The sequence below is a fragment of the Chlamydotis macqueenii genome, chromosome 3, assembly GCF_036417535.1.
Source record: "Chlamydotis macqueenii isolate bChlMac1 chromosome 3, bChlMac1.mat, whole genome shotgun sequence".
Taxonomy (NCBI): Eukaryota; Metazoa; Chordata; class Aves; order Otidiformes; family Otididae; genus Chlamydotis; species Chlamydotis macqueenii.
In genome coordinates, this window is record NC_141558.1 from 9,682,353 (window position 1) to 9,754,441 (window position 72,089).

The following is a 72,089-nucleotide window of genomic DNA, read 5'->3' on the forward strand; positions in this document are numbered from 1 at the left end:
TAAGTGTTATTTGCATTTATCTCTGCTTCACATATGCACCTGGAAATTTCCTAGTACTGGTGCCTGAATTAATCTAATTTTAGATGTATACAGTGAAGGCATCTACATCTCAGCTACTCACCTCATGTTCTGTTTATAGTCAATGAAAATAAATGACTCAGAGCTGTGATTCATATATGCAGGGAGAAGACATGAAAGGCCAAAGCTCAATTGGAGTTGAAACTGGGCAATGTTGTGTCAGATAGCAAGAAGGGCTTTTTTTTTTTTCTAAGTACACTAACAGCAAGAGGAGATCTAAAGAAAACATCGGACCGATACTTGTTGAAGACGGTCATCTGACTAATAGAGATGAAGAAAAACTGGAGCTGAACATTCACAAGTCCATGGGGCCTGATAGGATTCACCTCAGAGTTCTGAAGGAGCTAACAGAGGTTATGGCAGGATCCCTCTCAATCACCTACCAAAGGTCTTGGGGAGTCTGGGAAGGTGACTGCTGACTGGAAGCTAGACAATGTTATTCCAATTTACAAGAAGGACATGAGGAAAGACCCAGGAAACTACAGATCTGTTAGTCTAACCTCAATTCCTGGAAAACTATGGAGAAGATCATACTGGGTACTATTGAAAGGCATTTAAAGAATAATAAAGTCAACATGGATTCACAAAGAGAAAGCCCTATCTAAGTAATTTTATATCCTTCTACGATAAGGTCACCTGCCTACCGGGTGAAGTGGATGTAGATTTTCTGGATTTTAGTAAGGCTTTTGATAATGTCCCTCACAGTATCCTTCTGGACAAGTGGTCCAAGTGTGGGATGAGCAGGTACACGGTGCGCTGGCTGAAAAACTGGCTGAATGGCAGGGCTCTAAGTGTGGTAGTGAATGGGGCTACAGGTGGCTGGTGGCTTGTCACCAGTGATGTTCCTCAGGGTTCAATCCTAGGGCCAGTCCTATGCAATATATTTATGAACAATCTGAATGTAGGAGCTGAATGCACCATGAGCAAGTTTGCTGATGATACCAAACCGGGAGGTGCTGTTGACTCTCTTGAGGGACAAGAGGCCTTGTAGAGGGATCTAAATAGACTGGAGTATTGGACAATAATCAATACGATGAAATTTAATAAGCCTAAATGCCAGGTTCTGCACCTAGGACACAGTAACACCAGGCACAAGTATAAATGGGGAGAGGAGTGGCTGGAGAGCAGCCCTGCAGAAAGGGATCTGGGGGTGCTGGTTGGCAGCAGGCTCAATACAGCAGTGTGCCCTGGCACCCAGGGCAAACTGCATCCTTGGGGGCATCAAACACAGCACAACCTCTTGGTCGAAAGAGCTGATCATCCTGCTGTATTCAGTGCTGGTGTGGCCTCACCTTGAATATGCGTGCAGCTCTGGGCCCCACAATTTAAGAGACATGTGAAGGTCCTTGAATGTGTTCAAAGGAGGACAACAAAGCTGCTGAAAGGGCTGGAAGGCATGTCCCGTGAGGAGCGGCTAAGGATTTTGGGCTTGTCTAGTTTGGAGAAAAGAAGGCTGACGGGTGACCTCATTGCCCCCTACAGCTTTCTGAGGAGGGGACGTGGAGAGGGAGGTACTAATCTCTTGTCCCTGTATCCAGAGATAGGATACATGGCAATGGTTCACAGGTGTGCCAGGAGAGCTTTAGACTGGACATTAGGAAACATTTCTTTACTGAGACGGTGGTAAACACTGGAACAGGCTTCCTAGAGAAGTGGTCAATGCCCCAGGCCTGTCAGTGTTTAAGAAGCATTTGGACAATGCCCTTAACAACATGCTTTAACTTTAGGTCAGCCCTGAATTGGTCAGGCAGTTGGACTAGATGATCGTTGTAGGTCCTTTCCAACTGAAGTACTCTATTCTATTGTATTCTACAGAACACTTACATAGAGTGATTCATCTGATCCTAAAGCACATCTCTAAAATGGGTCAACACTCTATAGATGTCCACCTGTTCAGATCAATCCTCAGATCAATTAATATATTTTCCTAAATGTAAATCTACTTTCTACATCTTAACAATAATTTTTCCAGTGGCAATCAACTTCTATTGAAAATTTATGAGATTTATAACACTAAGAGGCTTTAAACTTTACTATTCTACATGACAGGAGAGAGTAAAAAAAGAGAAAAGAAAAGATGGTGTTAATATGATGTTAAGGTGCCAAAAGTAATATTAATGCAGACATCATGCATATTCTGTAATTTTTCTTTTACATGCTGGGCTGTAAACATTTTTCCTGTCCCACAGAATATTTCCATATTTTTTAATATTCCAACTCCATATGAGGAGAAGATAAAATTATATGAGGAAGAAAGAGGAGAGAGAAAGGACTGGCAGATACCTGTCAAGCAAGACAGTAAGAACAATAGTTAGGTCTTTACCTTAGAAGAGCATGCTCCCATCCACACCAGTAGCTGAACAAAGCACAGCAAAGACTTGAAAGTGCATGCAACTTCTTCAGTTGTCCAGGCTATTGGCTATTCTGTGCATTCAGCCTCTCCTTTTGATGAGAGACTCCCTCCTGAGCCTAAAAAACCATTTTCCAATAAAAGATTAATGAAAATTTTGTCTGATTCCTAAACCAACACAACTTGCTACATTTTGCAACTTAAAGAAGTAATAATCTACATACTTCACTAGAAAAAAGTGGAAGTTGGAACAGTTATTAGAAACTTTCTTTTGTATTATATTTTGCTATTTCTGTGGTAAGGAACTTAAAAGTTAGCAGCAGATTACCAAGTATTTTGTTCCTCTGCTAAGAAAAAGAAAGAAGAGGAGGAAAGAGCCCTTGCATAATAAGTTGATTTTTAAATGTTCCAGTTAGACTTTGAAGTTCTTCATTCACTGAGTTGAATGTTAGTGAGCAAATTTGCATTTTCTGTGAGCTTTGTGTTAAGCTATGCAAGTAAAAATGCTTTTTCAGTCATGTGTGACTCCCTATTTTTATTTTTCCCTCAAACCAAGAAAAGGACTGATTCCCTATATAAAAGAATCTATGTGCGAAGATCTGACTTTCAACCTTCAAACATTTTGCTTCAGTTCTGTTCAAAATAAATTAAAACGTAGTTACATATATATTGTTAAACAACAGAAAAAGTGTTCTTTCAACAGAAACCTGTAACTCAAAAATAGCTGAAGGAACTGTATCTCAACAATTGTATCGACTATTTTTTCAGATACAGAGAAGCACTAAAAATGTCAGGCTCCTAAATGAGTGTTTCAGAAAGACATTCAATTTTTTAGACCCTTAATTACTACATACATGACCGGCATATATATTCTTTAATATATACTATTAAAGAATAAGAGTAAGCTGCTGGAAAAAAAATAATTGCATTACGGAATACACTATACTTTTAGTCATCATTTTGACATCTGATAGATACAAAGCATTGATTTGACAGTGAAACTATAAATTCAGATCATTAGAACTTCATTTCTGACATTAAAACAAGAAAATCACATTGCTATGAGGACAGAAAGTCCTCTGATCGATATGCACCTGAAAGATGTTCTTCCAGAGATGAAAAATAATTTAAAAGCAATTCTGCTAAGCTTTCTGTATGCAACTTTGTCTTTATTAACTCACATGTTTAAATCTCTTCATATGGAGATTAAACTTAAGCATTTTTTAACCTGCAAATAGTTTTTCTCTGAGTTTTTAAAAACTGCTAACTAAAAAATACCACCTTTTGTCAGGTATAGATATAACTGTTTTTTTAAATAATTTTGAAATTTGACACGAATATTTTTACCTTTTGGGAGAGAGGTAATAACTTACATTATGTAGACAAACAGTTTTAAGATTGGCCACTATTTTAAATGCCATGAAATTCTTTGTGACTCACAGCAGTGAAAAGTCTTCATAATATTTTGCAGTATTTTTGAGTGGCTGTGGTGAAGCTGTTACTTTTGCAAGGTAAGAAAAGCTGCAACAAGAACAAAGGAACACACAAGAACTGAAATATCTACAAAGCGTGAGCTACAAAAATGTGGTGATCAAAAGCAGTAACATACACAGATATTTAAAGGGTTAAAAAGGAAGGGAACACAAGGAAAATTGCATGTTGTTGAAGGCTTGCACAATAAAGAACTTAATCAGCAAGAAAATCAAATTGCTATTAGGAAAACAAACCTGTACCCATCCTTTAGCGTGACTGAGGAATTCTGAGAGTGGACAGCTGTGACTGCAAGAATAACAAATAAAGCAGGTTTAGAACTTGTCATGTGAAATATTTTCTAACACTTTTCCTTTAGAAAAAATCAAGATGGTGGCTCCCCAGATGCCACTCTGAAAATTTCCCATCCATTTCCCTTTCTCCTGACAAAATGCTTCCATGGCCATAGATGAAAAATTCCACTGCAGTTTTCCCAAATGGAATTTTCCATCAATTTTTAACCACAAAATTTTTGGAGACTTGCCTTCTCGTTTTGATTAAGTGTTATTATTTAAACCATTTTTTTCAAGGGAAACAATTTCCATGTTCTTTAAGTCTTAATAATAAACATCCTGTCACATTAAAAAAATGCTTTTTGTTTCTCATTAATCTCTACAGCACGAAAGTGAGCATTTTAAATAATTTTTTGATCTTTCTGCTAATATAAATCCAGACAGAAATGGGAAAACTGAAAATACTGAGACCTTAAGTAAAGGAAAAACCACTTTGTTTAGTGTGAAAATACCATTTTATGTAATAGTGGTAGGAGTTTCTCCAGGGTTTGTGGGAAATATTTGTCCTTTACAAGGCTATACTTAGACAGCTTATGTCAAGATTCCACCTAGATGTAATCTGAACTGCATCCAGATATACATGACAGGTAACACAATACATTTATATTTCACTTTAAATTTTAAAGAGAAACATTACATTCATGTTGAAGAAGCAATAACTAAAATATCTGCTCAACAAATTATTAATTCAATACATTTTGCTTTTATGCCTCTAACAAAGTGGTCAGAAAGAGTACAGATGACTTTATTAATACTTATTCAATGTAACAGCTGAATGGAACCAAACCCTAATAACTCTATTTTAGTTACTTTATTTATAATTTGGTAACATTTTGGTACAGGAAAAACAGAAAGCATTCTTCAGAATTTGAGAAGTAACTTACTTGAAAATTTAGAGAAAGTGCTTCCAAAAGGTGTTGAGCTGTATGTTTGCAATTGTTGGCTATATCAGCCTGAAAGCTAAGACTTCACTGGTGCGGCTTCAATAACAGTTATTCAAATCGTGCAGTAAATAGCATTACTCTTTCCTGACTAAGTGACCTAATTGTGCTAAACTACGTTCCACATTGGCACAAATATAGTGTTGATTAATTAAACCTTTTGTGCAGGTTTACAAGTCACCAGCTCCAAAGCAAGTTTTCCTTGTACAAATGTTCACAGACAATAATGGGAGAACATGCTGAACTGAAATCTATTTGGACAATTTTTCAGCAGCAGATTTCCATACTACCCAGTCATCCCTGCTAGTTTGTGACACGCAGTGTCTGACAACTGAAAAACATGTAAATTGGTCTATTCTTGTTATGAACACTCCTCCAGATTTTGCTTAAAAGCTGTAACAGACTGGGCTGCTCAGCATAATTTTTTGAAGCCTTTGCAAAGCTGGTACCAGATCCTGCCCTCCTCCCATATGTATACCTCTTATTTGATTTCCATGGCAGAAACGCCCATTTAGCTACATGAAGAAAGACATTTAACCTCAACAGCATTTCTCTCAACTCTATTTTCCTCCCATTACACACACACTACAAGAAATTTTCAGTCTTGGTTATTATTTATGGAGAGCTTTCAGGATTACCTTTTACAGTCGATTTATAAGAGTAATCACCCGCCTCAGACCAAAATGTAGCACTTGAACTTAAAATGCTGCTTCTGATTTGAAAGATGTCATCTGCTTGAATAAAATCCTTTGTTTGAACCACACAGAAACTCCTTGTGACAGAAAAAAAAAATCCCAAATTAATTTAAAATTCAGAATAATCTTTTTACTGAAACCACTTGAATATGTATGCAGTTTGCATTGGACAAATATTGTATTTTTAATTAATTGTATAATGAGATGTGTGCATTGTGAAAACATATATGCACATATTATTTCATTAACAGCCATCTGAACCAGTAATACTCAGGGTTCAAAGCAGATTCTGTTCTTCATGTGCATCCTTACGAGAAGCCTAGATTCCATTTTAAAGAGAAACATTACACTAAACAAAATTGATTCAAGCAATGTCAAAAACATGTTCAAAATCTGTCTCCCAGACACACAGGGCAGCTTTCAGATCTTGCACAGAGTTCTGCTCTGATGCTCTCTGCTCTACATAGGCCATTGCAGCTCCCATCAGCGGTATAAACTGACTGGCTGGTAGAAGGAATAAAACATGCCACCTCTGAAGAAGGGAATTTTTGATGTTCACTCACAGCTTTTCCGTCGCTCCCAGCTTTTTAGTTGACACCTTGACCTGCGAAACCTCTGGGAATGTTCCAGCGACCACACTGTAACTTTTACTTTACTTGCGTCCAATGCTTTGGGATCTGAAGAGCCATCCAGATGGCAGAACAGACCCTTTTGTCTTAAATGAAATAGTTCAACTGCACAAATTTTACATGAGGTTTTTTTTTTCTTCTCTATAGATGAGCCTGCATTTATTATATAACAGAAGGTGGCATTCCAGATTGTTTGCATGATGTAGACAAAAGGGTTTCATTTTTAGCACACTCCATAAGCATTTTGCATAGACAGATGAAGATGCACAACACACTGTAAGCAAAAGCAACATTTCATACATTCACTTCATAATTAGGCTTAGCTCTTAACAAGTCACATTCTAATTCCCACCAAGCAAGTATGGAGAGGGCATCTCAAATACCTTATTCATGCAAAGAATAAGTTCAGCTAAAGTGCAACAATGAATAAAATATGGGAAATGTATTTCTGAAAGGTTATTTTACTGTGTCACCAAGTTAATTCTGGCACAAGATGACTCAAACCATCTGCAGCTTGAACAAGAAGAATTAAACATTTTGACAGGCCTGAAACCTCATACTTTGATTTTCCATTTTTTAAAATCCCAGTTTAATTCCACCTCACTCCTCCTTTTTTCTAATGCACTCCTTGCCATTATCTCTCCATTAAATCCAAGCACCGAAAGCCCCCCACTGTTTGACGCTCTTAACCACAGGTTGCTAAGGTTGAAATGAGGTACATGTTAGCTGTTCGGAAACAGTCACCTTGCTCAGAATGCAGACTCCAGAACTTTTTGCAAGGCTGACTTCGAGCAACCTTAACATATTACCCACAGTTTGTGTGGGTTTGAAATGCAAATGTTTACTTTCTGCTGTAACATAAACATGATTTGTTATGCAGGGCACTGACACTTCTTATCATACTTCTAAGAAATGGTATAACTGCCACTCTTAAACACATTTCTTAACACCAGGATGCTTGAAATTTATACTTTGGATAACAACAATGTATAACAGTGAATGCATAAACCAATATACACTGACCCTCATTTGAAAATTTAGGCTCTAATTCAGGAAAAAAATCTGTGGCATATTCTTCTGTTTAAGAAAGCATTTAAATACTGTTCTCTGTGAGGATGGAATTCTTAATGTACTTATAACGTTAGAGAGTTTCATTGCATCCCACCCTTATGTATTTTTTTCTTCCCCTGTCCCTTTTCCTTGCCATCTGCCTTTCTGTGTTAATTACATTTATCTGTCTAAAATTCTGCCACATGTCGCATTTTTTTTATTGAGCCAAATGATACAGCGCACTTGCATTTTACTGGCGAATTTATGGCTAGAGGTCTCTCTTTTTTCTGTCCTTTATGGAGAAGAACCATTCTAGTTTTAATGCTTTGGCACATAAGCTTTAATAGCATCCATGCATCTGCTCCTGAGCTCCTCACTTAAGCTCCCTGCGTTTCATCCAAGACAGAAACCGTGACACAGAGAGAACATTTCTCATCACTCCATTTTCACACTTGCTTCTCAATACTTTTCATTACTGCTGGGCACCTAGTCCTAAAACCTGAAAGATAAGTGAAGATACACAAAAGAAGGCTTCTCCCTCAATCAAAATCCTCAAGCTTTCCAACAGTGAGATGAAGCTAGGCTGCTAGAGACTGTCCCACCTAAATTCATGTTTGCTTTAGGAGTCTTAGACTTTCCTACCATCACTCTGCATGCGTGAAACAATTTCTTTCTGCTGCTCTACTTCCAACCTTTAAATGCCAAAATTATACATATGAAGGGAAAATAGGAACAGCCTTAGTCAAAACAATTATGGGCAAATAATTTTTCTTTCCATTAAAATCTGAATTACATTATTCTAGGATTTAGAGTTTTATTATTTTTGTTATTGTTGCTTAATTTGTAGCTGATAGATCCAAAATGCTTTTCCAAATTGGATGCAATTTCTACACTAAATAAAAAGGCAGTCCACAGTTTTAAGAACATTTTTTAAATGTATGGGCTGATCCAATAATAAGTTTTAAGGAATAAAGCCATTAACATTTCGTAACGTCAAACAATTCTTTTTTTTTATAAACACATTGTATACTTCTGTTTGAATTTAATCACTTCCTAAGCAGCTAAATAATTATTTTAAGCTAATGAGAACTAGTTCTGAAGTTGTTAGTATTAATGAGAAATCACCATATCCATATTAGCGTTGCATAGTACTAAATAATTGATACCTCAGTTCACATTACTGCTTGGAGGATACTAGCAGCAAACAAAATTATTAGTTTCATTTTGTCAGATAACTTGTAAAGCACAATTTTTAATGGTTTTTAAAAGCAAGTATTTTGAAATGAAAATAAAACTATACTTCATTATGACAAAAAAATAACAGCCTTCAGATTAAGAAGCACAATGTTACAGATTCAAAGAATGGTTAGGGTTGGAAGGGACCTTTAAAGGCCATCCAGTTCAACCCCCCTGCAAGGAGCAGGGACATCTCCAACCAGATCAGGTTGCTCAGAGCCCTGCCCAACCTGGCCTTGAACATGAATGTTGTATAGTTGTTTCACAGAAATAAGAGAAGAACGGACAGAATCATAAGAATTCCGTGGGAATCTGGAGTACTCAACAGTTCCTAGGTTTTCAGCTCCTTTTAGGAATAAGACCTAGAGAAACTCTTTCTTTCTTTCAAAATCTGCCCTATTCTCCTCCAATGACAGCAATGCATGTTTTGCACCTCTCAAGACTGGGCTCGTCATTCCCTGTTCATTGGAATTTTAAATCAGTTTCTATTTTGTGGTTTTTGTGAAGTATTCTGTGTGGCCAAACAGCTTTTCCATTAAGCTAACAGGAGTGATAGATGGCACTTCACAGACTGCCAACTATTTCACAATCCATAGTATCTTAAAATTCAGGAAAACATGAGTATGAACGTTTCCAGTCCAAACAGTGTTACACGGACAGCATGGGAACACAAACAGCAAGCCAAGTTCTCCTCTGTTTATAAATCACCAGAATTCTAACTACAAAAGAAATCTGCTGATTCACATCAGGTAAGAACGTCTGTAGAAGGAATATAATTACCTTCTGCTAACACTATAATTTTTCTTTTAATGTTCTATGACTTACTGATAAATACACTCTCATGTCATAATCTTTCTATGCTATCTGCAGTAGTTTATCCTTCAATATCAAATGTCTCTATATACAACCTAATGATATTAATAATTTTTCTTCTTGTGATCCAGACAACATGCTTGGGAATACTACTCCTCTCGATTTTGTAACTTTCTGAGGTTCTCTTTCTCACATCTTCTTAGGAACGTACCATATTAACAGTCTATGGCAGTTCTAGATAAGCTCTTCAGGGCAGAATTTTCCAGGCAGTAGTAGTAGTAGTTTTTAGTCCTCTTTCAGTTTAGTTGTTGTTGTGGGCTAAGCATGGCCAGCAGCTAAGCACCAGACAGCTGCTCCCTCACTCCCCTGCAGTGGGATGGGAGAGAGAATCAGAAGGGTAAAAGTGAAAAAACCTGTGGCGTGGGTTGAGACAAAGAAAGTTTAGTAAGAAAAGGGGGAAAAAAAAAAGCAAAAAGAGGCAAAGAAAAACAAATCCAATAAAAAGAAAATGAGGAGGAGCTGAGGGAATTGGGGTTGTTTAGTTTGGAAAACAGGCGGCTGAGGGGAGACCTAATCACTCTTTACAACTACCTGAAAGGAGGTTGTAGCGAGGTGGGTGTCAGTCTCTTTTCCCAAGTAACAAGCAATAGGACAAGAGGAAATGGCTTCAAGTTGCGCCAGAGGAGGATTAGATTGGATATTAGGAAAAATTTCCTCACCAAAAGGGTTGTCAAGCATTGGAACAGGCTGCTCAGGGTTCAGTCACCATCCCTGGAGATATTTGAAAGATGTGTAGATATGGTGCTTAGGAACATGGTTTATTGGTGGACTTGTCAGTGCTAGTTTCATGGTGGCTCTTGATGATCTTAAAAGTCTTTTCCGACCTAAACAATTCTATGATTCTATATGCGATGCAAAAACCCCAATCACTCACCACCAGCCAACTGATGCCCAGCCAGTTCCCAAGCAATGCCAGCTTTGACAAAATCACCCAATCAACAATTCCTTTCCTACAACCTAAAAGAACCTCATGATTTGCAGTAGAAAATGGAAAGCTGCAACTACAGTGTAGGGTATTCCTCTGAAGAGAATTTGAAGAGACTGAGGGTGTTACCAATGTCCTACAGTACTTTTGTTATTTAGAATCACAGAATAGTTTGGGTTGGAAGTGACCTTTAAAGGCCTTCTAGTCCAAACCCCCTGCAAGGAGCAGGGACATTTCCAACCAGATCAGGTTGCTCAGAGCGCTGTCCAACCTGGCCTTGAATATTTCCAGGGATGGGGCATCCACCACCTCTCTGGGGAAACTGTTCCAGTATTCTACCACCCTCACTGAAAAAAAAAAAAATTCTTTATATCCAGTCTGAATCTACCTTCCTCTATTTTAAACCATTACCCCTTGTCCTATCAAAACAGGCCCCGCTGAAGAGTTTCTCCTTGTCTTTCTTATAAGCCCCCTTCAGGTACCTGAAGACTGCTATAAGGTCTTCCCAGAGTCTTCTCTTCTCCAGGCTGAACAACCCCAACTCTCTCAGCCTGTCCTCATTAGGAGGGGTGCTCCAGCCCTCTGATCTTCTTTGTGGCCCTCCTGTGGACTCAATCCAGCAAGTTAATGTCCTTCTTATGTTGGGGGCTCCAGAGCTAGACCAGTACTGCAGGTGGAGTCTCACAAGAGCAGAGTAGAGGGGGAGATTCACCTCCCTCGACCTGCTGGCCATGCTTCTTTTGATGCAGCCCACGATGTGGTTGGCTTTCTGGGCTGCAAGCACATGTTGCCAGCTCATGTTGAGCTTCTCATCCACCAGCACACCCAAATCCTTCTCCTCAGGGCTGCTCTTGAAGACTTTGTGACTCAAGGTCAGTCTCTGCTGTCTACCTACTCTCATATTAACTCATATTGCATAAGCACAGATGAACCATACGAATTGAGAAAGCGGACTACATCCTACAATGTGGAAGAGTGGGTCAAAACTAGTACCCGCCAGTCTGAGCTGTAGATTCATGTGGTACTCTCTTGAATAAGTAATGATCCCAGGAAAACTAAGAGCAGCTATTTCTTCTTTTGCACAAAGGTCAGGTGAAGGCAACTGTCTTCATGCAATCTCCAGTAGTCATCTATGGATCACCAGGGAGAAATCCACCCTTCCTCCCCCATGCAACCATAAGCTCAGAAAGAAGTCACTAATATATAGGGTGATCAAGTGACTTACTCCTGTTGCAAAGACATCAACTGTCCAAGGACTTGTATCACAAACTTAACTTCCAGTTTCCTTAAATTCCCCTATTTTGATACGCAATCCCTTTCAATAGCTTACCAAGCATAATCTTAAAAAAAATTTTGATTCCTTCTTCAGTTGGCTAATTGGAAGACCATTCCAGTAATTCACCTTCTTTTTTTTTAGCTAAACTTGCTGGAGACTAATTTTGATCTTTTAACTTCAGAACTTTTTTCCTGTTTGGTATTTGTTCTCCAAAAGTATTTTCAGAAAGTTATCCCTTTTGACACTCAGTTGGTTAGGTTAAAAAGGTAAGACCTTGTAATCTGCCAAATAAGGCTTAACCAATGCCTTTACAATGGAAAACATTTGAAGCCAAATAAAGTTGTTGGCAGCTCATAGCCATCTTCTAATTAATGAATGGTCTTTTTTTTCCTTCTGATTTAGAAATCCTGTATTTATAGCAGAAGGTTTTATTACTGTTTTCTGAGTGCCCAGTATTGTAATTTGAAACTCTCAAGTTTCATCTCATACTTTTGATTTCAGTTTCTTGAATCATCTGATTCTTCCTGCTTTCTTTTAACGGATTATTCCCTCCCCATTCTCCTGTTTCAGTGTTACCTTCCAGCTTTATGCCCAGTTATGAACTTCAAAATAACATATTTAGTTATCTGCATTTGGGTCACTAATGAATATATTAAACAGGATCTGTCACAGATTGATCCCTTGAGGCTACTAGCAGTAGCTTTTTCCTGTCCCAGTATCCTCTTCTGCATATCCTCCCCTTTCAACAGCTCTTTAATCCACACCACATTCTCTATTACTTGCCATCACCACATTCTCTATTAATTGCAATCATCTCAACTTAGAGTATCAATTTCTTACATAGTGTTGTAGAAAGTGCTTTTCTGAAATCCAAAGAGATAAAGCCCCTGCATTACGTTACACAAGAAAAAAATAAACCAAAATACAATAAAATAAAGATAATAAGCTAATCTGACAAAAAAAAATTACCTTTGATAAAACCCTCCAGTAATTTATCCAATTTTCCATTTGCCTTCATTCCTGAATATATTTTCCTTCAAAATCTCTTCTAATATTTTGCGTAGTAACAGAGTTGGTTTTAGGTATAGACGCGGGAGGCAACTGCTAAGGATAGCTCCTGTTTTAATGCCTTCTTACCTTGCCCCCACTTTCTCTGTGTCTTGTCTTTGCTTCCCTGACAATACTGGGAGCAAGAGTCAAGAGAAGGGAGAAGAACTATGCGTCACCTCCAGCCCTTTCCTTCATTGTCTCACCAGCTTCTGCTCTCAGTGCCAGCTGAAGGGTAGAGGTAGTGGAAAGAAGACAGGATAACGACAAGACTGGGAACAAGGTGAAACCTGTGAGGGTTGCTGGGTGCCCAGTGTGGAGATTGGAGCAGATCCTCCTCCTGGCATGAGAGAAAGAACAAGAAGGTTGTCGCAGAGGAAGAGTAGGAGACTACGTCCTGTGCTGTTATAGACTGAAGAATGAGGAGCTAAGCCAGAAGAAAAGCATCCTACAAAAATAAATCTTATCCTGGAGGAAGGCAAAAGGATACATGAAGGAAGAGATACATGAAAGGGTAGAGACACAGGAACAAATTGTTTATGAATGGGCTCTGTGGGAAAAAAAAAAAAAAAAAAAGAGACTTTGGGGAGCTGAGAAGCCTGGAAGCTATAGTACCTGTTTCTCACACTCAGCAAGATAGGCTTTCTGTGTCCTGAGCACACGGTCCATGCTGAACCTGGGCCATCATCCTTTCCATGGAGTGAAGGCTCTCTCTGGAAGAGACCAGAGATTTGACTGGCAGGGTAGGGATGGCCAGGAAAGCACCACAGACCAGTCTCTTCCAGTTGTCCCTATTTCATCAGAACTTTAAATATTTCTTCAAGCCCCTTGTTGCCTACTCTGTTCTCTCAAAATCCTTCTTTGCTCCATTACAAAACTCAAATGTCACCAAAAACAAGGAGGACAAAATAAATATTCCTGATGCTCATCCACACAGTGGCAAAATTCAGTTTTGCTCACACAGCTAAGAAGCCCCGAGTTGGCCCTTGTGAGAAGTAAGAGAGCAGAAGATTGAGAGGAAGGAGGGGGAGTTATTTGTTAAGGATTGTTACTGGTTTTGGTATTCTCTAACCATACAATCTACTGTATCAAAAATGTTTGTTAAAAATCCTTGCTGCTGGACTTGCTATTTCCTGCACTAGTTCCTTCAGTAATCTAGAATGGAGATTATCTGGATTTTGTCACGCTGAGCAAACAAAGCTTTACTTCTTAGAGCTACGTTTTGCTTCTCCTGCTTTGCTTAGAGCTACTGCATGTAGTGCAGTTACAATGACTGATTTATAATTGTGTCAGAGATAGCATACAATATACAAAACAAAGGGTTAACAAGCTAATCTTCTTGCATTCAAACAGAAACACCCCAGTGGAGCCAGTCACTGAGATAATGAAATTACAGCTCAACAGGAAGATCCTGAGAAAGCAGCGTAATGGTTTTAATAAACAAGGATTGCTGATGTTGGGGAGGGAGGCTTTCTAGGGGCTTAATTAATCAAAACAGCTAGGGAACACGTAAGCAACCACTATAAATAGTGCAAGTAATTGTTCTTTATTTGAGTACTTTACTGAAACAGGATGTAACTTCTTAATTTAGCTGGGCAATGATATAGAGAGTGCAGACTGTATACAATGTCCATACGTTCATAAAGTCATAGATATGCTTTAAATCATTTAACAAAATTATTGCTCTCTTGATTGGCTAGGAAATGTGGTTAAGAAAGCAGAGTCTATCATCTAAAATGATGTCCGTTGTATCATTTTCCTGCAAGGGACTTTACAGTAAGAAATCGTACCTGGAGGTTGCATCCAAGGCACTTTGTAACAGCTTGGACAGTGTATTGGACGGTGGCTTTTCTTTCAAGTTTAATATCCTACGGGACGAAGGAGTCATTCAGGTGAATACCTGGTTCAGATCAGCATTTCTTTCATGTACCCACACGCTCTCTATGAGAAATACATCACTCTAACAACACTTTTTATGACATCCTGGCGTCAGCAGAACCAGCTGTCGAGGCTAATGGAAATACACAATCTTCCTGATGATTTCTGGAATAATCCAAAGGAGAAGATGATGACAATTACCTTTGAGACACCTGCCTCTAAAATGGCACATGCTCATTTTAAACAGCCTGTAATCTCACCTTGAGTGACTGCCAGGCTTCATTTGGATCCTTCATGTTTAATATATTATTTAGATTGCATGGTTTTAGGCCTGAAAGGAAGCAATTTAGACTGAAATTAGCAATAGAGTGTGGAATTATACTGACAGGCAGTGGAAGTTTAGATAGTTATTTCAAAAATATCACTCCCTGCTCTACATGTACCTCTATGGCACTAAAAATGTTTAGAGAATGTTAAGACACCACAGTTAAATGCTCAAAAAATAACAATTCTTACGTTAAGATGTCAGGCTCTGGTTTTGCTCCTTTCTTTGTATCCCAGTGCATCACCAGCACTGGACTATCACACCCACCTCTGGCTGTTGCCCATGGTCAAACTGGAAGAAAGGCTTAAAGGAAGGCCTGTAAGGTTGATGAACAGAAAGAAGATCACAGTTTATGACAGGTAAGTGAAGGAAGGCTTGTTGGCTTGTTTGATCTAGCCAAATGAAACTTAAGTGGGAAGAGGAAGCTGATTAGAAATGTTAGAGATGACACAACAACAAGAAAGAAAGAACTACCTAAATCTAAAGAATCATGTTGGTACAAGAAGAAAACAGTAAATCCACCACAAATAATTAAGGGCTGGAGACTGAGAGAAATATGCTCTTACAAGACCCTCTGTATGACAGACATAACAGCAAAAACCTTGCTGAATTTTAACTTTTAAATTCCAGTAGTCTTAACTTTCACACTGTGAAACACTGACCGGCTTCTCATTTCAGATCACGTGAAATCCAGCCCTATGTCCTTTAAGTCTTGGTATGGGAAGAGTTGTGATGATGATCTCCATTTTATTTTTTTCCTGCAGACAAATGGGTCAGGAAACTTTCAGCCAAACTGGTGAAAGTTTCTGAAAGTAGAAGGTAGTATCAGCAGCACTTTGACATCCAGAAATATATCTGCTAATGGTGTTCACTATGTGTCATGATATATGGAATTGCCATTCATCTTAAACAGCAGGCAGTTATTCAAGGAAACTACAATTTGCAGACACTGACAAGCTCTCATGCATGAGTTCCAGCTTCATTTCTTTTGCTTGCTGGGGACCGCATACCAAAACCAGACCCCTATAAATCAGTTACATTAGTCTAATCTTGAGGTGACACAGGCATGGGCATGCGTGGTCAGACTTGCATGGAAAAGAAGCAGTCAGACTTGCTAGTCAACACTGGGTTTAGTTGCTGGTCGTAGTCTAGCAACATTACATTTGTTTTATCAAAATGCTGCCAAATGGTATCTATCATTTAACCATCCATCCATGCTTTTTAGAATGGTGCTCACATTATTATCTGTGCACCAATCTTAGTCATATCTCCCATTTGCAACTTTATCTTGTATAGGTAATCTTGTATAGTTAAATTCTACAGAAACTGGAGAAAAAAAAATTCACTTACCAACATCTTTTTTTTTTTTTAACATACAGCAGCTTCTACAGCTTTTTTTATTTTAGACAACATATCTTTTATTTTCAATCCAGCCAGCCTTCATTGGCAGTGTATATTTTGAGGAAGCTGTACAGCCATCTGGAAAGGTTTTATTTTTTTTTTTTTGTTGTTTATCCTTTGCACTTTTCAGACTTCTGTCAACGTCCATGGTAACAGCTGCTATAATACTCTCCATTCTTGTGTGGTTTGAGAGATGCACAATCCAATGTGGTTTGCATTCTAGACTTCAAGCAACCACCAATTTGTAAGACCAATAGTTGTTGATTTTTGCCTTTGGAGGCTATTATAGAGGTGTCATAGGCATCATTCCTGTGTCGTTTTTGCTCGTGGTTTATTTCAAAGGTGCTTATCAGAAGACTATGCATTAGGTTTTCATGAACATATATATGTGCTTTTATATATATATTTTTTTTATAAAAAAAAAAATCCTGAAAATGTTGTCTTTTTCATTACAGGTTTTGTGTTTTGTTGTTTTTTTTTTTTTCCTCTCTACTCCTCTCATCCATGTAAATTAAATTACTTTCCTTGTTTGGGAGAGCAGAAACTCTGAAGTGCTGCAGCTCATGTACAGCTGTATTTTATTTTTCATGAACAGTAATAACTTGCATAGGTATAACATTATTCAACCCACAGAATTAAAAAAGGAAAAGTGGTATCACCTCCAGATACAGACATGATAACTGTTTCAACAGGTAAAAGCAGTAAATAAAGCAGAAATTTTTTAAAGTAGCTGAACCTAGTCTTTGTGAATATGAATCACATTAATCTGAGCTGAAATTTGAGATGCCTTAACTGTTAAAAGTGCCAAAAATCACCTAAAGATTGCAAAATATTTTGAAACAAGCTCCATAAACATTTTTGGTAATTACTGGAAGGAAAAATATTCCATTAATTTGCTATCCTGGACTCAGGAGTCTTATGTATGTGATCTACATTGACAAACCTACTTGCCTAACTGACAGGGGCCCACATCCCAGAGACCATGGGTAGCTACGAGAAGGGTGGCTGAGCATTCACAGCAGCCAGCAAGCTGAGCAGAGAGCTGCTGCATAACCAACAGCAAGTACCAAGGCACCCTTTGTGCCTGAAAACACATCTCCTGGGTGCTTAGATGTTTAGCCCTGAATTTATCTCATGCATCTTTAGAAGCATGTAGGCAGGTGCCTGGTGTAACCTGGAAGCTGATGTCCCCTTCATTGTCAGTGGAGAGTATGCAGAGAGTTATTCATCCCACCCCAAGACCTGAACAAGCATTTAAAGAAACTTCACTGGCAAAATCTGTGTACCTGGGTTATTATATAAAAATTTTAATGACTGTGTACTTGGAATTCAGTGCCTAATTTCAATCTCCTAAAATTCAACTTTTGCACAAAGGTCTGTGGACTGGGACATTAGTTTGAGAGGCCTATCTGTTCAGCAAAGATACCAATATGTCCCTTTCTTTCACATGGCAAGTTTAGGAGAAGAAACACATTTATAGCGGTCTTCCAGTACCTAAAGGGGGCCTACAGGAAAGATGGGCAGAAACTCTTCAGTAGGGCCTGTTGTGACAGGACTAGGGGTAATGGTTTTAAAATGGAGGGAGGTAGATTTGGATTAGATATTAGGAAAAAAAAATTTACAATAAGGGTGGTGAAACACTGGAACAGGTTGCCCAGAGAACTGGTGGATGCCCCATCCCTGGAAACGTTCACGACTGGATTGGACAGGGCTTTGAGCAACCTGATCTGATTGGAGATGTCCCTGCTCCTTGCAGGGGGGTTGGACTAGATGGCCTTTAAAGGTCCCTTCCAACCCAAACCATTCTATGATTCTATGATTTCTGCGAGTTATTCAGATTTTGCAGCAATGGGCCACATAAGTACCTAAGAGTGATACTTTATATCAAAGGAAAATTGAGATTCTTACTTGGAACTTGCCTTCCAGCTAACCAGCTTTTCAGTTCACCAGCGAGGACATTACGCTTCCTTTACACAAGCTAAACAGAAAAGCCAAACTGTGGCTAGCAAATTTTCATGACCTTATTCTACCTCTGTATCACACAATCATAGCAGCACCTCTGAAAAACAGTGCACATCTACTAAGCCAAATCCTTCTTAAAACATTGAACTTTCTGCAAAGTTTGGCCAGCCTTAAGGAATAACAGAGAGAGAAAAAAAGCCCTGTGAATTGCTACCCAGTACAGCCTGTTGAACTGTAGGCCCAGACACGTCAGCATATCAAGGAAAACAGCTCTAGGGAACTCTAAATATCATCCAGCAGAGAGAAATTTTGTATACAATGTACATATTGGACTGCCTGTCTTTCTATACTGTTATTGCTAAACTCTTTACTGTTTAACCTGTGTGGTACAGTACCTGTCAGTCTCTGTTGTACCTGAAAGTTCCTGTAAACAAACAGCATTATGATAAATCTCTTGAGTTTTCCTGAGGCATTTTTGCTGCTGCTGGAAGCTTGAGGTCACTGTGCAGTCAGTCCTGCAAATATCCCCCTTGACTATCAACTAAGAGGGCACAAGTCTGGATGCTGTGATGCTGGAATGCTTTAATAAAAAAGTCGCAATACAGAGCTTCGGGAATCAGCATCTTTAGCAAGTTTGAGCAATCTTTTCATTTCTTCAAAGCATCATGAAAAAAAAATCATGTCTGTCAAACTGTCAATGTGCAGAAGAAAATGTCCCTGAGCATACGCTGTTAGCGAGCAGACAGATCCAGCAGTGAGAGTCCTGCTACTTTGTCGTGATCCACTGACAATTTACACATGCTTGCCTCCTCCAAGGCTCAAGCTACAAGGAAACTAATTACCAGTTTGGATTAAATAGATAAATTAATAAAATTGGGCATCATTTTTTCACTGATAGAGACTAGAGGTCAGACTCAAACAACCTAGGGCATGCTAGCACGTAAAACTGACATGCATAGATTTAGCATGATGATTCAGAAAATCTGAGTTAGTCATCTTAGGCTCTTAATGTAAAGTTACTTCTGAAGAGCAACCCTCACAGCCTGCACACTGACTGCGGAGCCTTCTGGAGCTGGACAGTGACTAACTAATCATCCTAACTCAGGGCTGCATCTAGACATAGGCTACATCTACCCTAACTTTAGGCAGTTTTCTATCTCCAGAATACCTCTGTAGTCTGCACAGAAAAGCAGGATGGTTAAATCACCTTCCAGGAGCCTGTTCCACATGAGATGAAGTATTGCCCTAGATGTGTCTGTTTGTCTCTACTGACTGAGGCTTATGCACGTAACATTTGAATATGCACATTTCAGAGAGATGAAAGTTATCGTAGGTGGCTTAACCCATTTCCCATCAAGTTACATAAGTCCATATTTACACATAGTACTACGAGAAAGATGTCAATTATTTGCACTGATTGGACCATTATGGGTATTAGTAGTGTTCTCTATTTGTCTATTTATTTATCTGTGTGTGAGCATTTTATTTTTTTTTAGCACGAACCGACAGAAACAACTTGTGGTTTGCTCTGTTGTCAATGAAGTTCTGTATTTCTCAAAGTACATCACGCTAAGAGAAATCCTGACATCCTGAGATCACAATTCACAAGAGATTTCTAACTTGAGCAGGCAAAAAACCAAGCATTTGCTTATGTGAAGTACATGACTTTATCCCAGTGGCAAGTTTAATTCAACACTTGAATGGCTATGCTGTAGTTCTGTTCCCTTCTTCCCCTCCCATCCCATCCAAATCAAGATATCTACTGGAAGTAAGAACACTGTCTTGTAGTTTAGTTTTCAAAACTATCTTATGTCACAGAATGACTCATCTTTCCTATTTTACAATTTATGTGTACAAGTATTATTATAGCATATACCATCACACATAAGAAAACACTAATATATTCTACTTACAAATCTTAACCACAAAACATGAAACCACCATTATCCCAGTTTTCATTTCTGAGACAGGCAATAGAGAAAACCTTATTCCATGTGGACTACTTAGACACGTATGTAAAGAAAATAATATTGTTAGATTTGCAGAAAACCCCTGAAAAGCTTCCAAGGACCTTAAAATAAAGTCTTGCTTCTAGTTACATTAGATCTTATGGGAAGAGGAAGAAGAGAAGACTTTGCCTGTACCATTATGAGGACATCAGCAAGATCAGTGTAAAAATGTTCCTGTTTCTTTTGATGACTTAAAACAGCTGAAGGTGAATTTGATGATCAAGGAAGACTCATTCAAGTCCATGTTTGCAGGCTAGCCTGGCACAGAATGAAATATGGGATCTGCTCTGAAACTCTGAAATCTCCCAGAGTAAATCTGGGAGGATTTGCAACACTCCATCGCCCATCCATCTCACTGTCCTTGCCTCCATCAGTAATGCCTCCTCAGGCAACTACCTGGGAAACGATGTAGAGACCTATATAAACTGGGTATATAGCCAATATTTTTTATTACCTCTGCTAACAAAAATTTACACAGCCTTCTCCTATCCTCACATTTTTCCATAACTGCTCACTGGAAACCACGTGGGATGCACTTACACTGAACACTATCACAAGCTGTATGAAATCTGGAGGCTCCTGAGATCCATCTCAAAATATCCAGTGTCCTTATGAACAGTATACCTCCACAGTCACTCAGGAAGCCCAAACAGGCAGCTGAAGATCTCCTGGATTCCTGCAAGAACCTCTGGCCATCTTTGCAGCTACAAGATGGAATAACCAAAAGCTTTGTAACATGCTGCTGCTGTTCATGTTTCATGCCTAATAGGTGTATCTTGTCCTTTAAGATCCAAGAAGAAAAACAAATGCACACAAATGAAGCACATTTGTGTATCTTTACAAACATAGATCAGAAGATCCTTTATGTGTGACTCAAGTTTTGCCCTGTAATATAATAAGAGACTTCCTAGAAAACTGAGTCATTCAGATTTCTAATATTTATTATCTCAAGTGAGATGATAAAGTTACTTTTGTTCTCCACACAAAAAAAAAAGTGAGTGCAGTGAAAACTGTGTGTGAGTTGCCAGCACATTTGTGTTTTGAAGGGTTACTGATGTGAATAGCAGGTGAAGTGTAAAGAAAAGGCTCCAGCTGCTTCTTGTTTTGAATTCTTCCTTGGTGCAAGCACCGAGAGTAAATACTGGAATAGGAAAAGTTAAAGTCATAAGTGGCCCAGTTACACTCAAAGAGAAAAGAATTAAAACCTTTTTTTTGGTGTGCTATGCGGTTCTGCAACATTGATTTTATTCACACATAGTGCACAGCTGTTTATTGAGTCTGACCCTTGAGGGGACTCTGAAGAAACACTGGAAATGAAACCACTCAGAAAAAGACACTTTTCTTTTCCTGTTTACTTGATAGATGTTTCATATTAAAAAAAAAAAAATCAGAAAAAGAAGGAAGCATTTCTTTTACAACAGTGACTTGCAAATCATTGTTTCAAATATTAGCATAATTATTTCAATACTTCTGATGTTTTCCCCATCTTATTCTCCAGAAGAGTTGCTGTCACTAAAAATGAAAAAAGTGGAGAAGCTACTGCTGTTATTGTTCAGGAGACTGTAAAATAAAACTAAGCAATGCTGTCCTTTATTAGAATGATTTACTAACCAGATCATCTTATTTTTTTTATACCGCCTTAAACACTACTATAACCAGACTTAAATATGTCACTCCTATTCTGTTTGATTGTTTTGTTAGAATAAAAAATATAAAATACATAATGGATTCAAATAAAGAGAGACTGAAATGCAGTGAGCACATTCAAATCCCTGTAGATCCAATTTTGTGGGTAGGGAGGACAACTGGGAAGATGCTGTCTGAGTGCTTTTAGCCAGACTCCTGCAGAACCTCCCTTACTTAACACAATTCTTCTTGAATCGAACAGTACCATTATTGGAATATAAAAATTTAAACAAAAATGTGAGCCATAATTTTGCAACTGAAACTTTTCTTTAAATTAATAATAGTGAAGACAATAAATGTACAAAAAAATGATACCTTCAAACCCCCTTTCTCCTTAGGTGTCTCTAACCTGCCAGTGGCAAGATCTGCACAGCTAAAAGTGGTTTCCACAGCCAGGAATTCTGTATTCAGTGCTGAGGAATTCATCACAACAAGAGAAAAGTAAATTCTATCCATTTTAAATGGCAGACATCTATACTTTGAGACTTTCAGGAGATTCAGATTAAGAATTCCTTTTCCTTTAGTTTATATTACTACAGATTCAGTTCTAGTATGTATGTGAAAAATTGAAATTCTAGGTCTTTGAGTAAAGAGAGACGAGTGGTCTAGTGAATGGAGAAAAGAAAAATGTTCTTCTCCTGAAGGACGGCGTGATAAAATCATAACTACTGTGAGGATGCTACCAGCAAAACAACGTGTTTGAACCTCTGGAAGGTTTAAAGAGCCAGGTCAAGGGGACTTGACAGAACACAGAATCCAAGATACAACCAGAGACAGAGCTGTCAAGAGCTCTGAAGACAGTTCAAACACAGTGTTGCTTAAAGAAAGAGCCAGTGGAAGATCTGTATGATTAAATGACTGATATATCAGAAAAGCAATTTCTAGATCTTTCGATTAAGAATGCTGAATAAATGCAAAATATTTTTATTACTTTACAGGACTGGTATGAGAAATGCAGATTTTAATTTAAAAAAATTTTAAAAAAAAAGGCATATCCAGTTCAGAGTTAGTGAAAAATGTTTCCCGGTGTGTTAACTTTCAGATTACTGCACCAAGACAAATGGGTACAGGTTTTTCTTTCTCCTTTATAAGCCATCTAAGCTGGAGGTCAAATGTTTGGATAAAAGTAAGTCTATGCAAATTGGCCTTTTGTTGTATGTAGACTATCTTTTCCTATTATATTATTTCTGAGTTTTATGTTAAAGTTATAATGCTCTTAATCTTCTCCTCTGTGATATCTACAGAAACAAGGACAATGGTGGAAACCTTCAGCCTGAACAGTTCAGCAGCTTAGGCCAGCACATGCATTCATCAAATGCAAATAATGTCCATGACAGCCTATGTTATTCTGATTTATTTCAACAAATCTCAAAAGCTGTATTTTTAAAAAATAATCTCAATAAGGGGTTTAATATTTTGCTGCAATTAATGCTCTTCTTTGGCTTAAGCATACTGTCCAATCATTAAATAAGCTCTACCAGCCTCACTGACCTTTAAAGATTCTGTTGAAAGTCTTTTCCTCTCAAATACACAGAAGAAAATAATGTAAATTTAAAAGAAAGGCAAAAAGTAAGCTACCCATTTAAATCTGTAGCTTTTGTAACAGTCCCCTTTTATACATCAAATCTCAGTATTACGGAGTTGAAACCTCACCTTGAAAAAATTGTGGATTGTATCATCATAGAAGGTCTCTTAAAGCTAATGTAGGTAGGAGGATGAACCCTACAGATGTGAGCACAAGCTTTCCCCCATTTAGTATTTCACACTAACACTGGCACCATATGAACTGCTTTGCACACACAATAGTATGAGGGATGCCAGGCAATTTTCAGATCTTATTTTAAGAGCTAGATTCCTCTCCCAACCATGCTGAACTATGCTTTACCGCACAAGTGGTCCATTCTAAAATATTGATAAAGAATCATAAAAGCAGGAGAACCTGCCCTTAGGGTGTTACACATCACTCATGACAAACAGCACTAAAGCATACAGTTTTATCATTAACTACGTAGTTGTGTTTTTATTTCAAAAGTCTTTGGTTATTTTGCTAATGATTCATAAATAACTCCTTAGTCAGCAAAACCGCCAAGCACCAAAGACTACCAGGGGCTGGAAGTTAAAAAAGGCTAACTCATAATGAAAGTAGAGATGCACATTTCTCATGACAAATGGTCAATTAGCTATACTGAATGATGTTATGTGATAATTTCAAATTAAGATGGAATAGCTTTCCAAAATCTGTTTATTATCACAAGCAAAAATCAGAAGACTGATATAGATAACAGAGAAAAAAGTCCTTAGTCCTGTACTGAAAATTGAAAGCCCATCCAGATCTAGCTGGCCTAAGGCACTCCAGCTCTTTTCAACAGCACACAAGGGACGAATGCGACCCAGCATCATCTTCAGATACAGCAGTAACCCCAGCAGAACTCGCTGGGTACTTAGTCACAGCTTTATAAGTAACTGCAGGTTTCATACCAAATCTGTAGCAAATTCCTTAACTATCCTTAACTAGCTATCATGTACTAGAAATGTAACTACTTGATCACAAAAGTATCTGGGATCTTTAAAACTGATTTTCTAGTATTTATTTATTTCACTTTCATTTTTCCTCTTTTGAAACACTGCCAGGTACCATTTTTCTACCAGAGCATCTCCTTCCATTTCACCACTCTCTTTCTCTGCTACGGACAAAGACTGTGTTTGTCCCTAGGTCCAAAGGAGATGTCTCTGGCCTTGGCTTGAGCCTTAACTGCACTTACTCCTTCTTTCAAATGAACAGTTTTTAAATGTGTCTGCTCATGGGATGTGCCAGAAGCAGCAAGAGGGCTGGCATCCCTTCTTTTGCCCAAAGCCCTTCACGATGAAAATCAGGTAATAAACTAAGCACATTAAAGTGCAGAATATGCAGCATTCATTGCTCTGTCACCCGATACTCTCACATGCATCTTTTTACATCATGTCTATATGGATATTTTACCTATGCAAGATAACCTCATCCTTTTTTTTTTTTGGCTAAACTTCTGCACAAAATAAATCATCCAACTCACAGTTTCAACCTTCCATTCCCTTTATTCACTTACAACTCAGCACCCACATTTACTCACTTTATCATCACTTTCCAACTAACTCGTCTGGAGCTGAAAAATCGTATCATTGCTGATCAGAGAGGAACAGAATGGTTTTATATTCCTGCCCCATTACTGAAATTCTGCAGCTAGATTAGTTACAGGGCAATGGGTCCTCATCTCCTTCTGCATCCTATTCATTGCATAAAAATGGAAAGAAAGATGGTGGAGCTCCAATTCAGAATCACAGAATGGTTAGGGTTGGAAGGGACTTTCAAAGGTCATCTAGTCCAACCCCCCTGCAAGGAGCAGGGACATCCCCGACTAGATCAGGTTGCTCAGAGCCCTGTCCAACCTGGCCTTGAACGTTTCCAGGGATGGAGCATCCACCACCTCTCTGGGCAACCTGTTCTAATGTTCTACCACCCTCACTGTAAAAAATTTTTTCTAATGTCTAATCTAAATCTACCTCCCTCTATTTTAAAACCATTACCCCTCGTCCTATCACAACAGGCCCTACTGAACAGTCTTTCCCCATCTTTCTTGTAGGCCCCCTTGAGGTACTAGAAGACCGCTATCAGGTCTCCCCGGAGCCGCCTCTCCTCCAGGCTGAACAGCCCCAACTCTCTCAGCCTGTCCTCATAAGAGAGGTGCTCCAGCCCTTTTATCATCTTCGTGGCCCTCCTCTGGACCTTCTCCAACTGGTCCATGTCCTTCTTATGTTGGGGGCTCCAGAACTGGACACAGTACTGCAGGTGGGGTCTCACCAGGGCAGAGTAGAGGAGGAGAATCACCTCCCTCGACCTGCTGGCCACGCTCCTCTTGATGCAGCCCAGGATGCGGTTGGCCTTCTGGGCTGCAAGGGCGCATTGCCGGCTCATGTTAAACTTCTCATCCACCAGCACTCCCAAGTCCCTCTCCTCAAGGCTGGTCTCTTTAATATTATATTTCTCCATATTAATAAATTGCTAGCCTGGAAAACAAATTTCCTCTGTAAATTTGCAGATTGTTATAGATGACACTGCCTATTAGTACTTGCATTTAGGGACTTCCACTTACAGAAAAGCATGCAATTATGTCTTTGCTATTAACCATGCTACACAAAGATAAATGTTATTTAAACCTGCTGCAAATTCTAAAGGCCAAAGAGTTTCTATAACTAGGTCATTTTTAATGAAAATAATTCAAGATTGGTCAATTCCCTGCCATTTAGAAAGAAGAATCAGGCAGGCAGAATATATTTAACTTCAGCAAATTCCATCATTTCATGAAACAATTCAGCATAATGTTGCTAAGTTTTATACTATATGCTTCTCTTTTTTCAAAGAATTAAGACAGCCTCCTCAGATCAGCTTGGGAAACTTTTCATTGCAAGAATTATCTACAAGAAGAACAGAAAAAATAAATGGGATTATTTTATTTTTGTGCAAATCGCTTCTTATGCTGACAGCTTCTTTTGTCTTTTGTAGCTTCAGTTTAGGAAAAGTTAATGCAAAGTCTCCACCTGGTGGCCAAACACATTTTGGTGAAATCAAAACATTTTGCTACCTAGTCAACATAATATTTTAATCTCTCTCCTACTTAGTCCAGCCATTACTTCAAATCATTTGCTATCATCAAACAGTGAAAAAAATGGGTTGCAGAAACAATATCCCTAATCTACTGATACCTCTGCTACTCAGAGATACTTCCTAGGTTTGTAATTTTGCACAGATTAGTACACTACTTTTGTCAGTGTCTTGTTATTCAGGTTTGATAAACACAATCCCCAGTGAGCCCAAGGAGGTGAAGAAATATGTGGGGAAGGGTAGTACATAATACAAACTGAAAAACTCCGTCAGAAAGTGAAAATTTCATAGCACATTTGGAGATAAGGAATGGGATACCTTCTGAGCTAAAGGAAAAAAAAAATGGTAATTAGAGGAAGAATATGGTTGGTCAAAGACCAAAGCTTAGAAAATTAATCTAGCACTATCATTGGAAGTTTCACATTTTAATCACAATTTTAAAGAAATCTGTGCACTGCCATTTGCCATGCATGATGGCTTAATGGTCACTTAGCAGTGTTGCACTGGTAACAACATATACCATCTGGCGATGAAGATACTTTTGTATTACACAATTGAAGTTGCATAATTATTGGTATAAAAAAAAAAATCCATTCCAAGTAAAAATTTAGAAAATCACAGTCATTGTTTAAACGTACTATGAACTACAGTCTTTTTTTTGATGAAAGCATTTTGCAACTATCCTGTCAGGTTAATGTAAAACTAGATAAATATATTCCAAAAACCTTAATTACTCCTCTCTCTAAATCTTCCTTAAAACATTCTTGTACATGATCCACCTCTTCATCATTAATCTTCTGGTTTGAGCATCTCTGGTCAGCTAAGCCCATCACTAGTACAGCTGTTCATTGGTTTTGACAGGGACAAAAATAATAGCATGTCATAATCACCACGACAGCTTTGGATCTAATGATCGAAAATTAAATGAATGTCTACACTCCCTTTGGCGTCAGCTATCAAATCATAACTTGCTGGAGCAGATACTGTGGATTTATACTGCAGAACTGTAAAATTATCGGCCATTGGTCCTTTAGTCATTTTGAGACTTTGCACCCTGACTGAATATTTGCAAAAAAAGATCAAATAGAATGCTATAACAACTAGCAAAATTTTTTGTTTAATACAAAATCTTTTCCAAAGCCATTGTACAACTGTCTCCTCTCATGGAAGTAAACATTACAAATAAGGAAAGGTCAGATCAAACAGGCCTTATGAATCAATAATGGAGACTAAATCAGGGATCAAAAAAAAAAAAAGTATTGAAGAGTTTCCGTGGGACACTGTGAAACTGTACAGTGCTGCTCCTTCCAGAACAGCAGGTGAGAAAACCAAACAGCCATCTCTGATATGCAGTCAGTAATGCAAATGTAACCATTCTACATCTTTTCTTCTGGGACTGTTCCACTTCATATAAACTACCTATAGAGATACTGAGGCAGAAAATAATGAAGTCTCAGCTAATATATAGAATCATAGAATCTTTAAGGTTGGTAGAGACCTCCAAGATCATCAAGTCCAACTGTCAACCTAACACCACCATGTCCACTAAACCATGTCCTGAAGTGCCATATCTAACACGTTCTTCGAACACCTCCAGGGATGGTGACTCCACCACTTCTTTGGCAGCCTGTTCCAGTGCCTGAACACTCTTTCAGTAAAGAAATGTTTCCTAATACCCAACCTAAATCTCCCCTGCTGCAGCTTGCAGCCATTTCTTCTTGTCCTATCACAAGTTATTTGGGAGACCAACACACACCTCCCTACAGTCTCCTTTCAGGTAGTTGCACAGAGCAATGAGGTCTCCCCTCAGCCTCTCCAGGCTCCCTTGTGTACCAATCCAAACTGCGGCTCAGCCCCAGGTACAGCCTGAGATCACCCTCCAGCACACACAAGTCTGCACTCCACAGGTACGCTCAGCTCACCACCAGCAGCATTCCTGTGGACAGAAGACAGCATCGCGACCACAGCAACCTTCAGGCCACCCACGGATACATAGAGTCAAGGTTGTAAAGACAATCATCTTAACTGTAGATTTTCAACTCTAAAATGAGAAAGAAAAATCAAGGCATTTGTGGGGATACTTCTACCTTTGGCAAGTTATTTCTGATATTGTATTAAAAAAAGTATTATTTTTACTCACAGTGTGATATGCATCAATATAAAGACTTACAAACTCCTATTATCGAAAAAAAAAGTTCATTTAAAAAATAACACACAGAAATATTGTAGGTAGAGGAGCACCAACAAAACATTCTCCTATACGAATGAACAAGACTTTCCCAGATGCACCACATCACAGAATAAAATAATTCAGAAGCAAAACAACACCTCTGAGGTCATCTCCTTCAGCCTTACAGGAAACAACCCAAGCTTGCTCCCTTCAGGCAGTTCATCTAATCTAGTTTTAAATAAGCCACATAATGAGGCTTCTACAGCTTCCCCTGGGAACTTATTCTACAGTCTAATAGAACTCATTTTCAGGAAGTTTAAATTATTTTTAATTTCCTCCCATTACTTCTAGTTATCATATTATATTTCATACAGTAAAACTTTTTGGAAATACAGTAAATAGTAATTTTTCCTGGTAGAAAAGTAACCCATACCATCACGAATAAGCTTACTGATTTCAACAAGATTTGCTTTTTCTAATGAATTTAATTCTGTTGAAAGGTTACAAAGTAAAAACTGAGTAAAAATTTCTCCATTTATATATACTTACAGCAGGTACAATAATGCTGTAAGGTATCCTACAAATGTGACCCACTCCAAAATTAGGGTTATTACTACCAAGGAGATATGTCAAGTGAGTGCCCATTTGTGACGGTGTACTCCCTGCCCCCAACCTGAGCACTTTTTCTGTAGCCCAGCTCAAGTGATAACCAACAGTGATAGAGGTGTCTGGTCATGACGGCTGCATCCCACTCAAACTGAACTGAGGGGAGACAAATAACAACACAATAGCCAAGGGATGGTGATGTGCGCCCTCCCCAACCACAGTGCTGGTCAATGTCTGACTCAAGTCAAATTTGGAAGAAACTAAGATCTGCAGTTGGTATGCAAATATGACTAAGTCATTTATCTTACTCCATAAATACTGAGCAGCCCAAGAGCCCTTGGAGCTCTTCTACATGGCAGCAGGCTGCATGCCAAGATCTCCCCTTGGGTAGGGACGCCTCTCAAGGTAACCTCGAGGTTATCACATCAGATACTTAGTAGGTGAACAGGGAATACAAGCATTGAAACTTTGAAATCTTAGCTAAGCGATATAAAGGATTGATTTGGCACATACAAACTTTTAGGCATAAACTGTTGGTCAAGCCTGGGACTAGGATTGGATCCAGCCACACCAAGACTCATGTCTGAGAAGGAGTTTAGAAAGCAAGGGCATTCTTTCTGAATCTCATGACTCAACAGGAGGGTCTCCCTGACAGTTTTGTCTGACTGTCTTCTGTGAAGTAAATAATTCAGTGTACCTTGCCATCAAATTTTGTTAAATCACTGTCACACTTACCATTTACTGTTAAATTTTGTCCACTCACTATTTTGTAGAAATAAAATACATTATTTCTTTGCGCTTACAAGTGCTCTTCACTCCATCTGCAACACCATTCCCTTAAACTGGAAACCTCTTTGTTGAGAAAGATTCAAAGTGTAAGAATGTCCTGAAAAATAAGAAGGAAGGGGCAAAAACTCACCGTGAAGTCTTACTGCCCAGATGCAATAAATAGTCATTGATGCAACAAAATAAGTTTCCTGTTTATTAACAAGCCCTGTTTACCTCAGCCAAATTTACACTCCTAAGCATGCATAACCATATAAAGCACTTGCTGTGAAAAAGCCATTACATCAGAAGGTGCATAAGTTTGAAGGAAATAAGCTACAGAAAGAGCTTTTTGGTTCAGTGGTATATTAACTGTCATCACATAATGATGGTGCCCCATTATTCAGAGTTCTAATAAAGGATATTTGTTCCGGGAGAGTGGGATGGAGGTAATTCGGTGTATCTATACTGCATTTATACCATATTGTCATGTAGGTATGTGTGTTGCTACAAACCAGCTAGCCTGAATATGAGACAAAGTTTCACAGACTGAGCACTAATTCGGTTGCCCAAATCGGACCAGGCTCTTAGTCAACACAGAGAAATCATCTGTTCCCAAACTGAGACATCTAAAACTAGTTCAGGTATGTCTAAAATACACTGTGCATGATCTGAGAAAATAATAGTTATCAAAGAGTAACTAAGGTTGGAATGGACCTCTCAAGGTCATTTGATCCAACCTCTGTTCAAAGTGCAGGGGTAATCTGCGAGGGGCAACCTGTGCTCAAAGCAGGGGTAACTTCACAGCCAGGGCAGGTTGGCAAGGGCCTTGTTCAGTCAGTGCTTGGTATCGCCAAGGAATGGAAAATCCACAGCCTTTCCAGGCAAACTGTGCCAGTGCTCCTATACTTGACTCCTGTGGCGAGAGAGAGAGAGAGAGAGGGGGGGGGGGGGGGGGGGGAGGGAGAGAGAGAGAGGGAGAGAGAGGGGGGGAGAGAGAGAGGGGGAGAGAGAGAGAGAGGGAGAGAGAGAGAGGGGGGGGGGGAGAGAGAGAGGGGGGGAGAGAGAGAGAGAGAGAGAGAGAGAGAGAGAGAGAGAGAGAGAGAGACATATCACAGCTCTTTAATACTTTTTGTACAGTAAAACAGCTTCAAGGGGGTGAACAGCAAGCTTATAGCTTGAAGGTGGGAAACGAGAGTATGAAGGTTTGAACCCTTGGAGGCAGAAGGGGGAATACTGGCTTAATGCAAAAGTAAGTGAAATTCCACACTATATGGAATGTCAGATTAGAGGAGATCAGTGCCTCCATGGCTTAAAAGGAAATGAACATAATTAAAAAGCTTGATCATATATTATGTTTTAAGTTCAAACTCCTCTGAAATCAGGGTGATTAAACACTACAGAATTACTCAGAATCAAAGCCTGTCAAGTAGTGTTTTCTCTCTTAACACTTTGGTATTGCTTCAATGCACAAAAGAAAAAAGAATATTAAACCCATTTAAACCCCACTTTTACTACATTTCTTTTTATTTGCAGCAAAATAATTTCACAGAACTAGGTCTAGTTATACTGCAGGGTCACACAGTTGGATTCCTAGCGTTTATTGCTCATTAAAAATTACGCTGCAATCACAGTTTTAATTCCTTCATTATGCAGATCCAGACATGGTAGTCCTAGAAACTTTCTTATTAAATCTGCAGGAATCAAGACAGCTGTCCCTAAGTTAGTTCAGAGTTGAATAAATATTTGCATGATTTTGTTTACACAATGTTTATTATTATGGAAAAAATGATTCTTAAAGAGAAGGAAAATATTTTCAAAGGTGTCTAAATAATTAAGAAATAGAAACGTACTGGACATTAATGGGAACGTGCATTTTAAGTGCTTTTGAATACCCAGTCTGCAAATACAGTATCTATGTATCCAGAGAAATCAGGAATTTGCCACAAAAAAATTTCTTGTATCAGGCCTCAAATAGCATATCCAACCTTATTCTCCCACTCTGCTTATTCTAATGTTTCACCTTTTCTCAGAACAAAAAACAGAGGAAGAATCACTTAAAGGAAATTTAAGAAAGGAACAAGAATCCTGCCAATCCCAGCCAGAAGCCACGCCAGCGTGCACAGAGCCACCAGGTGTCAGCGCAGCTCACAGGAGGCATCACAAACGAGCAGCCTCCTGCAAACTGACAGCGGCTCATCCCAACGTGACTTTAGGAGCCACTGCCACCGTGCCAACGCCTTCTAGACGAATCTAAAGAGGAGTTAAGCTAGTATCACAAACTCTGTTCGTGTCAAGTGTTTCCTGCTGCCCACACATGCTGAATGGTAAAAAAAAAGCATTCCCAGCTGTAACTGGAGCAGCTTTCCCACTCTCAGACCAGCCTGTAAAGATTTTTATAATAGCAGAGCTGTTATTTTGGGGAGGAGTCCCAGTAGTACTCAAAGGGTATGATGATTCTTTTGCCCTGGCAGACTGCATTGAGCCCCACTTACAAACATCTCTTTGAAGAAGTCTTTCCTCCTCTCTTCTCGTACCTCCACATATTTCTGCAGCATATACATTCTGCAACTGCTCCATTGAACTTTGTCTTTTATATCAATGTATAGATTATAAAACATAGCTGACACAAGTCTTTAATACCTATGGCATGGAATGAGAGATCATATAAAATGGTGATGGATTGCGTAGGGTGTTAACCATTAAGATCACTGGCCCATATCAAACTTACTGCTAAGCATTTCTGCTAGTCATATAAGCAGGTGTCTCAAAACCTCACTAATTACCTTATGTAATAGAGATATTTGCACTCCTCTCTTCAGAATATTTCTTACAGAAAGACTGTAAGTCTGGGACAATGAGTAGGTGAGCATACATATTCTCAAGAATAATTATCCCTTCAGATTCACACAATTAGCCAACCTACGAGCACTTTGTACACTGTCACAGAGAGCTGGTGAAAGAGTCAAGTACACTGATGAGTCTGCAGCAAAGCAACGTATGGAGATGCTTTTAAACACCTTGGAGCAGGAGAGAGGGGCAGGGAATGGAAGAGATGAGACAAAAGGAGGTAGTTTAAGCTTCTATTCCCAAAGCTACCTCTCAAGTATTTAAAGGGATATAAACCACCTGAGAGGCTGACAGGCTTTCTGTGTACCTCAACCCATTGGGGCTCCTCTGTCCTAACAGTCTCTATAAACACAAGCTGTTATACAGGAGGCTTTCCTCAGTTTAAGTTTCCAATTATGGTTGAAGAAAGCCAGACAGAATACCTATGCAGTCCTCATTCATTTTGCTATTTACACTTAAACTGGCAGTGAAGATGGTTTGAGTGAAACTGGTTAACCATGTGCTAAAATAAGATGTAGGGACTTTCATGTGCTTCATTCCAGAGGCAAGTTTTTGGAAGCTACTAAGGTACAAAAAGTAGCTGCAGCAGTAACAGGATAACTCAAGTGAAAATGGACCTCTAGAGGTCACTTAGTCAACCTCTTGCTCAGAGCAGGGTCAGCTATGTGGTCAGATCAGGGTTGTCAGAACTTTATCCAGCTGAGTGTTGAAAAGTACTGAGGATGGACAATCTCTCTGGGCAACCTTCTGCAATGCTTAATTGTTCTCACTATGAAAAGGTTTTGCCTTCCAGTCTAAACATCTTATTTCTATTTACAGCCATTTGTCCCTGTTACATTTCATCATGTTTCTGCTGACCCCTTTGTCCAGCATCTCTCTCTGGATTGCAGCCTGTGGCCCTAAAGGTATAGCAGCTGGTCCTCCCAATTTGGTACAATGTGCAAACTTGATGAGCAAGTACTCCATTGCCTCCTCCAGGTCATTGATAAAGATATTTAACAGGACAGGACCCAGGACAGACCCTTGCAGTACTCGTTAACAACATCCAGATAGAGCATATTCCATTAACCACTACACTCCGAACACAACTATCCAAACAGCTTTTTACCCATCTGGTTCTTGATTCATCCAGAGAGTAACATCCTACCCCAGATACAAGAATATTGTTAAAAGCCTTACAGAAGTCAACGTACATGATGTTCACTAACCTCCGCTTAGGTTGGTCAAGCCTGATTTACCCTTGGTAAATCTGTGCCAACTATGACCAACCATCTAGTTCTACTTCATGTGCCCAGAAATGTGCTCTAAGACGACTTGCTCCATGCTTTTCCCAGGTACAAAAGTAGGACTGACCAATCTCTAGTTTCCACATTGTCCTTCAGGAATCTTTTGAAGACAGGTACAACATTTGTTTTCTTCCAAATATACAGAATCTCCCCTAATCTGTATCAAAGAACATTTAGCCAATTCTCTCAGTATCTTTGGATTTATCATGCCAAATCCCATGGACTTGTACGGGTTGATTCCTCTTCTTGTAGGCTTTGACATCCCTTGCAAATTTGAACTGCAGTTTTACTTCCTCCTGCTTATATCCTAGGCTGCATGCATTTGTATAAACATATTTGACCCAGCCTCCTTCCTACTGTTTTAGTATTCCCGAGGTCTCTCTTGTTGCCATTACACTGCATCCTTTTCTTTCCAGCTCATCCCTCATTTCTTACCTGTGAGTTACACCTCCTAGCCTCATTGTTCCTGGTTTAAGGCTTTCCTCATCACATCATCCAGCTTGTTGGCATAGATGCTTTTTCCTCACTTTGTCAGGCAGATCCTGTCTCCGTCCAGCAGTCCTCAATTCTCAGAGGGTCCTGCTGTCATAAAAACAAAAATCCTGTTGATAATATCAGATGCATAACCAGGTATTAATCCACAGGACCAATCTGCTCCTCCCTCAGTCTCTTCTCTCTGACATTAGGGCTAAGAATGTCACCTAGATCACTGGTACAAGCAGAAGGTCCTGTCAGAACACTAAGCCTCTTAATTAGCTAAGGCCTTTAATGGGAACTGGGAAGGTGGTGAGAACTATGCAGGGCTGAAGATATCATGCGAGCACAAACCAGATTATTATGTTGCTCTGGTACTGGACACTGCATATAAGCAGCTGCTTGTGCTTAGTTAGAGGTAGGGAGAAGAGTAAAGATTAAGTCAGGTGATTTTCTCTACAAAGCACGTAAAGTAAATGAAATTTAAACAGCATGAACCAAATAATTGGAAGGCAGGCTTGGCGTACAAGGCTGCTGACATCTAGGGATGTAGCCTAGGGAGTAGTATCGTATAGGGCCCAGGCTGCTTAGGTAACACTGTCAGAAATACCAATACAAGTAGCAATGCAGGACCAATGAAGAAAAAGTAACTTGGGATGCGTTGTTTATTTGGGAGGAGTGTAGGCAAAGACAAGAAAGCACAGGGGTAGCAAAAAAAGCAGGTTCAGGAAAAACAAAAGGAATAAGTTTTTTCATACCTTGTTGAAGCACCATTTCCACTGTAGAAGTGCAGCTGTCTACGGACAACAGTGACGCTTACCTCCAGACTTGGGCGTGCTGCTAACAAAGCACATCCCTGCATACATATGCAATCCTCTGCTGACATTAATTAAAAGCAACATCAGAGGGTCTTTTGCAACCTTAAGTTTGCTTTTATGGAATATATGATATTTGGTTAATTTTTAAGAGCTCTTCTTCATGCTCTACACTCATATTTAGTTTCCTGTCTTTTTACTGAAAACTTCAAAAATCTTCACACACTAGGTTAAGCACTGAAACCTAAACTTCTTCCTGAAAGCCAAAACTTCAATGCTTCCTAGCCCATAAAAATATGGAATAACTAGTCAGCCATTTCAAAACTCCTGAAGCACCCATCCCATATTTGCAGTGAAACCTTTTCATTCTTTGTGTCTCTTCTCACGTGATTCCTTAATGATCTCAGAACTCTTCCTCTCTCATCAACTATTTCTGCTGTCTGAGGTCTGAACACATTTCCCTCTGGAGATAGTATATTTCCCTAAACCAGCCAGAAAGGATCAGCAAAATCAGCAAGAGGTACTCTTCCTCTAGGGAGTAATGCTGCATGGTAGTTACTAAACCTCAGGCATCTTACTGTACCGTTATACTGTCTTAAAGCTCCCTTGGGAAAACAAAATAGAAAAAAATTACACAGATACATCTTTACTCCCACTCCAATATCAGGCGAACTTTATGGAACATTATAGAATGCCAGATCATTAGAAAAACATCTAAATAATCTTTTTAAGAGTTTATATGTTCAGCAATGCACATCTTTAAAAACAAATACTGAAAAATGTTTCTCAAAGTACCTGCATACAAATATAAAAGAGTTTTAAGTAACGGTATTGTAACAGTGTGCCTATCTGGCATATAAGGCCTGGCTTCCTTCATAGAGTGCACCAGTGAGAGAGCATCTGACCTGCACAAAGCAGATGAAGGTTGAGCATGGCACGCATCTCATCTAGAAAACTGCCCAAGTGAGCAGGCAGAGTGACTATGCCCTTTATACAGCATTCAAAAGCAAACTTTGATTCAGTGCAAGCAGATATAATCCAATCCACAGCTGCTGGCTTACAGAGCAAGGACTGTTCCTTGGCACCACCCTGCAAAAAAACATACTGATATACCTTCAGATTTTTCCCCATATATTCACCACCCAAGAAGGTCACATAAAGCTTCAAAATATTCAGAATGACTTCAGCAAGGCAAGTTACACACAGAAGGTAAGTATTTTATTGTTCATTACAAAAAGGCAAAATACAGAATTCATCAGTATACATGGGAACATTTTTAATTCCAAACAAATGCAACCAGTTCTCTATGACTTCCATGGATTAAAAAAAAATAATCATCATCAATGTATTCAATGATACAGTATAAAGAAATACAGAAATACATTTAGGAAACACAACCAAATGATAAACAGTAGTTTCCAATTAAGTTTTACCAAATCAAAGCAGTGGTTTTGCTCAGAATTATGCTTGACTCAAGACAAATAGGAAAATACACCTAAACTTCTGAATCCTGAATAAATGACAAATTTTTTCAGCTAGATCACAAGTATAGGCTCTTCTACTTAGGAGAAGAATACTGTTACAGCTGAGGCTGGGGGTAGGGGAAGTACACACCAAAGAAAGAAGACTGGGAATAAAATCCATAGCCAGATATCTCAGCAACTTAATCTACCAGTCATAACATATCCTTATAATGCACTTCTGAAAATCCTTATCAACAATGGCAACAAAAGACATTCTCTCTATTTACAGGTGCAGCATAATCTTGAAAATACTTTAAATTATCTAGTTTTTACCTTCAGCACTTTGGGTATCAGACCTTCAGAAAAAAAAATAATTATCCCAATCCAGACATTATGAGTTGAAAATAGAACACACATTCTTGTAAATAAATCTAACATTTGCAATTTGCAGAACATGGAAATAGCACGCTCACAGTTGTTTATTTTTTCTTAGTCATCCACCATTTCTAGGCTCCAGTGCGAAATACTAGGTAAGCAGTCTTCTACAGTCTTCCTAGTCTTCTACAACTGCACACAAGTTAAAGCACAATACCCTTTCCATTAGCAAAAAAAAATCTAACTTAAAATACACTAGTTGTATATTAATGCTACGCCAACAGGACTGGCATTTATGGTGTCCAAGCGATCTTTAAAAAGACACCCAAGCACCTGCTGTTCCAACTGAATGATAGTTGTAAGTTAGAATCAGAGTTAATTAACCCCTACATTTTCATGCAGAGGCACTTAGTATTACTTGGCACTACAGTGTACCTCAGTGAAGTTATCACTCAACACGAGTAATGTTGCACAATACAGCCTTTACATTTTATCATAAAAGCAACCAGTATGTCAAACTATTTACAAAGAACATGCCAAGTAAGTTTATAACCAAGAAAACCTTCAAATCCTGCAATAATGTAATAAAACGGTGATATATAAAGAACACAGTTAACAACCACAGATAGTTACCAAAAATCTCCTCTATTTAATCAATACATTTATGTAACACTTCTGATACCTTAACTAATATTTACTTAAGAAATTTTATCTTACACATTTTCTGATTTGTTACTAATGGGCTCGCTTCACCTGTATACTGAAAAAATATGTGCATGCTTTTTGAATAATTCACCAGCAGAGTTAACTTTGCAAAGATCAGTTGGCATTGCCTTATCACTTACTCATTCTAATTTGCTGGACATATCTCTTCTTTAAATAAAAAAAAAAAAAAAAAGAAAGAGAGAGATACCCAGCTGGGGTAAGGGGGGGGAGGGCTGGGGGGGGGGGGGGGGGGCAAGGAAGTGTTTTTAGATCTCATCTTCAGTTCTCCTGAAATTTCTTCCTCCTACAAAGAAGGAAAAAGCTCCGAGTATTTCCCTTCAAGATACAGACTAATCCCCCAGAGAAAACTTACTCTCCACTTTGACATAAGGGTGGGGAGGATGGAGGCGAGAGATCAGCCAAGCAAGCACACTCAGCAGAGAGAACGACTCCAATTGTGATGCAACTCAGACAACGTCTAAAGAGAACCTTGAGACAGGTTAATTACATCTTTACACCAAGAGCTAACTGAAAGCAACTTAATGGGTCTCTCCCATAAATGGGGATCCAAATTTTTGGTTTCGTGTTAGTAAAATTTCTCCTCAAAGAGAAAAGATGCTCACAGGAGAACTTTGGAATTAGAAACAAAGAGAATGCTTGGCATCTTTATTTTCTGAGCATCCAAAACAAGGAGACAACACCATTGTTAAACATTATTGTCTCAATAAATATAACAAAAGATCTGAGAAAAAAAAAAAACACACTGAGAAGAGTATCTGTATTTTTTTTAATGCTGTAAACAAGTACTTTTCTAACTGCAGTCTAATTATTCAAATAATTCTTCTAACATTATTGTCTCAATAAATATAACAAAAGATCTGAGAAAAAAAAAACACACTGAGAAGAGTATCTGTATTTTTTTTAATGCTGTAAACAAGTACTTTTCTAACTGCAGTCTAATTATTCAAATAATTCTTCAGATGGGATCTTCACACTGTCTGTCTACACTGTGGATGACCAGAATCACAAGTCTCAACCACTGCTTCTGGTAGCAGATTTACTCTGTATTAAGTAAATTTTACTCTTCTTGTCATCACAATGCTGAGAAACAACTTCTTCACAGTATTTGCCATCTTTTACATTTTTCTTTTCTTTCAGTGTTAGATGAACCCAGATACTTTGTTAATGATACTCCAGCATCCATTTCACCAGACTTCCTTATTTGAAACTTTTATCACAGACGGTCCTAATGCTTTGGGTCCTTTTTTGTTTCACCCCTTTATCTCTGGCAGCAAAATAAGAGTTTTTGTATGAATCCGATTCAGAAAGGGAAGCACAGTAATTAGAATCTGGACATACAGGCTGCAAATCTGTTTTTTCTGATTTAATTCTGTCAATTGGAATGAAGCAGCACTTACTTTTAGAGCGGACTGCATGGCCAGCAGTAACTAAGGCATGAGCGAGATCGTTCCCCTCATACAGAACATCCACTTCTAATTTCATTTCAGAGCCATAATGTTTAAAATGAAATATCAGACCTGGTTTCCTAAGAAGCTTCTGAAACAGAAGTTTAGCTTCATCACTCCAGTATTCCCCCTTGGCAGGAACTGTATCATGTAAAGAGCAAGGGTGTGCCAAGGGTGGTAAATAAGACAGACTTTCTGGAACAACTTTAAGTTTATGGATATCAGAGTAAGGGATGCTGTTGAGAACACCATAATCAATAAATTTAAGAGTAAGAGACTGACTCGTTACTTCATGGATTTCCGCTCTGTTCCACTGTGCTTCCAGTCCAAACTGGATCAAGCAGCTAGCACCAGGAGCCACACATTCTTTTGGCAAAGCTGGCAAGTTGTCAGGAAGGTCAGAGAGCAACAAAGACAAGTTTTTCATGCAATCAAATAAGACTTCAAACTGCACACAGAAGTTTGAAGGATCAGTAACTGCAGTTGCAAACCCAGGATACCTTCTGCCACTCTGCAGCAGTGTCCATATGACAGAATTTATCTTGAACAATGTATCAGACTCCTTAGAGTCTGCATTACTGGATTTTTCTGGTCCAACAACAGTCCAACAATGACTTAAGAGCTGGTTCAAATACTCCTGAAGCAGAACTTCCCCAACTAAAATATCTACTTCCCAGATATGAGAGGATTCCAAATATCTCAAAAACAAAATCCTTATTTCACACTCCAGGAGGGCATTTACTACATGGACAAACTGAATTTTCAACAGTTTTTTAAACCAAACCCATTTACAAAACACAGCTTGTTTAGGAACACTTTTAATCTCATCACTGAGCATCTTCGCGTTATTTAAGGACACCATCTCACACCTGCCATAATCCACGAAAAAAACTAGCATTAACTTCTCCCTGACAAATTTCTTTATCACTTTTGATCGATACCACTTCAAGCTCCTTTCAGATTTTGTTATACATTCCAATCCTTCTTCAATGTCATTCACACTAAGCCAATCACTTCTTTGTGCTTCTTTGACAATCATTACATTTAACTCATGTAATATTTGCAAATTTCTAAGTAACTGTACATGAAATCCACCACACTCTGAAATATTAATTACTTCTGCTCCTTCTACCTGTCCAGAATTTAGATCTTGAGGTAAAACATTTTGGGGTGTTTTAGAAGCATTTCTCATCCTAACAGCCTTAGTTTTACTTTGACCACCTAAACCATTCCTAGACTTTCTATCTTGAGGATTAGCATTTGTAAACAGAATTTGCTTTGGTCTATTTTCTTGATTACACATTGGTGTGTTTTGCCTCCTTGTCTTGCCTTTTTTCTGCAAGAGGTTATTAGACACAGACTTTCCATCAAAAATTACATCTACTTCCCATCGTTCTCCATGCTGCTGTAAGAACCTGCAAGCAACAGGCTTGTTATTTCTTTCACTTACAAAATAGGAAGCACTTTTACTGGTCCAATTTTCATCAGGACAACTTTTTACTCTACTAAGGAAACAATGAACACTGAGCCTTGGCAAAGTTAAGAACTTTTCCTGAATCCTGTAGATTTTTGAAGGACTTAAAACTGCTGTATTACCATAGTCAATGAACTCTACCTCAAAGGAGTTTCTTGATTTCAGAGTTTTAATAACTGCTCTATAGTAAAAACAATCAGTGTCATTTTCTGCTACAATGAGATCTCCTACCATGAGCTCATCTAAGCAATTTTCATTATTTATGTTTACCATGCCTTCATTTATTTCTTCTGCTAGTTGTATTATTAAGTTTTCATCCTCTGCAAGCTGAACATAGAAACTTGATGGACTATTCATATGAGAAATATACCCTGCTACTTCAGAATTCACCTGAATATCACGTTGAGGAAGGCTGATTAATTTAGGTGTAGTTTTGTAACTCCTTTGCTGCTGACCTGTGTAATTTAGTCGTTCATTACGAGATTCAGAGAGAGCATTTACAGTTATTTCCTTTGAATTTAAAGCAGGCTTTCCAATCAGAGGTTCCTCTCTGTGCTCCATAACAGCACTGACAGCATTTCTAAAAGCCGATTCTTCACCATCCTGTAAAGTCAGCAGTTTTGAGGACCCACTACGTAACTTTTGTGTGCTACATGCAGTTTGCTCTTCATCTTCAAAATTCTGTCCATTACCTGTCTGACAATACTTATCATATACTTGGCATTTCACTTCAGTTTTCAATTTAACTCTTTCAAGATTTTTAATAGTTACTTTATTAATTCCTTTGTGATCTTTCATGTGACATATCACTCCATTACTTCCAGCAAGTTGTTCTGTATAGTTTTTCAGTGACAATTCTGTCAATATTTTTTCTTTAATTTTCTCACTTACTTTGTGCTGTCCATCATACAAATCCACGACAATCTGTCCATCTGATTCTCTGGATACAATTACTGCCCTCAGTAATTTACCAAGGAATGTTTCCTCAAACCATCTAGTAACTCTTGCTGGAATTTTTGTCTGCCTAACATCCAACAGACAGCATTTAATAGCTTGCATGGGTGTGAATATTAAGTCAGTAGCAGAGTCTGGAATAGGCATTAACTGGTCTCTCTCTACCATATTCTTATTTCCAAAATCTACAAAGTCAGCACATATATAGGATGTTGATTCCACAGGAAAAGCCAAAGCTCTATAAAAGAGACCATCTTCAAAATATCTGGCTATACATAACCGTGTATTGTTGGTATCATATCTTGCATTATTTGACATTTTACTGACGACACTAACCTTCCTCATCAATGCCTCTATAGTTTCAGTGTTTCGATTAAGCTGACAATAGAATTTTGAAGGACTATGTATGTGAGTTATATAAACCTCCTCCTCACTTCCAATTTTTATACTAAAAGATGAGTAGCAAAAACTGTACAGAGAACCCAAAGACGCAAGGTTTCTCAGACCAATATATTCAGACTGGATGAGACCATGTTCTCTGAGTAATGCCTCTGCACTAATAAATGGAGTCTTTAAGTCAACTATATTGCATAAACAGTTGGGGCTTACAAGAATAAGAGCATAAATGATGCAAGTCAGTGGTCCTCTAGAAGAAGAAATAAAATCTTCAAAACATCTACGCATTTCTTCAGACTTACGTGAGCTAATCTGTAAGGGTACATTTTTAAGTGCACATTGAAACGCTTGACTTTCCAGAGTCAGGAAATCTGGATGAACAGCTTGAAGATCTTTAACTAAAACTCTTTTCCGATAACCATAGTCTACAAAAACCACATCAGCTTCACTTGTGGACACTTGCTGCACAACAGTTGCTCTGTAACACTTCCCATCTTTGGGACATTTAACTATACAGGCAACCTGTCCAGTTCTGTAAGGACTGGTATGCTCTTTATAGTAAGTCTGAATTTGTTTCATTAATTTATTTAGCTCTGATAGTTTGCTTAGCAACTGACATGAAAAATCTGCTGGGGAAACAATGTAAGAACACACTACCTCAAAAACAGCTCCTGGTTTAAACACAAACTCTTTATAAAATAATTTTTTCTCATATACAGATTTACGCCTTTTAGAGACAGCACCTTTTCCAAAACAGGACAGCACAACAGATTCTTTCAGCACTGAAGGCGAGCTTAATGATTTTTCCTTCTGAAGTATCTGTCCATTTACAGATGTTTCATTTTTACTAGTATTACAGATGCTTTTTACATTTTTTAATTTGTGGGGACTCAAGGCTTTACCTTTATTTGCTGAATTTAGAACAGAATCTGGTTTATTTTCCCAGTATTCAGCATAACCAGCTTGAACCATACATGTGGCAACATTTGCTTGCTGCAAATCATCCTTACACTGCATGTTGACAATATACTTGTTGTTTTGCTTTCCAATTACATGAAGTAGGAGTACTCTGTTAAACACAATGTCTTTAAAGAAATCAGTTTCCTTTTTAGCCCACACATCATCAACAGGAAAGATGCAAGCAAGTGCACAACACATAGCTAAAGCTGGTAAGTCAGAAAACTCAGGAAGTAATGTTTTCACATTGTAACAGGGTATTGTGTCTGTATTTCCAAAGTCCAAAAAATAAACAGTAATGTTTACATGAAGCACTTCAATTACAACAGCCCGATAATAATGCACGTCTTTGCTATATAGGGCACAGCACAGCATTCCAGGTTCTGGGTTTTTAAGGACCATTTCATCAGCTTCACATCGGTTATATGCATCTGCAATATTTTTCATCAACACTTGAAACTCATTCTGATATTCATACGTTTGAATCCAGAAGTCAGAAGGATTTCTGACATATACTACAAAAGCAGTATGAAAAGAATTCATTTGCATTTCTACTTTTTTGTAGTGGCTTAACAAAGAAATATCACATTCCGGTAAAGAGTTTTTCATATGTTTACTTCCAGTACAACTCTTAAACGAACTGTATCTCTCATTACATCGTTTGTCGTCTACAGTAATACTTGTGATTTTTGTTTCCAAAAGCGAGACACATGATGCAGCTGCCTCACTCAGCTTTTCTGGATTCTTCGCATTAATTCCAAGACTTTGATTTTGCAGTGTAATATAATACAAGCGCTTAATGTCATTGAATAAATCAACACGGACACACACAGAAGTTTGTCCTATCAAGGCCTGTATAAGTTCTTCCAGCTGAATTTTCATTACTGTTTCATCTTGACTACCAAAACAAGATAGCGCACACGGAAACGAAACCATCGGTAATGCCATGAACTCTACCTTGAGTTTCTGAACGCAACTAGACAGCACAGCTTCACTATTGCCAAAATCCATAAACCAGACTTCCACATGGTCAGAGAGAAGCTGTTTTATCACTCCTCTATGCCACTGTCCATTTTGCCTTTTTGCAGCACAGAGCAGCCCTAAACTATCAAAAGATTTATTATTTTCTGTACTGATAGCTTCATAGTACAAATGCATAGCTCCTGTCAGATCTTCCAGCTCTTTCTGCCATTTCTGTATCTGACAGTAAAACTTAGTTGGGCTTACTGCAACAGTTATTTTTACATTTTCTTTACTGCCAACAGGCAGACGTGGAAAGAGATCATCTGGAACTGGCCAAAAATGTGTTTGTTTCTCAAAATTACTGAAAGTAAGGAACTCCTTGACTGGATACTTCCTTTGCAACAATTGTGGCACTCTTTTACACAGTATTTCTCGGGGAAACAATCTTAATGTTTCTACAATAAGACAAAATGAATCTCCATCAATAAGTTTTCCTAACTGCAGTTCAAGAACATCAGTAACGACCTTTGGCACTTCTAAAATAAACAGTTGGGACGGCATAACAGCTTTCACATGACCTGTAACCTGTAATCCTACCAGAGATGAAAAATAATTAATGGCTTTGGGACTCCATTTTTCTCCAAGAGGAAGTATGCTTGCAAAAACGCCCAAAATCACCTTTGGAGGCAGCTGAAACAATTCACTACAAGCAGAAGCAAGATGCGTTTCCTCAACCACTAGCACTTGCCCAGTGTCTATAAGAAAAGCCTCACAGATATTCTCCCTCTTTTCCAGAACTCTTCCTCTATGCCATTTTCCTTCTGCATCTTCCACCAAACAAGATTCACCAACGTAAACATTATCTTTCACTTTGAAGACACGTTGTATTTCATTTTGCAGTATGTAATAGTCAAGCTCACATCCTGCCTTGTATTGACCCTGGAACACTATAACCAAGCATTCAGGATGGCATTCTATATGAGTTATCTTCAGACTCATATCTACTATATTTGGTGAGGGAGCGTGAGATTCCATTCCGTCTGTAAAGAAAAGGAATATTATCAGCCTGGCAATTTTCCATATTTTTTTCTTTGTCAACTAATTCCTTACATGAAATTTGATTTCAAAATGCTTTAGTAGCATATTACTACACTTCTGGTTAAAATGTACACTAAACATTTAACAATGTCATGTTTTATGCAACTGGCATACACTTGACACAATTCTCTTTGTAAAGACATTCTCAGGCAACATTTGGAAAACAAACAAACAAACAAAAAAAAAAACAACACACCCCTCTGGACTTGCTCTTGTGGAAAGACTAATTACAGACTAATTCTATAACTTGAGAGTAATCCGTAATGTGAAAGTTGTTCCCAGAAAAAAACATGGAGAATTAAGGATTATATCAGAAAAACAGGAGGGATGGACATAGACACAACATGGACATGCAGGGACGCAGAACAGCACAGACAACCAGGAAGAGAACTGTACTTCTCAAAGTTTTTCTGCCCAAAGAAAACAAGAGCAGAAAGGAATTCACGTCACTTACACAATCTCTGCTCATCTCACAAATGTTACTTACATCCAATAAACTCAACTGCAAATCTCTCCAAAGGAGATCCAATTTAGTATTTCATTGCACTAGACTTGCAATTACAAGAAGAATTTACCTGCAAAAGTATTTCCAGTCTGTTTCTCTCTTTCTTTCCAATACACAAATGACCAAGGATCCCTCCCCTACTCATCCAGCTTTTTCACGTCTTCAAATCAATGACAACTTATAGCTCTGTGCTTTATTGTTAATTTAATCTGGCTATCTAAACACTGTCAGGTATAGCTGTAGCATATTTTAAGTTTTCATAACTGCAAGGACATACAGAACACATTATCTATGCCCAACATTTCTGCACTGCCTATCAACTAAAAATGTGTTTTGTACTGTCTCAACACTCCAATTCTGACACTTTAAATTATCTTCAAATCTTTCAGATACTTCTCCGATCTTCATCTATAATCTGGTCTTCAAGATTAGCTTCCAGTTCCATCCAAATCTGTCAATGAATCTGCAATTTCACATTGTTTAAAGGCTGTGCATGCTCATAATGAAAACATGCAACTCTATGAAATAAACTACTGTTCTAACAAAATTAACAGGTAGACAACATCTGTCAAATGCTAAGACAGTGATAAACACACAAGGATAGACTGGACAAAGCATATGCTTGACTTATGAATTTTATGTAGTGCTGCAAGTGAAACTTTCAGTTTCAACTACAAGTTATTAGAAGATTATCTCCCTCAGCCTGCAAAAAATCAACAGAAGTGCCACTATAGTTTTTATTACAAACATCTATGAAGCAGCTAGTGATCATTCAATCTGCCTTCAGATCCCCATTATTCTAGTTCCACTAAAAATAAAAATTAATAAATAAATGAGCACTCCTACTGTAAAGCTTAAGAGTGAACATCTCAGGCAGGAGGACTTGTCAAAAAAAAAAAAATAACAAAACAAAACAAAAAAACCACCAACAACAAACCAAAAACAAACAAAAAAAAAAACCCCAGAAAACAAAAACACCAAAAAAAAACCAAATCCAAAACCACCAGCCACCTAAAAAAAAACTCTCTCAGTAAAAGCCGTATGAAATCCAGATCTGACAAATACCTTCTTAAAGCTTCCCCGTTTTCCACTTTTCCCTATAATAACATAGAAAGCTGAATTCTCAGTTTTTTTAATGAAAGAAAACAGTCTTCAGGAAAAGGTTCTGTCTTTCTAGAAGAAACACCTGATCATTAGAGAGAATCTGACTTCTGAATGTGTACCATTGATGCCTTGGGCATCTTTTCTTTTTTCATTTAAACAGATCCCTGATTGCAGAAATACATAACAAAGGAAAACAATCTGTGCATCAACATTTGCTTGCCCATTGTCACAGCCCAAATAACAGCATCACAATGACACAGTCACATTTCTACAAAATGCTTTTTGCTTTTTACTCACCTGCATACCAGTTCAGACTTATTAATTCAGGATATATCTTTAGAAACCTCAGTCTTCTTATTAAGAACTCTGCATCTCTCTACAAGGAAAGATGATAGAAAATCATTAGAAAAATATATATAAACTAATTTCTACTACTACTTCTCTAAATCCTCATCCTGCCCAACACACCTTGGAAGAGTTCCTCACACCCAGTTTAATTACAAAGATGTTAAAAAAAAAAAATAAAACAAACAAAATTACAAAACTGAATCCACCCTCCTAGAACCACGGTAAGGCCATTCTTTCTACACTGCAGTTCAAAAAACATACCAGTCAGAAGGTACACAGGTATCTACCATCTACCTTCTAAACACGAACTCTCTATCATGCACTACCATACAAGCAAACTTACAGCATAATAAAAAGGCTTTTAAATGCTACCAAACGCAGGACACAAGCGACAGCTTCAAGGCATCTGCGCTACCCTCCAAAGCGGCAGCTCTGACAGGAGCCCTTTGACGCCCGAAGCGGCTCCTCGCAGGCGAGCGCTGAGCTCGGCGCCGGGCCGGGCTCGACTCGACAACGCGCGGAGCGCCGGGGGGACGTTGCCGCCGCGAGGCGAGATCCGAAAATGAAGACCGCCACCCCTCAGCAGCAGTAACAACCTCCTTACCGCTCGCAGGCACGAAAGTGATTTGTGAGAGCCACAGCCGCCAGCACGATCATTTCACACCACCTCGACGCCGAGCCCAACAACCACCAATCCACCGCCGCTGACAAAATGGCGGCGCAAACACCAGCTGTCACACGCTGCTCAGCTCGGCACATGCGCTGTAACACCACCGAAGTCTTTCAGGGAGGGTGGGGTTTTAAGGTTGATTGGCGGGAGCCCGGCGGCGGCGTCTAGCCAATCAGCATGGGTCAATGGCAGGGGTGCCGCCCCCATCTTGGGCTGGGGGCGGGAAGGTGAAGTGTTGGGGCTGGGGTCAGTGAGGAGGCTGGTCCGGTTCGCTTTTATTTCGGCATTGTACTTTTTTTGTTTGTTTGATTTGGTTCTTTGTTTGTTTGTTTCTTTTGCTTTTCGTTTATGTTTGCACTCTGGCGCTGTTACTTGTAAGGTGGTCTCTAAGTTTTATAAAAGGTGCCCGTTTGGTCTCTGGATATGCTGGAGCTACCTAAAGAGGATTTGAGAGCTCTTACTGTCCTGTCGTCAAAAAGACATTATCTAGATGGAGAGGAGTACATCTTAACAGGGTGTGAAGTGCTGCTCCGATTACTTTTGCATGCAAGTCTCTGCTTTTTTGGGGGCTGGAGATGGGGAGAATATAAGCTTAGTGAGGTGGTCAGAATAAGGAGTGTTGGTATGAAGTATAGTCCTACAAATATCAACAGAGCTGGTGTATCTATAACTGCTTTCACTCTTTGATATGAGTTCATATGTGTATAATAACTTCTAAGGGTTTACCTTCAATTTTTAAATTTTTTTCCCATTGATTAGGCTTGCTGGATCATAGTTAAGCTTTGCAGAGTTGGGAGAGAGAGAAGTTGCTTTCGCAATTCATAAAGATAGTAGTAATCTCCAAATACAGCTATTATATTGAAGTCTGGATAATATGTGTTTAAAGTGGTATCATACCTACTTGAATTAACCCTAAAACATACAGCAGTTCTTAAGTCAGTTTTGCAGGTAAGCAGTGTTTTTCATGTTCAAGCTTTTTTGGGAGAGCTGCTCAGAGCAAAGGTTGTACAAGTCTATCACCGATACACCTTTAACTTTATATTTCTGGACAAAATGTCTAGTTTATTCTTGCATTCTTATGTTGGTCAATATAATTCCACAGCTGGCAAATTAGTTTGAAAGACTGAGTTTTGCCTCGTCTGTTCACTTCTTTAACAAAAAGTGAGAGTATACATAACCATTCTGAACTGTAAAGTTATTTACTTTATTCCACAATGTAATGCAGTAATGTCACTCCCCCTGTACCCCAGTCTTCCTGTTTTGGACTCATCTCAGCTTTCCCCCCAACAGGTAACAGCAGTGTGCTTAGGGTTTAGGCATACATACTTCTCTTTAGGCAGTTCCTCCAGAAGGCCTTCCCACAAAAAGCATCTCTCCCTCACCACGTACCTCTTACAGAAGGTACAGGCTTCAGGAAGCTTCTCAAGTCTTACAAATAAATGAGTCTGTAATATAACAAGTCTGGCATGGTAAGTAATCTAGCAGCTTAGTATATGCCACCTTTTTTTCTTTTAATTTTTTTTTTTCTCTCCATACAACTGTTTACCTGCAGATATTTTTTTTTTTTTATTACTATACTGGTTGGGCTTAAATTGGCTCTCTTTTAAGACTATTCTAAATTTACTTTTCCTTGAGTATACATCTTATTACAATAGATCTGTTTTAAGGAGATGGACATCCAGTGTATCTGAGCATACTTGTGTCACTTCTAATAAAAAAGAATAGCAGTATATTTAGCATAGTAATAGACTGATAAAACCCTTATAATGCTGAAATTTTCCCTGCTCTAAGGTGTTTTTAACCTCTGACTAAATTTGTGTGGTTTTACTTGGTGTTAGATGATCAGTTTTGACATCCGTAGAAACTGTTAGTCTAATTTGGTAGAGTTATGTAAGAATGAAGAGGAACGATAAGACCAAATCTTTTAAAGAAGTTACATTCTTGCAAGATTAAAACCGCAAACTGAAATCTAGAACCCAACATAGACATCTTGGCATTGTCTACAGTGTGAAGGGAGAGTGCTGCCTCAGAATGGCAATTCAGAAGACTCAGGTATTAGACAAGGAGCAGTCTGGAGCTTGTGAGTGCTAAGTATTACAAAGGGATGTGGGCTATGGCTATGTTTTACTCTGTAATTTAGGTTGAAGTCAGTCCTGTTCTGACTACAATCCAAGACTCACTCTTGAAGCAAAGTGCTACCACTGCTTTTTTAAAGGCAGCAAGATCTACATTTTTTATTACTCAAATTTCAGTGGTGATGGCAACTGTAATATAATAATCTTATGGTTAGAGCAGTCAGAAACAGGTGCTTGCAGTGTGAATGATTGTAAAAAATGTGTCCCACTTCCCTGCAGTGTGCCTTAACCATGGGCCGTTACGCATGGTGGAATACAGTGCATCTGTCATTTGAAGTTGTATTACTGTGGGACGAGAACAGGGAGGTGGGCATGAAAAACAAAGCATGACCAGGCAATCTGTCAGTGCTGATGGGATGCTGGAGCTTTATCGCCTTTTTCTGGAAGGAAAGAAGAGGGGTTTTTTGCTGGTTATGCTTTTGTTATAGAATTGCTTTGCAATTTACATCATTTCAGCCAGTGAACGAAAAGGTCTTTTCTAACATAGTGTGAGGCTTGGGGTATGTCTTTGGTTTGCTCAAAAGTTGTATGATTATTTTTTTTTCTTCAGTTTTTTTTTTCCCCTCAGGCTTGATATCTCCATTGGAAAGTGTGAAGTATGCATAAAGCTCTACCAGATCTCAGAAGGAAGTTCCTCCAATAACATCTGAGACATGAAAAGTCACTAGAATCACGTAACAGCCAAAAGCAGAAATAGTAGTGTTGCGATGTCCCAGAATGTCCCTATAGTGTACTTTAGCAAACTTGCAAAACCTATTCTTTGTTTACATTTGAATTGCAAATGTTTTAAAGTATTGGTGAAACTACACATTCCACATTGATTAGTACTAAATCTCAGGGGGGTTTCCCAGCTTTGTTTACTGTGTAAGTAGTACAGCCAACTCTGAGGTTTTATCTTTTATGCTTTATCAATCTTTACAAATTTTGTGTTGCTATTATTCCTACAAAAAGCTATGCTTTCCTTCCTTGTTGTTATTGTGAGGAAGCCATTAGATATTTTTGCTGTTTTTTCCAATATAGAATGTTAACTAACTAGTAAGTTTATTTATATTCCATTGACAGAAATAAAATATAATTAAAAAATAATTTTGACGTGTGAGATTTTACTCTCTTAACAAATCTTTATTAAGACAAAACTCCTAAAGTGAGCCTGAAGTTGTGCTTTGTCTATGTCAAACTACTGAACAAGGTGGTACTTAATGTGTTCCGAAATATGTCTCTGTGTGTCCATTCAGGAATGTTTTTTCATCAGGAAAACTTTGTTATGACACATATATGCCTTAAGTAGTTAATGAAATCCTAAAGCTTTTCACTAAAAGAGCCTTCTATGCCAGTGAGATGAAGTGGCTGTTTACACCCATTTTTGTTTTGTATGAGATGATGGTCTTTTTCTGAGTTTGACTACTTTTCAGTACTCTTCCATGTGAGATTTCTTGTGAAGGAATGGATACTAGTTTTCCTTTTAGTCTCAGGTGGTAAAAAGGAGGTAAAAGTATTCTACTACAGTTTAATGAAGCTCTACTGCCAACTGCCTGCCAGGAAGTAGAACATTGCACCCTGTGAGTGAGCGCCTGTGTGGAAATCAGGTAGTGAATAACTAATAGTAGTTACGGCTAACTTCCAACACTTACGAAACTTGCTTTTGAGGGGAGGGAACATAATAAAAACCCATGCTTTGCTGTAAAAACTAAGGGGGATATTGAAACATATTACTCAAAGGATGGCTTTTGAATAACATGGGCATTTATCTCCCAATCTAAACACCAGTGGTAGCCTGCAGCCTTCCTAATGTATTCTTTGCAGGTGGTAAATATTTGTTTTGATTTGGGCAGTGGAAAAAAAACCAGAGAAACGTTGCAATCAGTACGATACCATATAAAAAGAGGAGAGGAATCATCAGCATCTTCTCTTCTGTTTGAGTTTTAAAATACATGTGAGCCTCACTGAATTCCTTGGTGGGGAGTAGGGGGGGGGAGGAATTGAGTAGCCACCTACCTCCAAGGAAGGCAAGAGGTACAGATTATGAGAGAGTGGGAGCATCTTCCAAATGAAGGAACAGAGAAAGGTTTAAGACTTCATAGTCTCCTTAATGTTTCCTTTCTGGATGACTAGATAGCTGAATGCTCATGATGCTAGTTTTATGTGCTGTATGCTGACTGGAATGAATCTCATTCTGAAGCATCCGACTTTCATGAAGAATTACATAGAGATCATAACAGCTTTGATTCCACACGGGGAGAGCAGGAGAATTAAACAATGCATGTTCTGCTTTTAATCCCCACAACTGTTCTGGGATCTGTCCTCAGTATTGCTAAGATTGTTTCTGAATATTAATATAATAAAGCTGTTACTAAAATAGATAACTGTTACACTTTTTCATTTTTAAGAAGGGCAATCTGTCATAACAAAATATTTTGAAATTGTCTCCTGTGGGATTTGATTAGGTCAGGACATGCTAAAGGGTATGGGCTGATGAACTTCTTCTATCCCTCTCCAGCTTGAGTCTTGTGCAAACCTGATAATACATCACCGGTTTTCGATTGCCAGAAACATTTTTTTTATTGCGTGTAATCAAATTGCTTCTCTAAAAGGCACTTCAGCATTCCTGGCATTAGCGTTTGTGCTTGTCTTTTGAATAAGTAGCTTTGAAAAGGAAGATGTATGTAACAGAAGTATGAGTGGCAACAGCAAAAATACAGAATATTTCAAAGCTCTAAAAATGAAGGGTGAAAGCATCTCCATCTAAGATAAATTGCACAGTAAATGAATCATTTTTTTCAGCTTAGGTAAGCCCAGATTTACTTTTTAAATTATGGCATTTATATTAGAAGCAGAGGAAATAAAAATAATCACATTGTTCTATTAGCTTTTCCTAAAAAAGTCAGTGTTTCTTCAGAACCTTTGACACTGTGATCTCTGTAACACTTTTTCCCCCTGTCCCGCCTACCATGGTATCAGTCCAAAGGGTTTGCTGGTTTTTGCAGTACTCGGCAAACCTGAAAAACAACCAGACTCAAAATAATCATCGCAATGCAAAAGTTTGTGTACTTTTTCCTATTTTGTCTTTGAAAAGCATGCCCTCGAGGTGTTCTGTTTGTGTTTCTGTTAACTTGAGCCGGAGCCACTAGGTGGCAGGAGCAACCACAAGTTTGTGTTACTTCAGTCGAAGGAAGGAGCATAGGAGAGATTAATTCAGTCTGACCTGTAATGAAATATGAGGATGCATGTGCTGTAGTTTCCCTAGAAGGGTCATCACATTAATCACACCATCTGAAGCCACTTCAAGTGTTTTCAGGTAACCTGAACTAATTCTTGAGAAGTATTTTGAATCTATTGACAGTACCTATTTACTCAATATGCAGTCAAAATTTTATTTCAGGTATTTTACTAGATCATGTGTCAATCTTACCACCACTGTATTTTTTTTAACTATGTTAATATCACTTATATGAAATTAGTCATTAACTCAGCAGCTCACTTATAAAAAAGCAGAGGGTAGAAACAGCTTTTACAAAATTCTTTCAGCAGTAGAAAATAGTTATTGTTGCTTCTTAAAATACACCTTTCACACTTCAGTGGCAGTAAGTGTCAGAGCAGAGAGAAGATACACCCATTATGTCTGAAGATGTGCCCATTTTACAGGTGAAGGAACAAGCTGAGACTTGTTAAACAGTGGAACAAAGCAGAAGGTAGAATTTCTGTTAATAGAGGCCTCCCAAAATAGATGAGTTTTGCCATATGAACTATACCATACCAGCACAGCTGTGCAGATACAGACCCAGTATTAGTGGTGAGGTTGAGTGTCTCATAGAATCATAGAATGGTTTGGATGGAAGAGACCTTAAAGATCATCTAGTTCCAGTCTCCCTGCCATGGGCAGGGATACCTTCCCCTAGACCAGGTTGCTCAAAGCCCCACCCAATCTGGCCTTGAACACTTTCAAGGATGGGGCATCCACAGCTTCTCTGGGCAACCTGTGCCAGTGCCTCACCACCCTCACAATAAAGAATTTCTTCCTTATTTGTAATATAAACCTACCCTCTTTCAGTTTAAAGCCATTACTGTTTGTCCTGTTACTACCTGCCCTTTTCAAAAGTCCTTGTCCATCTTTCTTATATGCCCTCTAGGTACTGAAAGGCTGCTATAAGGTCTCCCCAGAGCCTTCTCTTCTCCAGCCTGAACAGCCCCAATTCTCTCAGCCTGTCCTCACAGGAGAGGTGCTCCAGCCCTCTGATCATTTTCATGGCCCTCCTCTGGACTCGCTTCAACAGGTCCATGTCCTTATGTTGGGGACCCCAGAGTTGGTTGCAGTACACCAGGTGGGATCTCGCAAGAGCTGTGTTGTAAGGTCACACCACTATGTCATCTTACACATCAATTAGGTCCATGATGCAGAGTTGTGCGTAAGACAACCTCCACTGCAGTTTTACCCAGGTTACCTGTATCTACCGTGTGGGATAAGAGAATATCAGGCTCTGTCTACTTCAGCAATCGGAGTAGGTCTGTAAAGTTAAATAATTGGTGCTGGTGACCCAATATCCAAGTCAACAGGTTTTAAGGGAGGGAGGATTTTTTAAGACTAGCTCTAGTGTAGTCACATGGACTGGACGTCTGCTAGCATTTGAAAAGCAGTTTTTGAGTTAGTTTTATTGGAAAAAAAAAATTGTGCACTGTGGAATAGGTCTGCAGTGCAGATCAAAACAGGGTAAGTGGGAATGGTAGTTTGTTCTAAACTAAAACTAATGAAAAAGCACCCAGAGGGAAGCTAGACTTAGGTACTCTGAGGGTAAATTCCCAGTTCTTTAGCATGGTTGTGGAAGCGTAGGGCTAATGCAGAGGTTGAATGACTATATGGGAAAAGGAATAACCATCTTCAGAACAGAACTTTATTAATATAGCAAATGCTGCATTTCTACAGATCTATAGATCAAAAAGTTTGGGTTTTCTTTTTTTTTAATTCTGAGATTAGTTTGTTCTGAGGGTGAAAAGGAAGTTGCATATGCAGTGGCAATTCTGTCATTAGAAATACCGAATAATATTTCTGATAAGTGGTGAAACAAACTATTGCATGTAGCGATAGTGGGTGAGCTAATTGAATTGTGAGTCATTAAATCACAGGAACTAAGCAGTGGAAAAAGACCTGTTAAATCATCTAGGTGAACAGACAAACTGAATGATCTAATAGGTTTTTAACATTATTCATTTATATGGTCCATATCAATTAACTGAGTTCTGGCCCCAGCCCTCTAAGCTGTACGTGAAGAAAAAGCAGCCTCTTGCAGAATTTAATGAACACTGTGGAAGTCTGCAGAAGTACACATTTTGGATTATGCAGATCTGACAGCACTTACGTGGTCTTAGTTCATACTCAATTAAAATCTTAGCTAATATGTTTGTGAATTTTACACATTCAAGTAAAAATAAAACTTACCATGCTCTCAACAAAATATATTTATATTTTTTTTTACTCAAACACTGTCTACACATGTGTCCACTGGACACATAATGTTTAAGGAACATAGTCTTACTAGAATCTCTATGCATAATTGTAATTTAAAAGTAAAAACATGTATCAGGAAAGAAAAACGCTTTGGTTGCTCAAGTTTCTCCATCTCATAGTTCAGGTTTATAATCTATAGAAAGGTCTTTTTGTTTAGGAATGTTAAACACCTCTATTTCCCACTGTAGCAGTGCTCAGCATCTTTTTGAAGCTGACATCCGTGGTTTAATCTAGTCCCATGTTTGTTTTTTCTTAAAAGCCTTACAATGTTAGACTTCAGCGTTAATCATTATATCCATCTTGTTAAATATTTTACATCTTGTCTCTGTTTACAAACAGAATGAGTTCTTTAAAACTCTTTTCTGGCAGTTGTCATTGGCCATTTGAATGAAATTTGAAATCACAGTGCAAACAATAGTTCATTACAACAAAATGTTCATTACAACATATGCTTGCGTTTCATACTTTCAACACAACTTGTTCTTTCATACTGCCACTCTCGGATGTTCTTATGTATGTGTGTGGCCTTTAGCACTAGTTCTGTTTTTAATGAATGACCAAATCCTGCCTTAAGATAGGCAGAGGAAGTTTGCTGTGTACTGAGATATCTGCATACATAATTTCATCCATTAAGAGATGAGTTTAGAAATAGATTTTAAGTTAAAATATCTTAAAAACTGTTTCTTCTGGTAAATTTTAGCTATTTGTACAGCATAAAGCAAAAATATTTCTGCACTATGGTCTTTCAGACAGTATACTGGAAAAGTATGATATACTACTGCAATCTTAATTGCTGCAGAGTGCTGATCCACCCTTGGAATTGAAGTACAGGATTTTGTCATCCCATGTATTAAAGGGGCCAAAACAGGCTGAAAATCACACCAGTACTGGCAGAAATCTTTTTCCTTATTGAAGTCAATGGTAAAACTCCCATCGAGTTCACTGGAGCAAGGATTTCACTCCATATATTTAAGCAACAAGAAAAGTATTACATGTGTTACTAGTACTGTGTGGAAAGTAAAAGACAGAACTCTTTTCAGTATCTATTTGACTTTTCATTTTTTGTGCTGCAGATTGGTTTTTATTCTCAAGTCCCCTAAAGCAAAAATTCTACATAGGTATTTTTCACTTTAAGGATTCGCTTACACAGTCAGACTTGCACAAGTGCGTCTGTGTGCCTGTCAGTGTTTCATTGAATTGTTCATCTGTGAATTTGATTGTAGGATCAAAGATTATGGTACCACAATTGAAAGACAAAACATACGCAGTAGCATGATTTTTCATTTGAAATTAACTCCCACTTGATCCAGAGCTTGGCCACATTCAGGAAATTATGTAAATCACACCTCCCAATCCAGACTTAGTGCTAAGCTCTTTTCCCAGCATTCGTTCTGCTCTTAAGTTTTCCCTCCTCTGTCATGTAAAGTGGTATTTCTGGGCAGGTGGAGATTTCTGCTTCGTATACTTTACTTTTACTTGCAGTCTAAGTCATGTAAAACACATTCAGGCCTTCTGCATACTAAGTTTTTGGTACCAGCTCAAATGCCTTAGCACAAAACCTCGTCCCCTTACGCTCTACACAGATGTGCTGTGAGGTTTACCAGTGCATTGTCCCTTGGTTGCAAAACAGCATCGTCTAAACCAGTGGCTAAAAAGGCTGAATAAACATGGTTCCAAATATTACCCTATGGATTTCCATATAAATTCTTATAACAATACTTTTTTTTCTATACAGATTTCTTTATACAGTAACAGGGAATAGTGAAACCGAAGAAGTCATAACGCATTACTGGATGTTGTTAACTTGTAAGTTCTTAACATATAAGTGTTGCTAACACTTTTATTTTAAGAATAGATTCCAAATTCTGAGACAGCCAATCATCTTCGAAATGAGTGCATTTCCAGGGGGCAGTTGTGCACGGCTCATGTGCAACATGTGCACAAAATGACATTAACTCTCTAATTCCCACATACTGCTGAACACATATATTGCCAAAGTGCTTGTTCCTATGTTTTATGTAATGCATGATCTTACTTTCACATGCTTAATGTGGTGAGACCAGCTTTTAAGATAACCAGTATGCTCTTCAGTAATAAATGATGATGACCTAAGATTACTGCTGCTGTATCTTCAACATACTGACGTAAATATGAGGCAAATAAAAGAAACTTCACACACAAGTTACCTTTATACTCTATGGACATTTTTTCTTTCTTCTTATATGAAGAAAACGCAGTACTGATGGTTAGTGTAAAACCTGAATGCTTTTGGAAATAGGGGTATGTCATAGAAAGGGATCTCCTAATCCATCTAACCTAGTTTGTTGCTTTTAGCAGCTGTCTTACACATGACTTAGTGCTTAGTTTACAGGCTTCATGTTAAATTTATTTGGTTTAAGGATTTTTTTTTTCCTTGTACCATCCATGTTGAAATGTTCAGGAACAAAGTTGTTTAGTGAGAAATAAAATAACTTTGCCTTACTTGATATTTGCATGTATGGAACAATGAAATTATTTTTTGTTTAAAACATAAAGAATGTCAAATTAAATGTATAATTGCAATTACTTATCAATTAAAGGAAACTTACACTTCTATAACACTGTTACAAAATGTACCTCTGTCAGAAAGAGATTATGATAGTATTTGTAATTTTAGTATGCCTTTTTTTGTCTGGATTTTAGGTTGGGTTTGTGAGAAAGAAGTTGTCCTTTCCTGTGTTTGATTGCAATATATTATCAACTTTATTAAGAGCTCTCAATTAATAGAAGCTACATGATATTGTTCTTTTGGTCAATCCATTTGTAAATAAGCACACAACTTAATGATACTTAATCTGTGTAGGAAAAGCAGGACTGTGTTTATTACAAGTGGAGGTTTTCAGGTCTAACTCCTTCAAATTAGCATTAATAACTACTATAATATTTTCCATTTTTGAATATGAATGTAACATTACAATGTTCATATGGAATCTATATTTAAGACCACAAATTACAAATGTTTTATATTTAATTAAAATCTTATACATATGTAAGTACAATAATCCTGAATCTTTCCTTAGTATCTTCCCAAAGAATGCTGCTGTGAAAGTAAAGTTTATGCTTCAGACAGTTCTTGTAGGTTAAAAAGTGAATACATGATTTAACTACATTAAAATAAAAGTAAAAATAAAGTTAAGCTCTAGAGCTCTTTTTCTAGTTTGAGTTTAATAAAATGCTAGTATTTGTGAAGCAAGTTGTTAAATTCTTAGTAGATTTGCAATATGTAAGTCACAACTGACCCCTGACAATCTTCATAAAATACATCCAGCTCCATAATCTATGGATAGAACTTTGTCAATCAAATCCAAAACACAAACAAAGAGAAGGAATACTTAATTACCTCTACAATGTTTTAATATTAAGAAGTTATCTCAAGGTTAAATTTAGAGAATATTTAATGAAATTTGCACATGTGTTATTTTCAAAATAAAGATGAACATATATAATTATGAAGGGTGAGAGGGCAGGAAATAATCCCAGGTCCTATTTGGCACACCTGGGGCACAGATGTAGCCTATATGGGGATTTCCAAGAAATGGACTTCATTGTCACTGAAAAGGGTACACACTGACATTTCTAGATACTTCATTGGAAAAACTACATTGTCACTTCCCTAATGAAAAATAAGGGTTATTGAAAGTAGAAATTACTCAGTCTCCTCGACTTCTGCAGAGAGCACATCCCTATTGGAAGAAAGTAAGCAATTTCCATTTTGAACAAACAAAATTGATTTGAAGCTTAGCTGACAGGTTATTACTGCAATTTTCTTGGGATAATGCAGGGGACTAGAAAAGCTAGGAGGAGCTTGAGGGTCACATGCATTCAAATGGTCATGGTGGTTCATGGAAGTGATTTGTTTTCTTTCATGTGTTCTGTGTCAGGGCAGCCTTTCAGCTGAACAGGTCAGTGTGGTCTGAAATTGAGCATTATCTGTTGATCTGAGCCCTAAAGTGTTTGCTTTGAATAATTCTTATCATTCCCTGCCCCTTGCACAAGGTGCAATACCTCTAGAAGCTCTTATCAGGAATCTTTGTAGCAAGAACAGTCAAGCCTTAAAAGGCAAAAATATAAGTAATTGACAAAATATAAAATTATTCAAGAACTTTATACCACTGGGAGTACATAACCAGCAAAATAAATATCTGAATATAAATATGTATTGAATATAAGCAAGTCTATAAACATAGTAGCTTTGAACTGGCTACCATGGGTAAACAGCAGGAAAGAGGCAGTTGCACAGACTGCATCATCGATTGTGCAACCATACTGGGGACATATACTGGGCATATACTTTAGCTGCTATCCTGCTTTGACATCCACAGTCTTCAAATAATGTATAAGGTGCTTGCTTAAACCATTCTCCACTGCAGTCATGCCTGCAGCTGCAGTGCCAACATGCATCAGAAGAAAGCTGCTGTCAATTCTCACTAGACAGCTAGACTGAAAGGCAAAACGTACTAGGTTCTTTGAGTTTCAGTATTCACAAATGTGTAAAACCTTTAAAAAAATGTATCCAATGATTATTTCAGTGAAAAATATTCTTTTGAAGATTTATGTTTTTCTTAACACTCTTGGCATTTTGAAGACTTCTCCCCGCCCCTTCCCCCCGACCAAAAAAAAAAGAAGAAAAAAAACAAACCGACAAATACTTATTTGGAAGCAATTAAAACATTACTAAAAACAGAAAATCAAGCAGAAGTATGAAAAATAACTTATTTACAATACAGGAACTTGCTAAGACCTTTAACATATTGAGGAAATTTTCTGCTAAATAAAAAAAAAAATAGCCTTAGTAGAATTTTTGTTCTAATTTCAAATTTTCCAGGAATACCAATTCTTATGTTTCTGTCACACTAGCTATGAACTTCTGAGATTCACTCAGAACTCTGTCCTGACTTGCCTTTGTCCTTGGCTTTGATGCTTGCAGTGAGACCAGGAAATTTCAGGACCAAAAATCCATGTAATGTACTGGTACAGATTTTGAAGTTGCATAAAATTTCACAGTTTAATGGGTTTTGAGGTTGTATAGACTTTGTAAATTTCTCTCTTAAGCAAATAAAATCTGCGTAGTTAGCATTTTAAATACCAAACTGCCTTTGTGGTGTATTTTCTTAGTTCTCTCTAAGCAGACTGATGTTTCGTCTCTTTACCACTGCCACATCAAACTTAACATTTATTTACCACATTATTTGCCTTTGAATAAGAGTATTCCTGTAGATACCTTCAAAATCACAGGTGTGGAGACAGCCCAGTCCTGATAAATTTATTGTCATTTAGAGTTTTTATATATAAATATATATATATGTATATATAGGAAAAAGTCCTATACAATTAACCACAAATGATAGTTAGTATCATGTAAAGTGGTGACTGTCATTTTCTATCAAACTAAAAGCAGACTTGGGATGGGTGGATCCGGCTCTGCATCTTTTTTTCAAGCTTCATAATTGAAAAAGCCTTGATAACTGGCATCCCTTAAGTATGCCTGCTCTAGGGAAGTCTCTGTGTATAAGAAATTTATAGCTGCTTCTGAAGTATGTATCTATCTGATTGATTGTTTTATTTTTTCCCTCATAGGAGATGGTGAAACTTCACGAGTGCTAATTAAGTCGGTTTGCCCAGATAGACTGAGACCACACTTCAGGAGTGATCTAACACCTGATAAAACAGTGGCTTGAGAAAAGAAACCTTGCAAACAAACCTGAAAGGTAAGGATGTATTGATAATTTCAAAGAAAAAAAAATCATTTGGCAGACAAGCTTCACAAACAGGTCTACAGAAAATAGGCTAAAGGGTAATGATGCTGGTCTATGTGACTTCTCACATGAACCTTTCCTTGGAATCAATAAATTAAGTCAGAGTCGTGGTAATTCCAGGGAGTGAATCACTGCAGATAAACAGTATACCTGGTCTAATGATAAAGCAGAATAAACGAAGATTGTTCAGTCTGCAAAACAGCACCTTAAAACCTGGCAGACTGTTCCTTGATTTTGGTAAACACGTACACTGTAACTATTTAAGCTAACTCGCACTAGAAGTTATACATAGCTAGAAACTGCAAATCCTAATTTATCTTGAGGATTGCTATGTTGCTATTGCTTTTAGATTATTACCATGCATTTAATGATGCCATTAATTACATTCATTACCTTCCTTGGCCTTGGTAATCACTGATTTGCATTTTTCTTTTTCTGGGTCAGAGATGCAGATACTGTCTTTTATCATTCATTTCATTTGATTTTTTTGCTCTTTGCTTACCAAGAGGACTAGTCCAAGTCTCAGACTGCTAAATAATTTCTATTAATTACAATACAATATTTCTGTTTTGTCACAATTGAGTATCATGGAACCAAAAAAAAATAGATGTTGCCCTAAAAGAGTTACACCTTGGTATCATGCCCCTGCCCTTATGTGTGTGGGTACTCCTTATTCATGCAATTTATCCTGCTAATGCCATATTTCTTGGCCTATATATTTAATTGCCAGTGTTAATTCCAGGAGTCAGAATAATGAAAGTAACTTAATTTAATCAGTTGATCTTACTGAAACCTGGGAAAGTCAGTTAGAGGGTTGGTTTTTGGATAATGGAGAACAGTAGGCAAAAGAAGAGCCACCAGCATTTTGTATATAAAGTAATAGTAACTATTTCTGTGCTGCCACCAGCTCTGTAGCAAGTGACAATGAATGCTTGCAGATGGCTATTCTGATTGCATAGTGCCTAAATGTTGTGATCAGATGCTTCTTTCCCCAGTGTTCCCAGCTATATGGTGTTATTTCTTTTCTGTCACATGATCAGAGGTACTGCAAACACAGAAAATTGATACATATCCAGTGTATTTCTGAGTGCTTCTCTGAAACTGCAGATTTCTGTGATGAATTGCACTACACTGTAACTGTATAGTGCAGGCACATATTCATTGCCTATAATTACTCCTGCCTATGCCAGAAGAGCAATTTAGAAGGATGGCGAGTGGGAGTGGAAGGCTGCCATCAGCTTCATTGAAAATCTGGGTAATGACAGGTAGCAGTCTGCCTGAACTGCTCAGATGACAGCATTTCTGTTCCTCACCTTCAGTTGCTAGTGTCTCAGTATCTCACTAATCATCAGACTACCTACATGCCTATCACATGAATGGAAAGTGAACTTCAACCATCTCCAATAAATGGCAGATAAAAGCTGGCCGCTACTGTGGGCACGTCCAGCCTGCTGCTTCTGTGAGACCTGAGAAAAGCAGAGGCAGTGGAAGCAGATGAGAGAAGTAGTCATGTAAGGCTGTTACAGCCCTTTGTCTTCAGCATAAGCTGTCTTCATCTAAACTTGACAGTGACTATTGCTGCCTTCCACAGAACTTCTACTGTCAGTGGAGCTTAAAAGAATAGTCCACCTATTTCTCTTCTTTAGATTGCTTAAGAAGAGGAAATCAAGCAGTACTTGTATGGAGTTTTCAATATGAGCAAAATACTGGAGACATCATTCAGCCACTATTAAAAGCATCCTAAAATTAGGAAACAATCATGAGCCAATTAATTATAAACTTAGATAGGAGAGTGTTAGTGGTAACTGATATTATTTTGATAGCATACTAGGTCCTGGAAAACCAATACAAACAGTTACAGAGGACTGAAAATGTAATGGGGGACAAATACAATGGGATCAAATATGTAGAAAGAGGAAGCTGACAGGGATGGATTTAACTGAGAGGTTAGATAGTGAAGGAAGGTTATAAGGAAAGTAAAAAGACATGAAGAGAAAACCATGTTTGGAAGACAAGATATGCTGTCAAAATAATGATGCAGAATAGGCAGAAGTCTTCTAGAAGTACTGTTATTTTCATTTTCAGAAAGCATATTAGGTGATGCTACAGTAAGGTCATGCCCAAATATTTTCTACTCCAACAGTAACTAATGAAGATATTAAATGTCACCCACTATAATGGATACTTGAAAATAAACATATAGGGATAATTTGCATCCAAATTGTTTTGGTTGGTTTTATTTAAAGCTGCCAGAGGAGACTTCTGCACTTTTAATACTGATTTTATTAAGTCTTCAGATACTTCTTAAGAACTGGAAAAAAGCTAGCACTGTGTCAACAACTGGCTATTGTTTATGTAGACTGTAGCAAGGTTTCAAAATAGTGTTTAATAGCATGTTAAAACCAAACTGAAGAGGTGTGTACTGGGTAAGGTGGGACTAGACCAGACTAGAAGATCTGGCTAGACTGCAGTGCTTCAGAGAGTAGCAGTCAGCGGTTAGAAGTCTAGTTAATGGTGGATTACTAGTGGCTTCCCTTGGGGCTCAATACCTGGCCCAAAACTGTTCAGGGTCTTTATTAACCTGGACAATGGAACAGAAGGCACTCTTAGCAAGTACATAGGTGACAACAAATAGTGGGGGGGATGATAGGTATGCTGGAAGGCAGAGTTGCTGTTGAGAAAAATGTTGACAAGCTAGAGAAGTAGACTGGCGGAACCTCTCGAAGTTCTGCAAAACTAAGTACAGAAGCTTGTATCTGGAGTAGAGCAAGACCATGTAACAGAACAGGCGGGGGACTGACTTGATGAAAACAGCCTTGCAGAACGGAACTAGTAAACAAGTTGAACACATGTCAGCAGTATGCCCCTCCAACTATGAAGGCCTACCTTAGAAGAAGTTGTATTAGCAAGAGAGTAGCCAGAAGGTTTAGGGAAGTGATTGTTCTTCTATATTGAGCACTCTTAAAACTGTATCTGGGAATATGTGTCCGGTCATGGGACTCTGAAGTAGAAGAAAGACACTGGCAAACTGGAGAGAGTCTGGAGGAAAGCTGACAAGATAGTTAGGAGTGTAGTACAACGTCTGTAGCACAATGTGTATGAGGTGAGAGAACTGGATTCATTCAGCCTTAGGAAAAGAGGGCTATGGGGTGATCTTGTTGCTGTCTCCAACTACCTTATAGGTCCATCTTTGAGCAAATGGAGCCACACAGTTCTCAGGGATGAACAGTGGCAGCAGACTGAGGGAAATAAAGTGCAACAAGAGAAATTCCAGTTAGATACAAAAAAAAAAGAAAGTCTTTAATGGAAGAGATGATCAAATGACAGCACAGATTTCCCAGAGAGATTGCAGAATCTCCATCCCTGGAGATTATTCAGAGGTCAGCCAGGCATGGCCCTAAGCAACCTGATCTAACGTTGAAGTCAACTCTGTTTTGAGAAGTGGTTGGACCAGATTGCTGCATGAGATCACTACCAGCCTAATTTCCTGTATAATTCTATGATCTAACCAGTAAAGAAGATCAACCATTCAGTGCTCAGCTTCCCTAACTTGTGGACTTTCTTGCACATAATTTCAATGATAGAATTCTGTTATTGCCACAAATCAAGATGGCAAGTATGTAAGATCTCCATTTATAATTGTTAAAATAATTGAACTTCTCTGTGAGAAAAAGGGAAAACTAAAAACTCAATTACACAAATACCACAGAATGCCTTAAAAATATGAGGGAAATGTAAAGTTAATGGAACAAATTTATGTAACATTTCATCTAAGTTCATATCAAATATAAGAAAGAAGTGTCTTCTATTTAAGTGGTCCAAATTTGAAAGATGCAACTTTTGAAAACATTCTTCAGCTGTCTTAATTGGATGCTTTTAAATTCTTGTAACATCACAGGAATGTCTCTATGTTCTGAAATAATTTTTAAAGTGTTTTCTTTCAGAACAAAAAGATATAGTTCAATCTTGAAAATACCTTGTCACTCTAAGTAGCAGTAGCTCCAGTATTTCTAACAGCATTGTCATTCATGTTGGTGCTTTTTAACTAAAATGTCCAATGTAACGTATTTGCAGTGTATCTTTACTAAAACTCTTAAGTGCTTCAAGGATCAATTTTTCTTAACTGCCAGTTCCATGTAGAAATGATGAATAACTGTCTGTCATAGGAATGAGTTCTTGAAAAGGAGGTAATTTGCTTTTGGCCATTTCCTGTAGCAGTCTCTTGCCTGATCCTTTGGTAGGGTGGAGCCAAGGTTTTGTTACTCTTTTTTTTTCTGTTTATTTCCTTCCTACTTGAGGATGAAAGAAATGAACATGCACTGACCCTATCTGTGTGTAATGCTAGAAAACTGGCAGTGAGGCAGAAAAAAACCTGAAATCCAGTTAGACACTATCTATCATAGTCTTATACATCAGCACGTATCTGAGCCATGAAACAGTACTGGGCAGAACCACTGTTATATCACCAGCTGTCGTAAGGAATTAAAGGGAACCTGTTCTTTGGAAGTAAAAGGACTTCAGTACCAATTATCTAGAGGTTTGGTGGTCTGGTCTTGTGGGTAGTTAGCAAACATCACAGTGACAGCTCTGAAAACTGAAAAACAGACACAATAATAATAATGAGATTTTAATAAATTTGTACTGTTTCCTGGTAACATTGTGACCATTATCTGGGAGTGGAACATAAGTCAGTTGTTTTCTGTACTCTCTTAGTCAGGAGTGTGTGTATTAAAACAGTTATCAATGAGTGTATACTTGCTCACTTGGTTATCTCAATTTTCTGGCTAGATTTTATAATTCCTTCTGTGGATTTATTTCTGCTTCATAGTTTTATCATCCAGTGCAGAATTAGATGCGAGGAGTACTTACAATCTCTAGTTAACTCTAGTTAATGGTAGAACAATGAAACTGTCCTAAATATAATGGTTCAGATTCCGTTTTATTGCAGTGACTACAGCACTGTCTCCTGGCATTTCCTGTCTACTATATGGATTTGTAAGAGCTCAGATACCTAAGACTCTGTAGATGCGAGTACAGTGTAGTAGGTTCTTAGCCAAAACCAACTTTGACTAGCACCCTTGTGAATTTTTTCAACTGCAAGACCTGTGAGGTATTTGTACAGAGAGCAGGAGTCTTATCGATAGTGCTGACTCTACCACTGTTTATCAGTATTGTGCATGTAGGTTAGAACTGGTGTCGGTGAGTGAATGAACTCAAGCCTGAAACCAGTGTCTGCCTGTACCTCCTGTTTACCCCAGTCCTTATCAGAGAAGTTATAAAGAAGCTGTTCTATCTGAACCCATTTGGATTATAAAGAAGCAGCAAGAAATACCATGCTTTAATTACTAAGATCGCAGATACCTGGACTTTGCACGTAACAAATCTCTGTTGGCTGCAACCTTTGCACAGCACAATAAATACGTCTGCTGCGTGGCAGTGAGCTCATTGAGTTAGTAACAGAAAAACAAAGAAAGGTTTAAAGTTAGTAATGTAAAAATACTCTTAAATGCAGAAGGAACTACTAATTTACAGCAAATGTGTGCTCTAATTTATTTGAATAAAGAAATTAACTTAACAGAGGAAGAAAATATTTGTCTTGAATAGTCTTAATCATAGTTTTATAGCAATATTTGAATTTTACTCAGACAAGGAAGTCAGATATAAACAAACAAACAAAAAAGTACCTTTTGGCTAGAAAACAATTTAGTTTATGCCAACTGTAATGCCAGGAGTGGTCTGATACACTTTTTGGAAAACTAAAACCGGATAAAATAATTCAAATTTTATTGGGTTTGTTTTCACCTAAACTTTTTTTTTTTTCCCTCTGGGAAAAGCAGAGAAAATACACATAACATTTTAATGAATTTCCCCTTTGTATCTTTCAGTCAAGTAAACAGAGCTGTAGTTACAGGAGTTGGAATTTTTAAGAGAACTATGCCTGGAAGAGAATTTCTTGAAACATCCAGGTGGCAAAGTAGAAGTGATATAAATGGGATTGCTTGAAGTAGTGGCATATTCCTATGGTATTTCTTTTAGGTCCCTTTCTGTATCACAAGATTCTTAAATGCTGGAAATGGAAAGCTGGCTCTAGCCATTATTCTATTTTCATTGGTTTTAATTGTTTTAGATTAGAAAGCAAAATGCAAACTATTAGCAAACCACTATTCTTTTTTCTTTAAAAAAGCAATCGAGGTATAAATTTCAGAAATATTCATATTTTGTTAATTCCCAGTGTTCAAACTTATCTGGTTATTTTTAACATTCATATTTTACAGAGTGATAGTGTAGAATACTGTGCATGGAAGTGCACTGGACTAATACAAAGCCTGAATTTCATCCATTTGCTTTCAAAGGGCAAGATAAAAAAAGGCCTTTGGGCACATGAAATTCAATGCAGTTAGGATTTTAGGTATCTAAGTTCATTAGAGTTGTTTATATAAAACTTATTTGGGCACCTAAGGCTTTGTGGATGCTTATTATGTTAGTGTAAGCTTAATTTGGTGCCAAAAATGTTTTCTGTTCCCTGAAGCATCACCGTCTTGACTTCTCAATGCTGCTCTTTCCCCTAGGACTGTTTATGATTTACAAACAAGGCATTTCATCGTGAGCTCCTTCAGGAAGTGAGTTCAATCAGTGGTCTCTCGGCACATCTAACACACATGGACAGCATTTATTTCAGCACAAAGTACAGCAGTGATAGACAGTTTCATCCAAAAGTACAGCTGGAGGAAGCATCAGACTTGTGTATGACAGTCTAGAGAGTTAAACCAATTGTCCAGGAAATGGAAGTCAGGGTTTCCAGACTCTCCTCAGCCCATACGTGTTCTGTCTGATTTTGCTCAGCTTTGAGGTGACTGTTCTGTTCCTTAGCTGATAGACAAAAATGCAGTGTGAACCAGTCACCGCTCCTCTTACTAGATAATTTAGTAAGTAAATTTGAAGAACATTTTTTTTTACTTTTACTCAGATATTTTATCTATGTAGCATAGCCTAGCATTTCATGTTCAGTCAAAGTTCCTACCTAGATAAGAAGTCCTGAGCAAGCAAAGAATACAAGGCTAAGCTCTGTTTCTTACAAAGGTAACATTGACAGGCTGACACCATCTTTTTAATTTCTAGGGAGATTATAGTAATAGTGATAACATACTGATTCCTTGATTTAACCTCAGTTTAACATGCCACTTTCTGAGAACTGATGCTTAATCTTACATGTTCTTTAGTGGAAGAGACACTGTAACCCTTTCACTTTTTAAAGTACACAAAATAAGGGCAAAGAAATGGAAAAAAAAAAGAAGGAACCAAATAATTGAACAGTTGAGGAAGTAGAGAAACAGCTAAACTTTCCCAGTGAAAGCTGACAGTGTTGCAGGGGTAAGAGGAGATACCAGACACTCCTTTAAGTTGTTATTCTAACTCCCTTTATTATGAAGAAGAGACAAGGGAATGAGAAGTAGATTGTGATGCAGATAGGTACTCAAAAAAGCAGTGAATCACTTCAGGAGGTGCAACTACACTCACTTCTTAATCTGGATCCAATGTGTGCTCCTAAAGCAAACCTCCCGCTTACTCTGGTTTGGTTCACATTACGGAGTGGTCTTGGAGTGCACAAACTGGATTTCTTTCAAATGACATTAAACCAGGTGTGCATCTTAAGATCTCCAGTCCTAACTTGTATTATCTATGGGACCAAATCAAAACTATTCTGAAGTGCATTCTATGGCTACTAGGTCCATGCATGCACCGTTTTGCTCTGCATGTCCATTTCTTTCGATCTGCAGTACTTGCTGGTGAAGGTATAGCATGATTAATGCCCAGGAAGAAAGTTCATCTTTTTAATGACTATAGGTGAATCTGGAAAGATTTACCGGGTCAGTGCCTAAGAATAGGTGGCTGAATAAGCTCAGTGAATCTCATTATTTTTTTCTAGTTTGACCACTAGCCACCATGTAAGCCTCCAGCTCCTTATTGTCAATGTGTGACAAGCCAAAGTTCAGTTCTAAAAGAGTACCATAGTTAGGAACTATTTGAAAATTAATATGAAGTTGTTGCCTTCCTCAGCATTTGTTGTGCACTTACGTAATTTTTTTTCCTGGTAGAAATGTGTTAACCATTCATTACCACTTCCATGGTTCCCTCAGAATCCATTCTGCCTGGGTCAGTGGAGAGAGCAATAAGCAGCATTGAGCTCTCCCACAGTTTTCATGTGAATCCTCAGAGAAAGATTGGTCAGAAGACAAGATACACAGAAGGGAATGCAAAAGTGGACAAAATGTACCAGCTCAAAATAATAACCTCATATGACAAGACAGGAGACCAGCGTTAGATGACTGCTGACAGTGGGCAAAGTAGAGAAAAGCAAGCTCTGTAAGAGATGCTTGAAGCAATGTCAGAAAAAACTGACGAGAAAGGAAACTTAAAATGGAAATTTAAAATATATGTGTCAGATGTGTTTCTGTAATCAGAATACCCTGTGACTTAGAAAAAGAAAGCTAAAATATATCAGACAGACAGAGCTTTGGACTATACTAGTAGTCTAAAAATGTTAAAATTTAAGCAGCTTTGAGGAGTAGTAGAAGTAAAGTGTAGACAGATCATTAGAGTTGTAATCAAATACTGGTCCATTTCAGAAATCCATGACCAAAATACTATATTTATTAAAATAAAAATAATTTTTTAAAAAATAGCATTCAAATTTCAACTCAAATATAAGCTAAATTTATTCTGGCATCAGAAATTATTTCACATCAGCTAAGCTGATCTAGCTGTCGATATACATACGCTTAACCCTAAGAAGATGTGAACTTAACCTGACATCAAGTTTCATTTGCTGCAAGCTAGGAGTGAGCACATGGAGAATTACTCTGGTAACTTGGCTGTTTGACTAAACCTTCATTCTATTCCTAGCGGATAAGCATTCAAAAAAAAAAAAAAAAAAAACAAACACAAACGAGCCAGGTACCTTGCATATTATTATGTCTTTTATTTGGGGTAATAGAGATTGATAGGTTTTATGATTCACTATAGAGCACTGGGAATGGTTCATGACCTAAATTATACTGAGCTGCAAAACCCAAGATTTTGAACCATGAAAACTAGTCCTGCCATTTGTCTTTAACAAACAATACTTCCTCACATCGCTTTGCAGATGAATAGTTGTTCAGAGAAACAAATGGTTAATGGTGAGGATAGCAAAATAATCTTTGTAGAAACAGTGGCCACCAAATAAATGTTTAACTAAAATAAATTTGCCCTAGATTTCTTTGGCAAAATAACCAGGCCTCTGAAAAGTACACAGAAGTTTTCCCAGCACTTTTCATTCCCTTTTCGTGGAAAAAGATGGTTTAAAATTAAAGAAAAAGAGCTCCATGTTCAAAAGACTGTTTTCTATTAGAATTTATTAATGAGAAATTATTCTCGAATCTGTGAACAGTTTTCTAAGAAAAGTTTTCTGTCTTTAAAAGCTTTTAAAAGCTCAAGAAATAGGTGGTGAATCTCAGTTAAAAATCTGAGTTCAGTGGTTTTCCTTTCTTTTTTTTTCAATGATGCATCTTTAACTATAAATGCTTGTGGCTTCCCCATAGTGTTGGAAGGGCCGGAAGTGCAAGCCCACCACTAGGAAAGGCCACGGCAGCATGGCACATGACTGCTGTTAGCAAGAGGGATCTAGCAGAGCTGTGAACCCAACAGACCTTGACTGTAACTTTGGGCCAAACCTTTTGTATTTCAGTAGCCTTTACCTGATGTCACCCATTATGTGAGTGGTTTGAGAGTCTCAATCTGAGCATGTTCTGTTCCAACTCTTGTCCAAATTGGAGATCTATGAGCATGCTGATAATATAAAGACAGAACAACCAGTATTTTTTAGCTTAACCTCTTCCCTTAGCAGTTTTTTTTTTTTTTAATGGATAAGCAATGAAGGCTTTGCAAGACTGAAAGATTTTTGCAGAGCCTGCCTAAGGCAAGCTCTATTCCTCTCTGTGAACAAAAGCTCAAAGGATGGAATCCTGGCTCTCTTATAGTTCATGGCACAACTCCCATTGACTTCAATGGGGATAGGATTTCTTCCAAAGTGCACGGAGTATTCCCAAGTCAAAATGTAAGCGCACCGGCTTATTAATAAATGCACAATAACACAGCAAGCCAAAGGCAGTATAAATACTTAGACGGAGTGTGATTCAGTTTAAATGCCAATAGCAGACTTTTGGAACCTGTGAAGGATCCAGATGCCACAGCTAAGATCTCTCACGTTCAGACATCTGGATTCACTGACTGCTGTTCAAAAGGAAATAATTAATAAAGAAAAAGTGGCAGAGTGGTGCTATATATCTAATGGCACAGGACTTTATAGTGATTATGAGCTATTTTTTAATGTTTAAGTAAGTGAGAGCTGGATTC

General features: G+C 38.1%; 1 protein-coding gene across 1 annotated transcript; it reads right to left on the reverse strand.

Annotated features, from left to right (window-relative positions):
* Nucleotides 1-39,547: 39,547 nt before the first annotated feature.
* TDRD15 (tudor domain containing 15) lies at nt 39,548-45,574 on the reverse strand. Its single transcript, XM_086743475.1, has one exon. It carries the CDS (start codon nt 45,572-45,574, stop codon nt 39,548-39,550), a length of 6,027 nt encoding a protein of 2,008 aa, XP_086599601.1.
* Nucleotides 45,575-72,089: the final 26,515 nt, after the last annotated feature.

Bases quoted from the DNA above. Each gene is read 5' to 3' on its own strand.
- TDRD15 (XM_086743475.1), bottom strand. From the start codon at position 45,574: ATGGAATCTCACGCTCCCTCACCAAATATAGTAGATATGAGTCTGAAG.